We start from the raw sequence: 72,089 nt of genomic DNA on the forward strand, positions 1-72,089 counted from the left end.
AGGATGTTTCTATCTATCATTGAAGGGTCCTTTGTGAGCATTTCCTTTTGAAGATCTAGCTTAGTGTTGACCATCAAGGGAGGAGATCTACATTAAAGGATTCATCATTTTCTCATTGGTGCACTTCTACATCCATGGAACCATTATGGGATTACATTAAATCCATTATAAATTGTGGAGATACCCTACATTCCTAGTTCAAAATCTATAGCACATTTACATACCAAATTCTTATTGACAAGGGTTTCAATCAAGGTGGATTTCAATATCTATCTTGTCTTTCACTCATTTACATATATATTTCTCAATTGTGGTTAATTATTTAACCTAGGGCTTGACCAAGGAAAGACCTCATTAAACCCCATCAAAAAAACCTTTCTTTTATATGTTGATTTTCAGGATACAAGTTAGAGATTATAGATTTGGATATACTTTTTGGAAGCTTTTTGGAGAAGTTAGTTTTAGGTCACCAAACAATGTCAACCTAGTTGTAGGATGCCCTTCCAACTCAACATAGTCATCCAGTCTCCTTTTTCAAGGAGATTTATGGGTTTTATTCCTTTTGTCATTTTATTCCAATATCTACAGACAAGTATTCAAAACTTGTTCAAATCTATGATTTTTTTAGCTAAAATGCATCTTCCTCTATGCATTTTAAGGAGAGTCTTTCATATTTTATTTCCTTTCATATATTTACCTTGGATCTATATCTTAATTGGGATAATTATCTTCACATAGCTTCTAGATTTACATTATTTAAGTAATTAATTCAATTTCACATTATCCTACCAAGGGCCAAAGAGTACATTTTCTTGTATTGTATTCATCTTTATAATTTGAATGTAGTATCAACACCCTTCTTCTTTTGGGTCCTACTTAATCTAATTTGGATCATAAGCAGAATCATATTTGGAAATTCCCCTATTTCCTTCACATACATATTTGAATGGCTTAGTGGCCCAAAAATAGGGAGTACCATAGTCCTATTAAAGTGCCTCCCTTTTCCCCCTAAAGAGTTTGGTGAACCTGACATTCTTACCCTCTTTCTTGGAGTTTGATATTCCTCTTTTGGAAATCTCTCTTCTTTAGCCTTAGGTTCATCTAAACATTGTGGTGAACCTAACTTTTTCACCTCTTTCTTTTCTAGTATTAGATTGACCATTTTCATTTTTACCTATGTTTACCTTGTTTTGGTGAACTTGACAATTCCTCTCTTTTTTATTTTGGAGTTAGATCTCTTGATTATTTATTTTAGGTGTTTACATTTTTTTTGGTGAACCTCCTTCTTATCTTATTTCATAGATTTAGATTTATGAGCTTAATTACATGAATTCCATCCTATAGCATTCTCATTAGGTGAATTTGTAGACACATGTGCTCCTTTGATCATGATTCTTCTTTTCTTCGTAGTCCACTCATGATGACACTTATGTTTTTATTCATTATCTTAATCATTTAATATAGCATAACTCTTCTCACTCATCCCATGATGAAGATGACACTTTAAGAGTTCCTCCTTCACAATTTGATAAAATTTCTAGTTAATTTAATAAATTGGAAACTTGGTTTTCTTAAGGAAATTAGAATCCTGGTAGTGTTGCTTCTATTGAAGCTCTTAAGAAGCTTGCTAACAATGAAGATAATAATCTTTCTATCTTGTGTGGTATATCTCACCTTATTAATACTCATGCTAATTCTTTGATGGAATGTGCCACAAAGATAGGATAACCTACTCCTTTGAGAATTGTTAAAACTTCTATTTTGATTTGTACCACTCTTTTTAGCATACCTACATATGCTCCACCTCATATAACTACTTCTAAACAACTTTATGATCCTTTAAGTGTTGTTTTTTCTATCCTTTCACTTCTTGCGAGTCTTCCTCCTACTTCCATTCCTTCTTCATTACCTTCATATAATACAATTTATTTTACTTATTTAAACCCTTTACTTATTCCTTCTAATCCCTTGCCGGCATCCTTACATATTCCTTTTTCTTCTTATAACTTTCCTAATCTATCTAGTGTATCAATACCTATGATAATTTCTTTTGATCCTACTATTGGTACCTTATTTCAAATTGCCACTTCTTTACAACAACTTTCTCAATTAACTTAATCTGAGTACAATATTCCTACATGTGATATTTCTAATCCAATTTCCATAGATATCCTTCTTGTTCTTATCCCACAATATGTTGAGGCACCTTTTCTTGAGACTTATAATGCTAAGGGAGATCCTATAATTCATTTTAAAACTTTCCACACTGTACGTAGTGAATTTTCTCATGAATATAGGCTTATGGATAAGTTTTTCCTACGTACTTTTAGGGATAGAGCCTTGTAATGGTATTTCTCTCTACTTCCTTGTTCGATTGATTATTTTAAAACTCTTTCTAATGCTCTCATTCAACAGATTTAGAATAATGCTGGTCCACAAAATTTTTAAACTAATTTAATGCATTGTAAGCAAAATGTTAAAGAGAAAGTTTCTGAATTTATTGGAAAATTTAAACATTTTTTGCTCACATTTCTTACCCTATGCTTGATCAAAATATTCAATGCATCTTTATTTCTAATTTATAAAAAGACATTAGGGATAAGATTCTCCTTATTGATTATACCTCATTTTCATAGCTATGTGTATTGCTTCACAATTACCAATTAAAATTGAGTCAACTTGAGAGCTCTACTTTAATGGCTCCTATTTCTAGTGATAAGAGTGATTCCACTAGAAATTCAAACAAGTTCTCTAAACCTAACTATTTCATCAAAATGAAGTCTACAAATACAGTTGATGATCAAGTGTCTAGAACATATAGAGGTATGACTACTTTTTCCTCTATATATCATCTTAATTGTTAGTATACATAATTATCGAAGCCTTTATCTAAGGTAATGACTAAATTGATTCATGCTCAAGTTCTTAACCTTCCTCCTATTTGTCATATTGATCCTAGTAAACTACCACCTAAGCCTTTTGATTCAAATTCTTTTTGTCAATATCACCCAACTATGTTGTGATACTCAAAAGTGTTATAGTTTGAAGAATGTGATTTAAGACGTTAATGATTCCAAGGCTATATGTGTTAATGCTCAAGTTAATAACACAAATAAATTTATCGTGTTGCCTAGTCAAAATTTACAAATTTACACCAATTCTTTAACTTCACACTCAATGAATGTTATTAAGAAACTATTTTCTTCCAATCACCATATTGATTATGTTGAGAAGATACAGAAAGTGAATCATATGATTAATCATGTTGAGTTATCACCTCAACCTCTAATTTTTTTTCCACTTGAACCTAAACAAATACCTACTATTAGCTTTAGTCAGTCTAATATGTTTAAGGCACCTAATGGCCCTCTTTACATCACTACTAGAGTTGCTCATATTCCTTCTTGTGGTAATTTGGTTGATCATTCATCTAATGTGAATGTTTTCATTGAAGAACACCTTTTTAACAAATGATTGCATAGAGATACTTATGATGCAACTCTTGTATGGGTTCAAACTCATAATGGTTTTCTTTATCATCCTCAAGGTTTTATCACTTTACCTAATACTCTATAAGGGAAAAATGTTTTTACTACATTTTTTGTTATTCCAACTAATAAATTTCAAGTTAAGCTTGGTATTCCATGACTTTCCATGCAATATGTAGCTTACTGTATTCATAAATGCCTTAAATTTCCTCATGATGGAGATATTTTAACTATCAATCATTATCTTCATAAACTATCACATCCTAGAGATTGTAACAAGATTGATTTTTATTATCCATCTCATCCTGAAAAAAAACCTACTCATCATGATCATCTCTATAGAAATTACAAACAATATAAAGTAGTCAAGATCATGCAATCGAGTCTTCCTAAGTGTCATTCACCTGCACCTATCTTGACTACTCCATTTTCTCCTTCTACTTCTATACCTATTTTATGTTCCACATCTATTCTCTTAGCTACTATACCTGAACCCATTGATGTTCCTCCTTTGGAACCTATGGTATTTGATCCCAATTATCCTATTTTATCTCATAAGACTATTCATAATTAATATGCTTGTCAACATCTTAAGAACCATCAAGCTAAAGCTCATTATTTTTATTTTCAACTTGCATCTTCATCTCCACCTTTGCATTCCTTCAATAAGAAAATTATGAGTCTTTGGATGAAGCTAAACAAGGTAAAACTATGCATATGGATAAACATGATACTTTTGTTCATATTTAAGATTCTACTAATCTAGATATGTAGGATACTATAGATGATGAACATGTTAGTAGAGATGATGAGTTAATTTATATGGAAAATGATTTTCCTAAAATGCTTTCTATGTAGCTTATAGTCACTCCTATTAATGAGGATGGCGACCCTCAAAGTCCTTTCTTAGAACTTGCAATTCCTACTATAATGGATGTTGTTCCTCTCATGAGTCGTTTTCCTTCCCCATTAAATCAAGCTATCACTATTCTTCATTAAATTCTCCCAAATTTCCTATTTGATAAGCTTAACTATGTTTATTGTAGTATCCTTGACATGATGGTCTTCAAAAGATGTAGTTATATTTTGTGCAATTGCACTATCCATCTTTTTCTTCATTTCAGACATCTCTATTTCACTATATTTTCATATTTCCTCTAGTTGTTATTGCCAATTAGTTTATCTCTTCCTCTCATCCTCTAATTCCTTCTTCAAATCTTAGTTTATCTTTATAATAGTTACCTCTTTTTTTTTTCTCATCCTCGAGTTTCCTTTTAAAATCATGGATTGTCTTCACATTGGACTCCTCCTTTTTCTTCACATTGTCCAATTCCTTCTTCAACTCATGAAGTGTGTTTGCAGTATGAATAGATTCCTCTTTCTTTGCATTCTCTAATTCCTTCTTCAAATCAAGGATTTTATTTTTAGTTGAATCCTTTTTTTTCTTCACATTCTCCAATTCCTTCTTCGTATGGTGGATTTTGTAGTTGCATTAGACTCCATTGTCTTCGCATTCTCCAATTCCTTCTTTAAATCAAGGATTTTCTTCGCAGCTGACTCCTCTTTTTTCTTTATTTCCATTTTTTTAAATTTTGGATTGTGTTTTCACTAGACTCCTCTTTCTTCTTCTCATTCCCCAATTCCTTCTACAAATTATCAATTATCCTTGCATTAGACTTCTCATTTTCTTTTCATTCTCCAATGCCATCTTCAAATTATGGATTGTATTTAAAGTAGAGGAGTAATTTTTCCTTTCTTTCTCCAATTCAATATTCAAATTATTATTTTCCTTGATACAAAAGTCCAAGTCAGTTTTTAATTTATTTTTTACCTGTGCACTACTCTCTACAGACTTGAACAATTGTATAGTAGAGTCTTTTTCATGCTGAAATCTTTTTTTGCACTTATCCAATTATTTAGTCATATTTTTAGTTGTTAATTCATCTTTTCTTGTTGGACAATTGCCTCTATAGAAGAAGAATTCATTATCATGTTTTGCAATTCTTTGAACCTATTGTCTATTGCTTTCTCCTTGGCCTTCACATTCTTAAGGTTTGCTTGTAACTTTTCTATTTTCTTTCCAAGCCTTTTCTTTTCCCTCTCAACTTTCAAAAGTGTAGAGTAGACCATTTTGTTGCTCTCTTTTGATATATTGATTTTGTCAATATTTTTCACTTTTGAGAAATCCATTTGAAGACTGGTAACTTGTACATCATTGCGATTTATTAGATTTTTTGGTGGATTATTATCTCTAGCTAGGGGCATAACAACCATAAAGTTCATCATTTCGGTGTTTGGATCATATGTTGAAAATATATTGTTACTAGATCCCTAATGTTCATCAACTGCATCACTTTTCAAAGTCCTCATAATTTGCCTATTTATTTTTCTTGTCTGATCAAACTTTGGTGCAAAGTCATTTAAACTAAAATATGGTTTTGTTGACAAAATTGAGTGTTTGAAAGGTGAATTATTAGTTGTATTTTTACATGTTCCTCCAACTCGAGTTACACTTACTCCATCTACAATTGTATTTTGAGAATTGTCAACATACTAAAGATGACCCATTCCAAATTATGGTGTTTTAGGACTATTTTTAGGGTTTTCTACAAAAGCTATTGGTGCTTACATTGGTGAAGTAACTGCTAACATTCCTTGTATTGTAATTGTCATAATTTTTTTCATTTTTTGCACAAGGTTCACCTGTGGTAGTGCCAGTGCAATCAACTACAATTGAATTTGAAGATTTAACAAATTTTGTCTTGGGATGACCTTCAAAAGTAGAAGTATAATGTTTTTTTCACTTTCTAGATGAATCATCCTCAATCTCATCGAAGAGTCTAATGACTAGTTTACTTCTACTTTTCGGTGGGTCTGGTACAAAAATTGGATTACAAATCCCTTCACCACATGCACCAATGGGCCCTATACTTGCATAACCCATGTTTTCTATCATACTTGCCCTTTTAGTATACATTTGTTTAATAGAATCACTCATTTTAAGTTTAACAATATGTTTAGTTGACCTAGGATCCTAAGTACCTTGAATGTGTTCATTAGACTTGAGGTTCTTTTGTCATTGACTATTACTATCACTACAAGTGCCTAATTCATATAGTATAGTTGGATGCTCTTTATTCTAATAATTTCTAAAAAGTTTCATCCTCCTCAATTTCCTAAAAACCTACTAAGGTCTTTGGTTCACCCAAATTTTTCCTCATTTCCAAAAATCAGTCGTCTTGGTTTGACACCGTAATTCAGATTTGCATGCCTCTTTAATTTCTTTCGACATAGAACTCTTAGAAGGTTCAGATGCTTTCTTGTAGAAATATAATTATTTTAGAGGCTTTGATTTGTGTGACTCTAGTATGTGCAATGTCATAATTTGGGATGAGAATTCTTGCATTGAAATATTATTTTATATTGCATGTTTCTCCATCGCTTTCTTAACCTCATCCCACAAATCCATGTTTTTGAACTTTTCTATCAATGACATCTCCTGATATTGATATTTTCTTGCAGAGTTCTCATTGGAAATAAGTCTTGTTTTTATTATGTTCAGTGGATCATAATTCCAGTGATTGACAAAATCAAAGCTAAAAAAAATTTAAAAATTCATTTGCCACTTTAAAAACCTTTCTCTCAAATGTGAGGCCTCCAACTGAGAAAGGCAAGGAGAGGAATATCATTTTCTTTTACTATCTAGAAAAAAGTTCATCTACGCTCTCCATATGTTGTACATATTCTAGCGCAAAAATTGTTTCTGTAATAAGCATTGGAAGCTTTCATGATTCAACCATTGAACCATAAAACCTTAACACAATGCAGTCTTCCATGAAGAACTAGTCAGCTAATTGAATTTGACTTCCTGGTTGAATGCAATCTTTAAAAGACACAAGCAGTCTAGGCATCAAAATACGTATAATTTTTTGGTAAATAGGTGCCAAAAAGAAGTCTACAAAATGGTTGTAGTTATTATTGTTACTAGTCATCCTCATCTTATGTGTCCACTTGTATACTAGACTTGGAGTCTCTGATTTCTTTTGGGTTTTCTCATCAAACTTATAGACCTCAATATCAATCTTGTTGGTCTTTGTCTCAAATATTGGGTGATGCTTTGCTAAAAGAAGGTAGCATAAGTAACTTGTGAACCTAAATGTCTTCATGTTACCTGTAGTTGTACTTTGTTTAATCATTAGTAATTGTTCTTGCATAGATTCAACAATGTGCTGAACATTATTATATCTTACTTCTACCTTCTTACATGATTGACCTTGACAATGGTTATTATAAATCATTTCAAGAACATTGGCCCCCACTTCCTTGTTATTTTTGTCTAAGGTTAATTCTTACATCTAAGAAAGATTTGAAATATCAAACCAAGGATTGCAAAGAAGTTTCAAGCCTTAAGAAAGAGAATGAGATCTTGAAGCATGAGTTAGAGATTACAAATTTAAAGTTGAGATTGAAGGATGATGATAAAAAGATTGAATCAGATTTGAGATATGAAAATGCAGATTGGAGATCTAAACTTGTGAAGGTGACATTTGAGCTTGAATAATCAAAGTTACAATATACATAACTTGAGAAGTATAATGCAATTGTGAAAAGAGAATTAATGCAATCTAAGAAACATCTTGAGAAGTTGTACTCTAGTAGTGAAAAGCATGATGAGAAGATCTGTATACAGAGAAATTCTTATGATAAGACTAGTCATGGATATTTTGAAGGAGAATCATCTAAGAAAAATGAGGTTACAAAGGAATCAAATATTGTGATCCAACAACCTTGGCAAGAAAATAAAGATCTGAAAAAAGTTGAGTCAAATCAAGCTGAAGATGTACCTAATAATCTGAGCAAGTTGAATCACCTAAAGAAATAAGAAACCAATTCACTAGAAGATGATATGCATGCAATGAGTCTATTCACATTAAGAAGGACTGTACATGTAATTTATTTAAACCCCTTTCTAGTTATTGCTATAATTGCCATGGTTTTGGTCATAGAGCCATTGAATGTAAGAAACCTAAATTCAGTAATGATAATAGTAGAATGTTTAGAGGTACTAACCCTGCAGCTAATAGACGTATTAGAGGAACCAGTCATATAAGGAATGTCATTATGTGCTATAAGTGTAACAACTTTGGCATATAGCTAGAGTTTTCATAACACAAATCAATCAATCAGGACCTAGATATAGAAACAATGTTGTAGATTGTCATATTTACAACAACATGGGACATACATCAAGATTTTGTAGGATGAGTAATATGAGAATGTGGAATAACATGATAAATCTAAATTCTAGATGGAATATGAACAACAATAGGAGTGAGAATAACAGTAATAATCAGAAAGAGAATGTGAATTATATTATAGGAAACCTTGATGAATCATTTGTTAAAGCTAAGGAACCAACAAGTTCATATGTGGTGCTGGAAAGTTAGTCAAGTAAAGCATCTAAAAACATATTAAAGTTAGTTATAGTCACCAACCAATCATAATCTTTAGCAGTTCATTTCATCAATTAATATAACTAAATTAACAGATCAGATCAATATATAATACATTAGGATAGGAATTGAGACTTGCAAAGTTAGTATGTGGTAAAGTAGGATGTAAGGAAGCTATGGTTAAGAGTGCATAATATTTTGAACTTATATATGACTGAGTGAAGTAAAAGAAGTTTACTAGTAAAACATAAACAACTTTTTGTCACGTGTGTACTTGCACAATTAATTCAAAGGTTAAGTGAAAGTGATTTAAGGATCAAAATTAGGTTTTTAAGTACCATTTGATCATAACAGAAGTTAAGGATCCTTTGGAGTGAATTTGAGAGAAAAGTTAAAGTGCTTTGAAGTAGATTTGAAAACAAATTCAGCAAGCCTTACTTTCATGAATTTGAGGTATTTTATTGCTTGCACAATCATAATTTGAAGCTTAATTTGAAAAAGAATGGAAAAACCAACCGTGTGCTGTACGTGAGAGACATAGATACAATTTTGAGTCGATAGGAGACAATCATATTCATGAAGACTTTAACCTAGTATACAATAATGACCTAACATTTAAACAAGGATTTGAACATTTGGAGAAATTAAACATCACTAGGAAAATGTTCTTTATGGAATTTGACAACCATGAATGGACATGGATAATCAGTCGTGTACATGAGGACATGTTCTAGGTAGGAGACATACTAGTCATAATTGACAATGATATTATTAAAAAACTAACTAGATTAAGAAATGATGACATTGACCCTTTACATGTCAAGAATGTTAAGAATTTAGTGGAAACAAACTTAAAAATTGTATTAGATGGAAGAAACATGAAATTGGACTTGATCAAAGAAACTATTGTCAAACTTGTAAGAAAAATAATTGGATATAAGATGAATTATGGTTCTAGATTGAACTCTGTTCAGATATAAATTATCCATGTAATATACTTAATGATAGTTGAGAAGGAGAAAATCAATATGTGTGATATTCTGAAGCAACATATACTTGACAACATAGACAACATCAAGAAGACTAAGAATGTAACATTTAGGTTTGAATCTTTCATAACACATTTTTTCCAAGTAATCATAAATTTCCTTGGAATGCCAAGTTATGAATGAAACTCCAACAAATGCACAATGGACTTGATTACACATTACTATAGAAGCAACCTAAGGACAAAATAACATAAGATATCACCAATACAATGAAAATTTTCCAAACTAAAATCAAGCAAAGGTTTAGAATACCATAATCAATAGTTGAGAAGTACAAGGGTGAAATTTATTTTATGGTTGAAACTGATGTTACTTGCATGGAAGCAGTCAAACCAAGAGTAAAATTCATTGATACTATGATATATGAGATGAAAAAGGAGTTGATTGAAGGGAATGAGAAGATTATTCTAGAGTTAGAGAAGGATAAGGAGTGTCCTAGATGGGGCACTTATGAGGAAAAAGTCAAAGAAGTTGACAGTGAGCTATATAGAAAGGACATAAAGAAGAGAGTTGACAAAAAGATAGACATCGTACTAGAGGAAACATGAATGAACAAAGAATAATGTAGAGAAGCTATGTGATTAACAAGTGAGATAAAAGCAAGTGGAAATCATATATTCTCGTTTCCAAACCATTAGCTATTGATACTAGATCTGAAGGATTATCAGTCATAGTACCATCTGTGTAGACTCCTATTGCACCCAAAGTAGCATTTTCATCTATGCAACCACCATTTGTTCCACCAATTTAGAGAAAAAGATGAGGAAAATGTTAGCATAATCAAAGTCCAATCAGTTAATCCACCTAGTACCAGAAGGTTTGCAAGATTTATAGAAGTTAAACAAGAACTAGTTGAACCACCCAATCATAAGAGAGTAAAAGAAATAGCTAGTGGTATAGGTAGGAAGAGAAAGACACTTATTACTTATAAGGCAAAGTAGGAAAGGAAAGCACAAGTAGTTGAGTAAAAGTTTGAAGAATCTGAAAAGGAGGAAACAAAATCAATAAAAAAAGAGACACCAAAAGTAAAAGAAAAAGATATGGTAGAATCAGAAGTACCAAAGAAAGTAACAAAGCAAGGAAAATAAAAAGTTTCTACTAGAGAGAGGAAGAAGTAGAAACCAAAAATTAAGAGATTGAATTGTATGATAATTGATAATCAAGTTTTTCTACAATTGAACAAATTTTATGACACTTAAAATAATTGTGAAAGATTTGAGCTAGAGAATGCAACCATTAGACATGTACTATTATCTAATAGGAAATTTGAAGATATATAAGGACATATCCCCAAAGATCTATATGAAATACTAGTATGTGGGAAAAAGAAAGTTGCAGAAGAGGACAAAAGTATAAGAGAAAGATGAATAAGAAAATTATGCGAAGTAAAGGATGATGAGAACATTACAAAAATAATGAAGATCATTGAACCTTTATTGAGAAATAAGAAAAGAGACATACTAATAATTGGAGGAAACTATGAAGAGGTTAACAAATCAACAAAATATGTTATTGTGAAAGTTATGATGTCTATGGAACCAGTCACAAGAGAGGAGAGAAAAGTGATAGGGGAGCAATCCTTGCAGTAGAGGTACAAAAAAAGCAATAAGATAGACCTGTATCTTCACCAGCAACCATGAAAGATACATAAATGAAAGAGACAAAATAGAGACATTAGAGATGCCACAACTCATAATTACCGCAGATACAATGCTTGTGGATAGCACAAGCATTACAATGCACACAATATAAGATGATTTAAAGGATTTTGGACCCTCTATTGTTGAAAATTTGGTAGATTACACAAGCTCTGCAAAAGAAGAAAATGAAAAAGAAGAGATAAGAAGAAAAGGAAAAAAATAGAAGAAGAAAAGAAGAAAAGAGAAGAAGAAAGGAAGAAAAGAGAAGATGAAAGGAAGAAGAAAGAAGATGAAAAGAAAGATGAGGCAAAGGAAACAAAGGATTAGGTAGAAAAAGATAAGAAAGATACAACATAGGAAGAAATGTAAGATAAAAAATCAACACACCTATTCAACAGACCCCTCAAAAGGTAATTGAACTAAATTTTTCAAGATCACAACATGAATAAGACTTGTCAACTCTATGAGGAGAGGATGATGATCAAATTGAGTTGATATCATCATTGAGAAAATTAATTGAGAAGAATAAAAGGGTAAAGAATTTGAAAAGTTCATTAATGGAAGTCACTAACAAATTGCAAAGTACTATATCAGTTAGAGTTACTAAATCTGACCCTTAGATAAGAGAAAAATAAGTAATCAAAGCCTTTGATAATGAGTTCACACAGTTATCAATGATTACAACCACAAAGGCCCAGACACTTCATGATGTTGAGATGTTTAGAAAAGTCTGTGAGAACATTAAAAAAGAATTGAAGAGCCTTGATGAATGCATCAAAGAACTAAGGAGATGTTTGACTGAAGAAAAAACATTTTATGAAAAACGTATTTTATCACATTATTTTGTCAAAGATATCTCAAGTGAGATATCAGTCAAATTGACAAAGTTGAAGATTCTTGTTGCTGAAGTGCAAAGTCCTAATTTACAGATCATGACTTGGAGAGAAGAGTTAACACAACTCATGAGGACTTTGGACTATTAGAGATGAGAAAGAAAGGACATTGAAGAGATTCTCACTACAAAGAGAGCACCTTACTTTATAAATCAACTATGTATAGATGCAATTGAATGAATTCCTTTCTGATAAAGAAACATATGAAAAAATTGTATATTCATATTTAAATGTAGTGGAGATTGCATCTTATGGGCTATGTGCATTACTCAACATATTTGAAGTAGTCAAGGAAAGATTTGAAAAATAATTCTCTATTTTGAAGAAGAATTTTGTAATAAAGGATTGGACATCCTTCTACATTGACTTCATGACTAGATAGAATCAACTATGTACAGATGCAATTGAATGAATGTCTTTCTGATAAAGAAACATATGAAAAATTTGTATATTCATATTTAAATGTAGTGGAGATTGCATCTTATGGGCTATGTGCATTACTCAACATATTTGAAGTAGTCAAGGAAAGATTTAAAAAATAATTCTCTATTTTGAAGAAGAATTTTGTAATAAAGGATTGGACATCCTTCTACATTGACTTCATGACTAGATCGAATCAAGCATTTTCCTAAGTATAACATACTGACTTCATTTTATTTGTCAACCTAGGAGCATAAGCTTGAGAGGGTGGCTGCAAATTATATGCTTTGATTCCTCTTTAAGTCATTACAACTACAACATGAAAGAAATGTTGAAGGAAACTAAGCTAGGAACTAAAACAACATTTGCCTTTTTGCTTAGAGTAATGTTGCAAATAGTAAATATATTTAAACACTTATGTTGCAGGAATAGTCCAATGATTCTGTTATCAGTGGCTACAGGAACAATAGAAGTCTACTTTGCAAGGAAACAAACTAAGAAAGGAAATCTATTCTAACAAAGTAGTTTACTCACCAAGTGGGCCCCCTTGGATGAGTGAACAAAAAAAAATCAAGTCTGAAGGTGGAAACTTGAACTCTATATTCTATTCATTCATAATAAAAAATTACATTTGAAAACAAGATTCTACTCTGCTGAACAGAACAATCTACTCTATTTCCTTCTGGTCAAACCAAGAAAAGATCAAAAAAAAAAAAATCTCCTTTCAAGGTTACAACAAAAATTATTTAAAGGAAAGCTTTAACAACTTCCTACTCCTACAATCACTCCATCAATGAGGATCAATCATAAATCATAAATTTTATAACATAAACAACATTCATTGTGTTTTAACTCCCCCAGGAATATAGCAGGTTGAGGAAGCTATCTTCATGCGCCGCCATAACATAATTCACACCATGATATGCTTTTACGATGATTCATCAATCATCTAGTTGGCTTTGATTCAATGCTGAAGTTGTCTTCAATACGCACAACAATACCTACAAAGCATTAAACACAATAACTTCTACATATATGCATTTATTTCATCATCAATGTTAGAAAAGGTATAATGTTCAAATTACCACACTTGCAAATCCTATGGCTCTAGGAAGGAACCTACCCAAACATAGCATGGATGAGGAAATATTTATCAGCATGTAATATCCTTCATTAAACCATAAAAAGCCATAGATTCAAACAAACACATCATGACTGATCAATCTATTCTTCAATCTCCATGTCTTGACATATAGATAGCATATTCATAAAACATAAGTTTCTTTTGCTCAAACCATAGAGTCATAAACTGTTTCTTGCAAGATAACTATTAAAAACAAGATAAAAAGTTCACAAAATAATGGCCTTTTAGAGGCTCATCAGGTATAAAAAAGAACAATAATCCACAAGTTTTTAAAATTTTTGCAATGGCCATGTAACAGTTGTTACAAGTTTTGAAAATTTGAAGTTTTTGGGACTCAACCAATTTTCTCACATATTGGCATCAATGCCAAAGGGGGAGATTGTTGGCAATTTGGCTAGGATAGATGCTATAAGATTTTCATTTGTCGTAACATACAATCAAGATTAAGTGTGCAATTCATGAAGATGGAGATTTAATAGAAGTACTTAGAAAATTGTCTAAGTAGTGCAAAGTTTATCTGTCAACACATACATTATTTTGACTAGTGTAGTTCATAGTGATATTTATGGCATGGGCACACTGAGGTAAAAATAGAACAGAGTATGATGATTCTACATCTAAGAACGTGGGGTTGTACAGATAGTACAAACAAAGTTATTACAATTTTTCCTATTGCAATAATGAGTTGAGAGTACAGGGTAAAGATATGGAATAACAAGGGGCATATCATGACTTGACTACACAAATTTATAATTAAATAATTAAATTTATTTGAATAGAGGATTATATTCCACTTCTAAAAATTACTTAAAATTTAAAATTAATAAAGATATCAAATCAATGAATTTTATCAGGTTTCCACAATCCATTTTAACAACATGATTTGTTTATGGATTCAATTGTGTGTATAATTTTTACCATTCTCTTCTTGCCTTTCTCTCATCCTGATGATGGATCACAAAGTGTGATCCGAAACGTTGATGCTAAAAATTATACACTCAATCAAATCTAGAAACAAATCACGCTGATATCAAATCAATCGAAATCATGCGTTAAGATTGCATAATTAAGAAACTCACACCAAAATTATAGAAACAAAAACAAAATACAAAAACTTTTCACCTTACAATTCTACTCAATATTTTGAAAGAGTATGAATATCTAGCGTGAGTATATGTACACAAAATTTATAAATTTTAGAACGAATAGAAAGTGGATTTAAAATTTGAAATTACTAGAGATTATGGTCTTGATTAGGTTTCAACTATTTAGTTTTTAAGTCAAACCCATTGACATGTGTTCAATGAGAGTGGTTCATAAGAACTCATTTCTTATGAAAATGAATGGAACACTTAGCACTCATTGCATTCGGGTGATACTCATAAAGTTGAAACACTCAAAGCTTTTCGATCCTATCACATTACTACTCCAACTCTAATTAATAAAGATATCAAATCAATCAAAAATATGTATTAAAATTGCATAATCAAAATACCCCTATCAAATCACTAAAGCTCAAAATAATTATACAAATATTTTTCACCTTTACAAGTATGCTCTATACTTCAAAAGGGTATAAATATCAAACATAGTATGTGATTAATTTTAGAAAGAATAGAAAAGGGTCTCCAAGAGTGTGTAAGAAGGAAGTCCCCTAATTAGGTAAAAAAGGGTCTCAAAAGTGTAAGAAGGAAGTCTATACGAGCTTCACAAGATAAAATGAAAAGGGAATTAATGATGTGTACGTACATATTCATAGTAAGAGATTCTTGATTGAGAAGGAATCCATCTGGAATTAAGAAAATAAAAGAAAGTGGGACCGTTGAAACCGACCACATTGTCCTAACCGCCCCTCATCTTCGACCACACCATCTCTCTTTTAAGTTTTATTTTTATTATTTTATACTTTTGTATTGTAACAAAATTCATTCTTCTTTCACCGACCAATGGAAACGATAGAGAATGTTAAGCCCACATTACAAAAGCATTGTTTCCTTCTCCTCATATATTCCCAAAGAATATTGTTATTTTCCAATGGAATTAATTTAATTGAATAAAATGGTGGAATAAAATGGTTCATCATATCTTAATTAAAGATAAAGTCTTGTTTTTGATATAGAGGCAGTTAAAACAAGGGATCTACCCTTTACTAAATATAAAGTCTTGTTGATTTCTTTCAATTAAAATAATTTTTTTTTAAAATTTGAAATAAAGTTAATGACTATGTAAAATTAAATGGCCATTTAAAATATATTAGATTGTATAAATTTATTCTATTTTTAAATTTAAAGTTGACTATCTTTTTCTTTTTTTTTGAAAATGTGTTTAGTATTATGACATAAAGAAAAGAAGATTCATATATTAAATTTTAATTTTGAGTTTGATTTCAAGAAGGTAGAGTTGAGATTCTTGTAGACTTCTTCATTAATTAAGGCTTAAGCTAAGATTAAGAGATTAAATTGGATCATATAGAGACTATTTAGAAATCAATATATTATATTTAGTAAATCAAATCATTTAGAGAGATATATAATTAGATAAATGAACCTAACTTTCTACAAAATCATATTAAAAAATAAAAACACTTGTATACATATATTAAACTATTCTACTGAAAAGTAATGTATCATTTCAACTTACTATAATATTACATGACATTGCTAAAAGACACTTAATTCCATCCTAAAGTCTATTTTATAAGTAGCTAAATAGTATTAGATTTAATAAAAATATTATTCAAAATATTAAATAAATATATTTGTTCACTAATTATGTTTACATTTTATTTATATGTATCTAAATAAAGAGTCTTTCTATAATAATCTTATGTAATAAATAACTTTTAAATTTTAATAATATAAATAGAAAAAGTAAAAAAATCTATAAAATTATTAGTTAACTATACATAGTAATAACATCTTTTAAACTTGAAAGATAACTAGAAGATTTTTTTTGTAAAACTTCTATTACAAGACAGAACTAAGGGTAACCTACAGCCAGGCAATTTAAAACTTAAAAATAGAAATCCTAGTTATCATAACAGATTGTTGTCCCGTAGCCACCGTAAAACCCGCCGTGAGTTGATCATTTACAGCGCATCATAACCATATATTTCTATTACAAATCTCCGCGTTTTAGCGAGCATTTTTGTGCGATTCACATTTCTTCTATCAGTTCTTTGCCCTTTCTTTGAAGAGAGAGCAGTTGTTTTCAATACATTCGAAGCTTGAAACATAAGTTTTTATTTTTTGCAGTAAGTTCATACAATATTGGACATGGAACCCATTCCTGGCGGCGTAAAATTGACAGGATATGTGGGTGTTTTGGTTTCGGATCCTTGGTTGCAAAGCCAATTCACCCAAGTGGAGCTTCGCTCTCTGAGAACACAAGTATGCAAACTTTTCCCTGTTAATTTTAATGCCCTGTGTGATGAATCCGACCTTAAAACTGTTTAGTATGAGCCCATTTTCTATCAGTTCAAATGCATTTTGATATGAAATTGTTGCTCTGTGTAAGATGCGAAATTTACGTGATAAAAACTTCAAATATATTGAAGAGAAGAATGATTTATTGGATGGCGGAAAATCTTATTGACATTGGGAGCTCTAGAAGTAAAGAAGAAATTATTCAGCTAAATAGATTTGTAAGAAAACTATTAACAATGAAGATAGGATTGCTTGAAGGAATCTTTTATTCATGCTACTTTCATTTTTGAGATTTTAAAGGTTTGACTTGAAGATTGAAAATAATTTAGGTTTCTAAAAACTCTAAAATCAAATTAGAAACCGACCTTTTCACAAGAATTTTTATTCAGTTGATACTTGATTGACAAGATATTTCGAGTTAAGAAACATTAATAGCAATCCGGGAAATAAATACATTTTGAAATTCACTTGAGTGAAGTAAATAGTCAGATTTCGAAAACTTCAAAAGCTAAGGGTGGAGTGATTCTTGAAAGACAATTTTATCTTTGGATTGAGGAAAAAAACAGATTTTAAACCAGAGAAGCAAAGAAGAGGAGGATTTTAGGAAGATGAATTTATATGGTAGATTGCGGGAAAAAAAAGATATGAGAGGCTTAAAAATCACAGATAGAAAGAATTGCTTGAAATAAACTTTTATTCAAAAGTCCAATGAGTAAAAACTCTTTTAAAAATTCAACAGCACAGTTAGAAGGGTCCAAAAATGGGTTTTTTAAACAATGAAAATTGATTAACCAAACCAGGCGAGATGACACCAGGCCTAGTTCTGGTGAATGTTAAAATAATTATTGAAGGTGAACCAGGACAGACTATACTGAAAGTGGTTAAATACAGTTTTCAGAAAAAAACCCAATTTAGTTTTAGTGCGTCCATAATGTATTACTCAACATAATGATTGCTGGCTAAGGTAGTGCACAAAAGATAAATTATTAAAGAGACTGAGACAAGTTCTGGTTTTAAAACATTGACAACTAAAGAAAGAATTTTTTTCCATTTTTCTTTCTAGTAAACAACCCGGGTTGTGCACCCACGAACCACAAAAATTTGGCATCAATACAAAAAGTTTATTACCAAACCCTCAAATAAACCACTCCCAATTTTTACGTTCTGTATATATTGGAAATTTGGAACCATCAGACACTTATATGTCTGCTTTATGGGCTTCTTACAGTCGCTTCATTGATTGATTCTGTAAATATGGAAGACAAATTGTCTGCTACCAGGATGACTAGTCGCTCCTTGTTGTGAACATCTTAAACCGACTCTTTGTTCCTTTTCATGTGATTTCATTGGAATAAGATGACGTGATTACAAGAGTTCTACAGCAGAGTCAACAATCAAAATTATGCCGAGTTCATTGATTTCTTCACACCCTACATTTCCCAATTAATGACCAAACACTTCACTAGAGATCAAAGCTCATTCATATAGATGATTATTGATCACCTTTCTTTTTCCCCTTTTGAGAATGATCTGTATACATTAAGGTAACACAATGACACATAGTCCCTTAACAGGAGCATCTTATTTCAAAGGACTTGATAACTTCAAAAATGAGACTGCAAGTAGCTGAAGAGAAACCCATCCCAAACAATCATTTTCTATTACATGTCCATGGATAGTCTAACTCTGTCTTTGGCTGCTCAGTAATCAACTACACCCTATCTACATGACAAGCGTAGATGGAAACATGCTCTCCAAAGTGCGGCCTTTAAATATCTATTATTTTACAATAGTATCCATGGCTAATAGCAAAAAATTCAGAAGATTGAGACATTGAGTTTCAATTTGAGCAATGAAATCAGAAATCTGAATTATTGTTGTTAGTATTTCCTGAGAGAGAGACAGAGACTCCAATACCATGTTGAAAATTTAGAAGTCTGAATCATAAACAGTGAAATTGCATATTCAATATGAATGTTAAATTTTAATGTTAACTGTTATGCAATTTATGTCGTTGGGTATGAATCTGAATCATCATATAATTATTGCCTTTACACTACGGGCACTGTTGTTAGGATTAATTTTATTGCTGTTATGCTACTGTCATGATTTTTGATTTCTGCTGTTATAATGCCCTCATAATATATTTAACTGTATTTTAATTAATGTTACAATTTTTTTTTTTTTTTCAAACATTATAAAAGCTTGCCATGCTGTCGGGGTTTCTGGCTGTCACCAGGCCAGTTGAGAGACATCTCAAATATTTCTGGGCATCTCAGGGACTGGCTATCACTCGGATGATCAAGGGACATCTCAGACATTCCCAAATTGCCAGCCATCTTGGGGATGGCCAGAGGTCACCTCCATGTTTCTTATTACTTCAAACACATTTCAAAAATTTGAGAGTTTTGGGCATGATCATCCCTGCTGTCCCACTGTACCTGGAACACCACTGGGGACAGGGAAGTTGATTTGAGGGCCAGATGCATCCCACTGGAACACTGTAAATTACTGCTCCCAGCTCCCCTAAAGAAGCCCCAACTTTACCAGGCAGGAAACTGAAGTGTCTGGACATTGTTTACCGATCTTTTTCGGTTTAAACAAAATTCTTTCCAATTCTGCACATGAGTTTGTTAGAGTCCCAGTGATCACTTCCGCAAAAGAAGCTATTTATCTACTTATGCACGTCTTTGTTCCTACTTTAATCTGTAATCAATCTTTCCTCCTTTTTCATACCAGGAGAAAAAATGCTGCCTTTGTTCCCTGCTTTTGTGCCATCCCTCTCACCTGCCTGTACACCCTTTTCTGGTTCTGTGTTTCCACACTCCCTTACTCCTGTTCTGTGTTCCATCTATTCAATATATTGTTTTTTTGTTAGTCACCTAGAGAAATTTAATGTTCAATACTCTGAGAGAAACCTAGAGCTTAAAAGATCAAGAACAAAGAAGAAAAGTATGATTGGAAATAACTTTTTATTCGATTTGCTGTTTTTTTTTCAGTAGGTTTCGAAAAAGAGAAAGGCAACTTGAAAGGAATTTTTAGAGCAGCTTAAGAAAAATGTTGAATCAAAGGCAAAGCAAAAAATGACTTTTAAATAAAATTTATGCTCATAAGTTTCGATTTTTTTTATAATAATTAGAAATTTCAAAATAGCAGTTAGAAAGATTGCTGGAATGAAACAAATTTAGTATATTTAGAAACTCCAAAAGTACAGATAGAACTGTTGGATGGAAACGTTAACTCAATATATAATAAAATTAGGAAGCATGTGGAAAGATTTATTTTTGGAGAAATTTTCTATTTAGAGAAATTAATTGCTTTAAAATTTTCATGGGCACATAAGAAAATGGTTTCATGTAAGGGCATTCTTTTGTTATCAAAAGAGGGTTTCTCAAGGTCTTTGGCTTGTGATACCCTGAAGTAGATTCAATTATACCAATCAGAATAGTGAATGGGGCAAAAAACGCCATGCCTGGTTAATAACTAAGATTAAAGAAAGCAAAGTGATGCAGACTGCCACATGGAAACTTATTTTGTACCTTGCAGATGGTGGCTAAAAGCATATTTTACAAGTCTAGTTACTTGTATAACTGTAAGCTAAGTTTTTGTAAGTGCGATTTGGAATGCAGCTCAACATAACAATGTGCTTGCCTCTGCTAGTGCATGAAAAAAAAATTTATTCACTATATTGGGAGAAGTTTAAAATTTAGAAACTATGTAAGAAAGTTGCTTTGAAGGCTTTTATTCAAGAGATTGAAAAAAGTTGCATTTAAAAAACTTGAAATGGAAAGAAGAAATTAATCACGTGAGAGAAATGCTTATTCCACATAACTGAGATAAATTTATATTTAAGAAAAAATACAAATCAGAGATGAAAAATATTGTGTTCAGAAAAAAAGAAATATTACAAAAGTTTTCAAGCACATATGAATAGGATTGTATAAAAGAAATTTCTGTTAAATAGGTGGACATAATTTTGTTTTTAACAGAGTTGCCTGCTATCTATGGGAATTCTGACTGTTTGGAAATAATGTCTTGTTTTTAACAGTTTTGGTCCATGAAGAAGGAAACTGGCAGAGTGACTCGCAATGTATTGAAAACTGAGTTGACCAATATGAAGGCATTTAAGGAGTTGTTTAGCAAGGAGGAAGCGGGAGATATTGTGGCTAAAGACCATCCAGATGCTGAAGAGGATATTGATTTTGAAGCTTTTCTAAGGGTGAGTCAAATTACAATTTAATCAAATTTATAAGGAAATTGAAATTTTATAACTATATTTCTATTTTAAGCTGTTTATTTTCAAGAGTCAAGTGCTAATCCATCTATATTAGAATATACTATTTTTGATACCTTTCTTTATAGCATTGTTGCAGAGAAATTTGTATTGAGAGATATAACTTATTGAAGGGGGAATAGCCCCCACAGCCCCACTGGACCAAAACATGTTATTGCTGGCTGTAAAAAACTAGTCTTAAATGAAGCCTCTCTAGGGGATTTCATGGCCTAATTATACAGTTTCCTGGTATGGAACAGTTTGTGGCTTGTGCATTGACATGGAATATCTCTTTCATCGTGGAGCCTAAATTGGTGTTTATATAGCTGATATTGATTTTAATTATTTTTTGCTGAGGCATAGGACTACAAGACTAACCCACGCCATTATAATGTGGGACAAAACTCAGCCATAGGAGGATGTCTAAGATGGTAGTAAATACTGTTGTTGAGGGCCTGATGATCCAGGTGACTCTAAGCCTACACCCAAACAAAAGAAGAATCACCTGTGTCCTGCTGGCTCAAAATATATTTAGTCGGAGAACTTGGTCTGATACCATAAAGCAAACCATTTAAGCATTATGTGGCCTCACTGTAGGATTACTGGTCTGATTAGCTCTTTTCTTGATCTATTAAAATGCTTCAGGAAAAAACTGTGTGAAGTGCTTCCAATTTATAACAAAATTTAACCTGAGAAAGTTGAAATGCTCAACTTAACACTGTACAAATGGATGATAGGAAATGTCAAGACTAGATATAACTACAGTGATTGTGAACCATAAAAATTGCACTCAGCGACACTCCAAACATATTGACAAGCATGCTCACTATATTCGTTATGTGGTAGCAGAAGGAAAACTGAAGGTTACCAAAATTGATACCAAGATCAATCTGGCGGACATGTTGACAAAGGTTGTTAGTGCATCACTGGATGAAGACTCTTTATTAGTTCTCCTCATGTCTTCACTAAGCAACATAGAGACTGTTAATTATTGTTAGTTGGACAGCTGTTATTTCTGACCCGGAAATAGCAATAGTATTTATGGGTAGCTTGGACAGCTGTTCATCCTTATCTATGAATAGCAGTTATATTTATGGGTGGTTTGGACAGCTGTTTGTCCACTTGCCAAGAATTAGTAAATGGTTATTATTTACTAATTTTAGAGATTCCCTTTTGGACACCTTGCAACCAATTCTATTATTGGCTGTCGAGTTGTCTTAATCTCAGCCGTTGGTTTGATTTAATCTCAGTCATTGGTTTACCAACAGGAGTAGTATAAAAAGGGGTCATTGGGACATTTGGAGAAGAAGTTTTGGAGAAACGTTTGCAGTGTTAGCAAACAGTCTTGCAGTGTTAACAAGGGTGCAGTGTTAGCGTGGAGATAGCAGTGGGGAATATCAGCAGGAGAAATTAGGAGGTTGTCAGAGTTCTACCAGTGAGAGGCAAGGAATTTTGTATCTCTTGTTTTGCTGAAGTTTAATATTATTCCTCATCTGTAGAACTGGTTTTCCCTTAGGGATTTTTCCATGGACAATTTGTCCAAAAATATTGTGTTCATTGTGTTGTTCATTTCTTTCCATATTATAAGTGAAATTGCAGTTGTGTTATTTTTCAATATTAGCTGGGAATTTTTTTTCAGCAGTTTAATAATCATTTATGATAGGAGATTAATAATCAGTGACTACAATAGTTGATTTATCACATGGTATCAGAGCATTGTTAAGGGTAGAAGAGTTTTTCCCTAGGAAAGAAATTTTGATCTCTTTAGATTTATTATTGCTTTAAACCCTTGAGATGGCTTCAGCTGGTTTGAGAGATCAGGATAGATTGGATGGTGCCTCAAATTTTGGTGTCTGGAAGGCCAAAATTTCTTTATTGTTGGAAGAGAATGGTATCAAGGATTATGCTACCAGTGGTGTGCCTGTACCAACGGATGCAACACAGCTTGCAGCGTATAGGAAGGATGATGCCAAAGCGAGGAGGATTATCCTTGATGGTGTCAAGGATCATATTGTTCCACATATCTCAGAGCTAGATATTGTTCCACAAGTTACCTCACCAGGCTCAGACTTGTCAAGGATGAGTTAGCAGCTGTTGGAGATAGCCCTAGTGATGATGAGCTAGTGAGAATAGCCCTAAATGGGTTTACTAAACAATGGATTTTCTTTGTTCAAGTTGTCAATGAACGAGATACTTTACCGAGTTGGGATCGACTATGAACTGATTTCACTCAGGAGGATTTTAGACTAAGTCTTGTCAATGGGGCCAACAAGAGTCAGAAAAATGAGGTGGAACAAGAGAACGTTGCCCTAGCGGGTAAAGGAAAAGCAAAGAAGGGATCTAGCAAAGGATCAAATTCACAAAGTGAAAAGAAGAAGAAGGACCTTTCTAAGGTCAAGTGCTTTGGATGTCACGAGTTTGGCCACTATGTATGTGATTTTCCAGAGAGGAAGAAGGGTAAGAAGTAGGTGGCAGCTTCAACAAGTGCAAAAGAACTCTCCAGTAGAATGGAAAATGAGCTTGCACTCATAGCTTGTATGGTTAGCTCAACCTCACAGTGTGTTTGGTATATAGATAGTGGAGCGTCATTTCATATGACAGGAGTTAGAGAGTACTTCTCGAGTTACAAGGAGGAGGACACCAACATCCAGATTTCTATGGGAAACTTGTCCAAACTCAACCCTATTGGGAAAGGGACTGTTCAGTTTCAGAGGGAGAATGGAAAGATAATTCCACTTCATGATGTGTTATATGTACCAGGCTTAGGTATGAATTTTATTTTTGCATGTGTTCTTCAGGATAGGGGGTATAATGTACTCTTTAGAGGGACACGTGTTGATTAAGCACAAGGATTGGAAATCACCCATAACTATTGGAGTTAGGAGTGGTCGCCTTTATAGATTGTAGTTTGATGCTCCTAAGGCACTTATGAGCAACAATAATCCTAGAGATCTTGGAGAGCTATGGCATAGGAGGATGGGCCATATTCATCATGGAGCACTTAGATTGCTTCGTGAGACCATGACAGGTGTTCCAGAGGTGAGCACAGAGCATGACGATGTATGTAAGGGATGTGTGTTGGGGAAGTTTGTGAAAGAATCTTTTCCAAGGAGTGACCCCAGATCTAAGGGTGTTCTTGATCTAGTACATTCAAATGTTTATGGACCAATGTCTATGAAATCTCTCAAAGGATATGAGTACTATGTTACTTTTATTGATGATTTCTCTAGAAAGACCTGGATATACTTCTTGAAGACTAAGGATGAGGTTTTCAGTCGATTCCAAGAGTTCAAGGCTCTTGTGGAGAACTCGACAGGAAAGAAGATAAAGGTTCTTCGGTCAGACAATGGAGGCGAGTACAAAGGAAATGTCTTCCAGGAGTTCTGCACCAAAGAAGGAATCAAGAGAGAATGGATTGTTCCTTACAATCCATAGAAGAATGGAGTTGCTGAGAGGAAGAACCATTCTATATCGGAGGCAACAAGAGCTATGCTACATGACCAGGACATGCCCCGTTACTTATGGGCAGAGGCATGTAATACAACAGTCTACATTCAGAATAGAGTTCCACACAAGGTGCTAGGGAAGATGACACTAGAGGAGGCTTTTACAGGGAAGAAGCCAGATGTTAGTCACTTCAGGATATTCGGGAGTTTGGCATATTGTCATATTCTTGGAGATACACGTACAAAGTTAGATCAGACTGCAGAGAGGGAGTACTTTGTTGGGTACAGTGAGACCTCAAAGGCATATAGGATTTTCGTTCTGGAGACTAAAAGAATTATTGTCAGACGGGATGTCAAGTTCATGGAGGACAAGACATTCAGGAGATCGAGAGATTTGCCAGCAGATGATCAGAGTGAGCAGCCAATAGAAGCTCCAAGACCAAGTCAAGGGCAGCAAAGCTCAAGTACAGTTACCAGTACGAATGTAGACTCAGTTAGTGAAGATTCATAGAGTATGGCACAACAGGTGCAATAGGAAATGCATCTAGAAGACTTAGAGGTTGACATTTCATCCTCTATAGTTGGCAGCAGGAATCATGTAGTTGTAGATACACAAAGGGATACTCAGGAGTTTGTGGGAGCTCCTAGGAAGAGTACTAGATAGCGAAGACAACCAGCCAAGTTCAATGACTATGTGGCATTAGTTAGTCAGTTGGTAGATAGTGAGCCTTCTAGCTATCAAGAAGCTGTAGAACATCAGGGATGGCGAGATGTTATGGTTGAGGAATATTCTTCAATAATGCAGAATGATGTGTGGGAGGTAGTACCTAGACTAACAGATAGGGTTGTAGTTGGATCACGCTGGATCTATAAGATAAAGCACTGTGCAGATGGTATCATCAAGAAATACAAGGCTAGGTTCGTGGCAAAGGGGTTCTCACAGAATGAGGGAATAGACTATGAGGAGACATTTGCCCCAATTGCCAGGTATACTTCTATACGAGCTGTAATCTCACTTGCAGCACAGATGGGATGGAAAATCCATCAAATGGATGTCAAGACAACATTCCTCAATGGTGAGTTGAAGGAGGAGGTATACATAGAACAACCAGAAGGCTTTGTAGTGCACAGCAAAGAGACCCACGTGTGCAGATTGAAGAAAGCATTATACGGACTCAAGCAGGCTCCTAGAGTGTGGTATGAGCGCATTGATACATACTTATAGAAAATGGGCTTTGTGAAGAGTGAAGCAGACGCTAACCTCTACTACTTGATGGTTAGGGGTGAGATTCTCATTCTTTTTCTTTATGTGGACGATCTATTTCTTACAGGTTCACTAGGGCTCAGAGTGGATTGCGAGAGGAACCTTGTAGAAGAGTTCGAGATGAAGGATTTAGGAATTATGCACTACTTTCTAGGCATGGAAGTGTGGTAGACAGATGGGGAGATTTTCCTTGGTCAAGGGAAATATTGCATTGAAATCTTGAAGAAATTCGGGATGGAGGATTGCAAAGCCATGTCTACACCCATGATCACGAATTGGAGGAAGGTAGATACATCTAAGGAGAAATACGTAGATCCCACTTTATATAGACATTTGATTGGTTCGCTTATGTATTTGGTCAACACTAGACCAGATATAGTATTTGCGGTTAACTCTCTTAGTCAGTTCATGGTTGAACCAAAGAGAATGCATTGGATAGCGGCTAAGAATGTGCTACATTACTTGTGTAGTACAGTCGAGTATGGGATCAGATATGTTTGAGGTGAAGGTATCAGGTTGATAGGCTATACTGATGCAGATTGGGCAAGAAGTACAACAAACAAAAGGAGCAATTCAGGGTGTTGTTTTAGCTTGGGATCAAGAGTTGTATCCTTGTTCAGCAGGAAGCAGAAGTTTGTGGCTCTAAGTTCAGCAGAAGCAGAATACATAGCAGCTAGCATGGCGACATGTGAAGCTATATGAATTTGGAAGTTGTTAGTAGCCTTGTTTGGTCAGAAGGTTGAGACTACTGTGATACATTGTGACAATCAGAGTTGCATCAAGTTGTCTGAGAATCCAGTGTTTCATGATAGGTCTAAACATATAGATATCAGATATCACTTCATCAGAGATTGTGTACAAAGGGGAGTTGTTCGACTACAATAGATACCTACAGATGAGCAGGTAGCAGACATTTTGACGAAGGCTTTTGGAAAGGCCAAATTTATTTTCTTCAGAGATAAGATGGGTGTCATGCAGAATAGCTTCCTTGCTAAGAGGGAGTGTTAATTATTGTTAGTTGGACAACTGTTATTTCTGTCCCGAAAATAGCAGTAGTATTTATGGGTAGCTTGGACAACTGTTCGTCCTTATCTATGAATAGCAGTTGTATTTACGGGTGATTTGGAAAGTTGTTTGTCCACTTGCCAAGAATTAGTAAATGGTTGTTATTTACTAATTTTAGAGATTCCCTTTTGGACACCTTGCAACCAATTCTATTATTGGCTATCGAGTTGTCTTAATCTCAACGGTTGGTTTGATTTAATCTCCGTCGTTGGTTTACCAACAGAAGTAGTATAAAAAGGGGTCATTGGGTTATTTGGAGAAGAAGTTTTGAAGAAACGTTTGCAATGTTAGCAAACAGTCTTGCAGTTTTAGCAAGGGTGCAGTGTTAGCGTGGAGATAGCAGTGGGGAATATCAGCGGGAGAAATTAGGAGGTTGTCGGAGTTCTGCCAATGAGAGGCAAGGAATTTTGTATCTCTTCTTTTGCTGAAGTTTAATATAATTCCTCATCTGTAGAATTGGTTTTCCCTTAGGGGTTTTTCCAGGGACAATTTGTCCGAAAATATTGTGTTCATTGTGTTGTTCATTTCTTTCCGTATTATAAGTGAAATTGCAGTTGTGTTATTTTTCAACATTAGCTGGGAATTTTTTTCAGTAGTTTAATAATCATTTATGATAGGAGATTAATAATCAGTGACTGCAATAGTTGATTTATCACAGAGACTACCTCATCATAGACCAGCTTGTTTTTGCCGGTTATAGAAGTGCTAATTGCTGATACCACACCATCCCAGCTATCCGGTAAGGAACATAACAAGATGACCACCTTATTTTCGTCATCTTGAGGCATACCAATGGAGTTTGCTTGACATAAAAGAGTATTTAACTCATTTATGTGATTCGACATCGCTGTTCCTTCCTTCATCTTAAATTTGTAAAGCTTCTTCATGATAAAATTTTTGTTTGCAGCAGATGCCGTTTGATACATACTATGAAGTTTGTCCCACACGTCCTTTGTTGATGTTTCATTGTTCACATTGAACAATACATTCGGAGATAGTGAAAGAAAAATCTCTATCATTGCCTTATCATCAGTTTTAGTCCAGTCTTCATTTGACAAAGTGGTAGGCTTATTTGCTTTACCTTCAATTGCTATTGCAAGATTGTGCGTGACCAAAAGTGATCTCATCTGTACCTTCCACAAATTGAAATTCTTCCCTAAGAATTTCTGCACTCTTGTTTCCTCCATGACTTCGGAATTTGGTCACTGAAATCGATTACGACTCTGGTACCAATTGTAAATCAACCAAGAATGCGAAAGAAAAATACATAACAACAAAAATGCATAAACACAGAGTTTATCATGGTTCACCACAAATTGTGGCTACGTCCACATTGAGAGCGGAGGAATTATATTAATGAGAAAACCAATTGAGTTTACAATACATGTGATCAGCATTTATAGATCACAAATGATCAGCTGAAGAGACAAAATAAATGGAGGAAAAAACACAAGTGTTTGTTGGCCTTCACAATTCAACACTTGCCTGATATGAGATGGAGATTATCTCAATGTATAGAAGATTGCGATGGTAGATTTCGATGAATTTATAACAAAAACAACTTTTTGAACCAGGGAATTGTGGCGCCATTGTTTTTGCTGTAATTGGAATAGTAGGTCAAGATGTAACTGAATAAAAGAATAATTCCTCAACACGAATCATGTGTTTTCTAACAATTAAATAGTGTGCGGTAATTTAATATTTTGTTAATGTGTTCTTCCAAATTTTAAATTGTAAATGGTAACTTAATGTTTTATTCCTATATGTGGTAAAATTATTATTTTACCTAAAAATTATTTTCTAAATTATTTTTTGACATGAAAATTATTTTTTATCGCAAAATTAATCTTTGACCGGAAAACTGTCAGCCCTAACTTTAACTCTTAGTTTTTTTTTTGTTTTTTTTTCTATTTTTAAAATTTAATTAGCTATTATCTACACTATTTATTTATCTCAATTTTTAACTCTTGTATTTAATTTATAAATTAATTTATCCATACTTTTAACTTTTTATTTATTTATTTATTTAGAAAATTAATTTGGTGTTATCTTCACTTTTAACTTATATTTTTCTTTATAAAAAAATCATGTTTTTCTTTCTTTTTATTTAATTTTGATTTTTAAAATTGATTGAAGTTTTAGTTTTTAAATTATTTAAATTAGTTTAGTTTTTTTAACTTTAAATATTATTTTTTAGTTTAGCCAATAGGATATTTGTTGGAGGAGTTGCTATTTTTTTAAATTTTTTTCTCATATTAATTTTATATATTAACTTTTGTAAATTTTTAAAAATAAATATTTTGTTCATATATTTATGCCAATAGACTTTAAATTAGTTAAGCTTTTTTTATAATTATTTTTTAAAATTTTAGTTTTTAATTTATTTTTTAAATTAGTTTAATTTTTACCTTTAAATATTAATTTTCAGTTTAGGATTAGTGATTAGTGATATTTGTATGATTAGTGATTAGGATATTTGTATGATTGAAGTTTTAGTTTTTAAATTGTTTAAATTTATTTTTTAAATTAGTATGGTTTTTCATTTAAATATTGATTTTTAGTTTAGCCAATATAATATTTGTGGAAGTTGATATTTCTTAATATATATTTTTAATATTTCTCATATTAATTTTTCATGATAGTTTTTTTAAGGAGATTGTGATATTGTTTTTGAATTAAAAAAAGTCAAAACAAGGGTTTAACTATGAAGTTTTTGAGTCAAACTCATTGACTCATGTTTAATGAGTAGTGATTTACAAGAATCCATCTCTCATGATATTATATAGAACACTTAGTAGTCATTGGATCTAGGTGATGCTCCACTTTATAACTATTATTTTAGTTTAGTTTAGTTTTTATAATAATTTCAATTTATATTGTTTGCTGCACTTTATAAGTGTTATTATTTTCATAGTATTTTCTTATTAGTGTTTTCTAATAGATTTTTACGGGAATTTTTTTTTAATGATAATTTATTACAAAATTAAATTTTATTTTCCTTAAAGTAAACACCTATCGACTCATCATTGCAAGCACAAAAGCTTGTGACTGCTAGTTTATTTACGTTATTCTTATTACTAGCACTTGCACATTTTAAGGGTGCAAGGGTTACCCTGATAGTTTTATATATATCAAATAATGTCACAAAAAGTTTTCTAATAATATTTTCGATACAACATTAGAAAGATAATTTTAAAATCTTTATCATTTTGTCTTCCTTTCTAACCATGGAATACACCCTATTAAACCTTTCTTTCATCGACGTTTGTCCTTTCTTTTCAATAATTTATCTTATATGCAACTTTTGTTGGTATCTTTGCACCCTTTTTCATCTATAATGAACTTGATAGGATCTTAGTCATTTTATTATATACTTTGATTATCATCCTCCAAAAGCATACCTACGACATGAGCATTGGCATTGTTATTAATGAAGTAAAAACTATTGTAGTGATTTCCATCATGATATGAGACATGAAGTGTGGATGTTTCTGAGCTATCAATATTGTAGATTTGGGATTCTTGGCTCTTCAAATAGTGTACATGAATGTTGATTTGAATCATCATGGAGGTTGCACAAATCTCAAAATGGTCTATTCAAGCTCTATCTTCTACCATTTTTTCATAGTAATCTTCAAAATTCATGCCATCTTTTTGAGAAAAGAAAGACTCAAAGTATGAATGATTCTCCATAATGTACTCCACCACCATATTACGATACTTTGAGTGTTGCTTTTGGTCACCTTCAAGTTGATCTACTAGGGCTCTGAAAAAACAATTTCCATCTAGTAGCATTTGCACCACTCTTAACTGCAATCCATTATGTTGAGCCTTTATTTCTTCTTGGCTCTCCTCCTCACTTTCTGCTTCATCCAGAATTATGCTTAATTGAAAATGTTTGTCTTCTTCTTTGATGGGCATGTCTAATTGAGGAAGAGGTAGTTCTGGTTAAATATTTCTTTAACATATAATTCAAATAGAAATTGAAATGTATAATTCAACCTTACATATAAGTCTTAAGAATCTTATTTCAAAAGTGAATAATGCTATGTTCAACTATTTTGTAATGGTCTCAACCTTTGCCTAAATTATTGAATGTATTCATGTGTGATTCTAGAAAATATGAAGACGAACAATTGTAGATTCTATTAAACGTAGCCTTGAATAATAAAAATTAAATAAATTCAATTCTATGAATGTATACATAAGACAATACCTCTCAAGGTGTAGGAGACAAGTAGTTACAATCAGAAGTGATGGGAGAGCCAAATGTGAAGCTAATACATCTTTCGTAAGATGTGAGAATCCAATACTAATATGTCTTATATATATAGAAACCATTTAGATGTCCTTGATATATTGTGAGGAGAATGCATGATTCTACTTGAGGCAGTGATGGATACAATTTTTTAGCTCTATTGTGTTCACATGCATGTTCGGTAAACTAAGACATTGTCGGATTCATTTCCTTGTCACGATAATTTACCATATACAATGCCTATACTTGCATTTTAGAATTCTCCTTCAATTGTGATATGTGACTGAGAATGAAAGACATTTTAGGATTTCACATTAACGTTCGCTTGCACGGGCTCATTTATTGCCTTGTCATTCATTTTGGATTACTAATACTAAGTCCAATTCTTTCATTTTATTTTGAACATTTTATTTTTAAAAACTTATAAACAATCAATTAAATAGTATAAGAAAAACTTAATATTTCGAGTTGTATAAAATTCATAATATTATTTTTTGATGAGATAATATTTCGAGTTTTATAGACTTTCTTTGTATTTGATAATAATAGTATTGAAATGTAGAGTATGTTGTATTAGGCACTCTTTAATTAATATTATGTAAATAATTTTTAAAAGTATTTAAAAAGCATTCATATGTGAAATGTTGGCATGTTGCTCTTCCCAAATAGACCGATTTAAATAATATACATCATCATATACTTGTTTTCATTCAAGTTGAGTTCATAAAATAAGATTGGTAGGATCACACCTTTGTCAAACATTATCAACAAACATTGTCTTGCATACATCAGTTAGAAAAAACAAATGCAAAATCAGTAAACATGCCTTATCTTCTTCTGATGATTTTTTGACACCATTTGGTAGTTTTGGGAGTAAGATTACTGATAAGTTTGGTTTTATAACTTCTACTACATAGATAAATAGAACACTAACAATAGAGGTGGATTCAAAGTTTCTAAAGACCTATTAATAAAACATTTTCTACATACCATGTTGTCGTCTGTGAAACCTTACTATGCCTCATGAATCTCCACACTCATTTGATAGCCGACAAGTGTTGACAAAGTTTCTTGCAGAAGACATGTCAAATCTTCCAGCCCTTCCTTAAATTCCTCCTACACAACCTGCAATGTACACAATTATAGGTTGCATTGACTTGAAGCATTTACAAGAACAAATTAGATTCTGAAAACATGCAATTAGGTGGATACTAGAAATTGATTCTTGAATCCCTTCCTCAAACTTCAGATTTCATCATCTTGAAAGCTCCCAAATGACCTAAAGTTTATTGATAACAATTATTGAATCCCCTCTACATTGATGGGAGTCGATGTCCTACTAAGCCAATGCACTATCATTCTAGTGTCCATGTTGGTGCTTTGATTCACATAGTATTTTCTAACACAGTTTGTCCTTTCCCAACCATTTTTTGCGGCATCATTTTTACATTTAGCAATGTATGACTACCAAAAATTCCAAGCATCTGGGTCAATGATTCTCAAGGAATAAAGCCTATCAGCTTAAAAATTTAGAAAATAATAATAATTGTTAAGTTATGTAATGTTTTAAGAGTAGTCTTAGTATAGTCTTTTAATGAGGGATTGCCCAATGCCTTATTTTATTTAGTGTTTTTTATATCGATAAAAGGCCAATTCCATATAGTGTGTAGGTGTGTTTTTTTTTTTTTTTTAATTATTTATAATTTTTATATAGTGTATAATATTTTCATTGAATGATTGCATATTTTTATCTAGTGGCATATTTTTGTTATTATTTATAATGGTGCATTTATCTTGGATTTTTTGTATTCTTATAAATATATTGTAATTGTGCAAATTGGTGATTTAACTTTATTGTAGTCTAATATAAGGGATAATCAAAACACCTTTTTACACAAGAAGTAAGAAATTGGTTTTTCATGAAAAAAAAAAAAATTACTAGGTACAGATGAATAATAATATAATATACATAAGTAAATCATTTTTATAACAATATGAATGGAATTCTAAAATTAAACAAGATTGTGACACATGTCTTTATTGTATCACATGAGACATGAAAAATATGTTGTTCAAGTAAGCTTGATTAAGCTAATGTAAGAGTTACTTCAAAATCAACCAATTAGATAATACACAATTTTTACACAAACAAAAATGTATAGTAGAAAACATAGAACTTCAATAAAATAGTAAATTTTCTATTCATTCACAAGTTAATTCTCTTAAGATACAACAATGAAATATTTTCATGACACGTTTATAATTTTAGTATTACAAATTTATGTTCTAGGGATGATTGAATGTTAATTGTAATATGTTCAGTGATAGTTATCCAATAAGAATGCACGTTCAAACTTGTCATCTAAAACACACATAAAAGAAACATTGCCCATTTAAAAAGCATGATATTACTAGGAATTTATATATGATAAAAAGATAGGGATAAACACATAAGTGTATTCAAATTATAGAAAAATTTAAGAATAAGGAATCATGTGATAAAAGAAAGCTAGTATGCATGTATAATTTCTAATATATTTACCAAGTACATTAGTTAGGTATTTCAAAAATATTCAAATATAGTGCTTTGATCATATACCATAGTCAAAGCTATTTTTATTTTGTTGTTGGCAAAAAAATTGATTGATATAACTATTGTTGAGGATATATACAATTAAGATTATGATTTTATGCCATCTCATTAAAAAAATTAGAATCTAAATGGTGCATATTGTCAACAATACTAAGATCTTTTAGATAGCCTTGATAATCCATAGTCCAAGATGTCAAAAATTGATGTAAAAGTTTAATGACATAAGTATTTATGAAAAGTGATGTCTTAGAGAAGAGTATATTTAGTCTCGTATTGTTATAATTTTTAGTTTCATTATAAATAATAAGTTAAAGGTATTAACTAAAATACTTTTGATTAAATTAAAAGAAGGTTTAAAGGGGACCTGAAACCCCAAACAAAAAGGAACCAAAGTAAGGAGTTGGTTTTACAGGGACCAACAACCAAATCAAGTTGGTTTTACATGGAGCAGAAACCAATAAAAGTAAATAAAATAGTAGTAACCAAAAGTTCAGAAAGAACCCAAAAAAAACTTATACAATTCTTTTATAGCACCAAAAATGGTAGTACCTAAGACAATAACCTCCTTAAGAGAATCATGAACATTCTTCAGAGGAATTTGGAGGTCATCTTTCTTAGTGCTCTATCTAGTCCTAAACAACTGCATTTAAGATTGTAGAAAAAAATCACTGCAAATCTGCGAAAGACCTAATCCTAGTACACATTTAGATGTAGGAAAATCATATCACTCACCAAACAAAACCTTGAGAAGACATATTTCATAGTCATTAATGTTTTAACTGAGTAGATGGATAACCAGGTAGTGATGGATTTCCCCCTTTAAATTTATCAGTCATAGGGAACATTGAAGAGTGGTTGTGGACAATCAAGAAGAACAGATTTTCCGTTAAAGAGAAATTTCTTTCTTACTATCAACACACCAAGTTAGTGATGTCATTGGTCAATTGGAGTCAATCTCTAGGTTTCACGACATGGACCAATCATAGTTTATCATTTAACCACCCGAACACTCTTGTATCTTTCATGTTTGACCTTGAGTACCAGTAATCACCTATCTTCATTAACTATTATTTCTTGTGAAACCATGACCAACAATCTATCATTGCTTCACAACTTGTCTTCAACATTTTCAACTAACTATTGTCACCCGATGACTGCATGATTCTAACCCTTTGCATAGTCATCGTAGTTTTCTTGGCTAACTTCAAATGTTAGCGATCTTGTGAACCATGGGGACCTAACCACCAATAAACCATTCACACTATCATGGCTTGGACCTTGACTAACATGAAATCCCATGAATTTGAAAAAATGAACTTAACTGTCATTGCTAACTGCTTACTTGTCACCTGGGCTTGCTTAGACACGTCACATCATCACTATCTCGCTATGTATTTTCATCGTACACTTTTTCTTAGCGATATAGGGTCATGCATTCATCTTAGAAGATCAGACAACTAAGGGAAAACCATAGTTACCATCCTCATTAGTACCTCTGACCAATCAAGTACTACCACATCATCAAATTTTATCCATACAATGCTATGTCATAACTGTGTGACCTTATCCCATGATTAGCCATTGACCTCAGTGACAATGTGACTCATAATGCTTTGCCACTTCACAAACTTAATCTAGGGTTAACCTCAAACTCATGTGACCATGCGAACAAAAAAGATTTGCTCCATCACCACTTAAACCTTGATTAACTATTATAAATGTGTGAACATGTGGAGAAAAAGAAAATGTAGCATTGTGGCCTTGATCACGGTTAAGCCTAACCACCAACGACCTTGCGATTCACATTAAATATGTCTACTAGAGTTAACTTCGCATCTTCACAACTAGGAATTGCAAGCTACCATGAAATGCTTCAAAGATGTGATGACTGTAGACTTAGTTGTTTCACCCCATTGTGGCCTACCTAAGTGTTAAGTACCAACAACTTGATACTGGACGATAAAACAACAATCGTACGGTCACAACTCAAATAGTTCATAACATATAACATGAAAATCATGAAAGGCTAAGGTTAGAGCTAGGAAAATAAGGGTTAAAACATGATGTGCTTTGTTGGTGCTAAAAATTGCATGGTCAATTTTGAGCACCATTGAAATTTTGAGTCCTATACATGCTTTAAAACGACTTTGTACATGGTTGTCTGTTTGTGCCCCGTTGTTGAGTTAATGCATAAATGGTGTTTAATTTTTATAACACCTTCCATTGAGCCTGTCTACCTGTTCCATGAAGTTAAAACATCATTCCGAGCTGTTTGGCGAATTCCTGTTTTAAGTAATTGCCAAATCTGCAATTTTCACCTCAGTGTCAAATAGTGACAGAAGGCTGTGTTTGCGCCCGAATATCTCATACCCAGAAAGGTTTTGTGACTTTCTACTTTGAGAGTATCTAGTGTCCATACCGAAGAACCTACGTTTTAGATTTTGAGTTGTTTCGAGTTCGTATGACTAGGTTTTGAATCCCTCAAAGTTGGTAAGTTACTGTTTTCACACAATTGCAAAATGTTTATAATTCTGGGAAGCCTGTTTCACATATTGTAACTTTTGACCAGTTGACCCAAATGTTGAAATTCCTTTTGCATTGCATTTTAGACGTCAGAGAATTGTCATGTTTCAAGTTTTAGCCCTTGACGAATCCGTTTGATCAGTCTTCAAATGCGATTCCAAATGGAATTTCTAACCTTTTATTGGTGTCAGCATTTGCAGATTGATTGAAACCCCTGTTTATGATGTCATATCTCCTGATCCATGATAGGTGAGATCAAATGGTTTGTTTCCCTATGTTCTATACTAAAAATACTACAAGTGTGCCATTTTTTAGAACTTGACAAGTTTGTCTTCACACTTTACCAGGTCATTTCCATTCGTGAAAATCATTATCTTGTCAATGTTTCCAGTCTGCAATTCCAAGTAGCCCACTTTGACCACTTTCCAAACGCATCCTGTTATTTTTCATGAGCCCAAATTGCAGATCCATAATGTCCTCATGATAGCGAACTAGTGTCCCAGTTTTCATTTCCCCAAATGCTCATTTTCCTAGTTTTTTGAGCTGAATCCAAACCCAGTTTATTGTTTTCTAACATGTTTTCTTGCAGATAATTCTGAGTAAGCAACTTTGACGATCAATATCTTTTGATCCCAAATTCTTCATGAGATGAGATTTGACAAGTTAGGAATATGAGGAACAAAGATTCAGTACTGTTGATCTCGGAGCTTAGTTATCTGTCCGAGTCAATTTTTAAAGCCAACCGAGAAGCCCTGTTAGCAAAAAGTCAAAAGTTGCAGATAAGTGATAAAATGAGCTAAACTGATGTCTCAATGATGGATTTTGATTCAAATCGGTATCAGATGTTCAGTGTATCAGTTTGAGACTTTAGCCGTTTGAAAACAAAATTTTTTTTAGCCGGACCCACTTTCTGGGCCCGACTAATTACTTCAAATTGATGAGATGTCAAGGAATGAAGGTGTTTCAAAAGGATATTATAACAATTCTTTTCATGTTGATGTCTTGGCATGTACACATATCATTGCAAAGCAAAATGGGATATATGTGTAATGGCCATAGCAAAAAGGGGATTTCTAATTCATCATTACTACTATGTTTGCACGTAAGGGAGATGTAAATTACAAATTTTATTGGCTTGCCTCTATAGACAATTACAAGTGAGAAGAAACTTGCTATTATAGTTAATAATTATCATTGCACTTAAAAAGAGATACAAAACAAAGGGAAGCCAAAGTTTTAATAGAGGAAGTTGCTGCCATTGCACAGAGGAAAGAAATACCCTTACAAAGCTCTGTGTGGAGAAATTGAGAAAGGAAAAGAACTCGTAAACAAGATAAGAAAAGTAAATGCACGCAAGAAATCTTAAAAAGGCAGACCACTAGTCAAATGTAGAATGTTGGCAGGGGACATACATTAAAGAGAGGAAACGTTCACGAGCAGGATGCAGGGCAATCCATGCATGGGAGGAGGCAAGGGATCTACCTTGAAAGTAGTCGATTCCCAAGAAGACCCACGCAGTTTTAAGATAGAACATGCCAAAGAAGGATCATTCACGGAGGAGAAGCCCACGTTTGGAGGCAGTTAGCAAATCCAGCAGACAAAAGCCTCCACGCATAGAAAGCCACTCCATGTCTAACAGCAGAAACATCAAATGAAGAGAGATACTTGGAAAAGGTCCACCTCCAACACTGTAGAACAGACGCCAGGAAAAGGTAGTAAAAGGACCACGTTAAAAAAGGGGGACCCATGTAAATGTGGAGAATCAGCAGTCAAAAACGTGAACCCAACGCCTTGCTAAGTAGAAGTTGCAGCCAAATAGGGAGAACACACGCCAAAGAAGCACATTAAGAAACAACAACAAAGGGCATCATGAAAAGTGATCACGCTGGAGGAGAAGGCGTAGGCCCATGAAAAACTCACTAGTGTTTATGCTTGAGCAGTCCCATGCAAGAAAAGAGCTACCCACACGCAGGAGTATGGGAAACCATGGAAGTTATTTATCCCACATCCGTTGTGGCGCAGTAAAATTGTTTTTTAAATACTATTGCTTGCATCTTTTGAGTGTGTAAAGAAAGGCGCCTTTTGGAAAAGCAGCGCTCCGTGATGGGTCCGAGGTAGTTGTAGGATGACATCAGCTGCGCAGTCAAAGACACATTTTTAAATGAAAACGCAGTCCAAGTAGGATGACGTCAGCGAGCTAGAAGGCAAATCAAAAAACTCAAGAATCCGATGGTCGCTACCTTGCTAGCCGAAAAATCTTGGCAACTCCAACTAGCGAAGTAGCAAGGTCACCAAAAAAACATAAAAAAATCGGCAAGATCCAAAATGCTGCGTGGGTTCCATGTTAGTGTCGTCAGTGAATCAGGTCATGACAAGTGGCAGCAAGCAAGAGGGGATGTGTCAAGTTTAGAGAAGTTGAACGAGATCGTGCCACATGGCACATCGACCGGTCCTCGCTTACTCGTCAAGCAGAAGATGCACGACAATTAGCATGGCGAAGTAGCGAGGAGACGACACATGGTGGATGATGTAGATCGGGTGTCCAATCAGAGTGCGCCATGTGGCATTGGTCAAACCTAGAGTTGACTCGAAGTTGGAAGGGCTAGAAAAAATAAAATGATTTTAAAATTTTCATTTTAAAATTATTTTGCCAACAAACTGACGTGACATGCAGGGTCTTTTAAATTGAAATTTGTATTTCCTAAAGTTTAAAGTTTAAACTTTTTGAAATTATTTTAAATACAGACCTAAACAATCTTAACCAGAGGAGTGTTTTTCAAATCAAGATTCTAGGCATTTCTGGAAGGCAAAGTATGCCTTATCATATACTGTTGGAATCATGAAAGTCTGAATTTTTTGATTCTGAGATTAGTTTTTGCACAAGTATCAGTTAGTCTGAGCTACACGAGGTTTTCCATCAGGTACCTGAATCACATCTATATTCAGACCAGGAAGTTCAGTTTTGATTTTTTGTCAAGATAATGACCTGGATATGCATAAAAGATGGTAATAATGCAGTTGGGGTTGAATTGGTTACATTAAAATTAGTAAAAACTCATAATTTCACCAGAATTGCATAAGGTTTCAGATATTTTAGATGCAAAAGGATTTCATCATTAGGCAAAGATATTTCAAAGTAGTTGCAATGTAATGATGAAACAGAAAATCAAATCAGATGGGATGAAAGAAGAAAGAGGTTACTCAGTTGCACAGGATTGAATTTCAAGTGGGCATTTGTCATCTTCAGAACAGATCCAAGAATTCTTTCTCTTCTATATCATTCTTTATTTCTATCATTTAGGGGTTCCAGTTTCTAGGAAGAAAAAGTTCATTGCTGTGATACCATTAGGGGTTCCAGTTTTTGCACTGTGAGACCATTGGTTCTAGTATTTTGACATGTTTCCATGACTGTGACACCACTTTCTTCAGTAGAACTCTCATATGAACAGCATTGTAGAGATAATATAGATAGTTCTGAGATATTAGGTTGTTTCATGTTTAAATTTTATGCATCTGAATGTATAGTTTCAAGGAAATGAATACATATGAGCAACAATTTCACTAGTTTTGTTATGGTTCTTGTCTCGTGTCTCAATAATTTGTAAGTCTTATGTGGTTTTGGAACAAAGATTTGAGACCCATTTGCATCCCTTTCAGGTTGTATCTTTGATGTATTTTTCTGAGGGCCAAGTAAATGCTCGACATGTTTAAACAAGGTTATTGGTTATTTGAGAAGGATATTTTGTGAGAATGAGACCTGAATGAACACTGATGTCTGAATCACAAGGTGGTTGGATAGATCTGATGTTTGGGTATATGAGATACGTCCTAATGTCACAGATGTATGTTTTGCATTCATGGAATTGCCCAGTGGATCAGGCACTGATCAGTTATAGGATCACTGGTTATACTGTTGCACTTTTGAGGTTTTGTTGAATCAACATCTTTAATCAAATGAATTTCCCTTTCATGTTGAAGAGCTATAAACAGAATGCCCTCACTCAACTTATGAATTTCATTGTTTTGCATCTAGCTACTGCAGATATATGTTATTTCATAAGTTATTAGGAGAAATAAGGGTTTCTATCTGCTTTGTATTAGATTCAGTGTATGCTTTGATAACTGGTACCATATAAAGAATCTATAGGTCCACCTGCCTAGGTTTTGCAGAGCCTGAAGAAGAAGAAGGGTCATGCCTTATAGTTGGCCTGGTGTCTGAATGGATGTGTTGATAATGGGAGTTAGCTGCCCCTAGATATGTTTTGTTCTCATCAGGGTAATTGGAAACGGGTAACGTTTTCAAACACCCACATGCTTGAGCCTAAGTGACAAATTAAAATTTGAAATAATTAATTGACCATTACACATGTTTTCCATTACTCACAATGATTCATTATTTTTTTTTGAGAAAAGGAAGCAGTCCATATGTCGTGAAGGATTTATTCCTTCCAGACATCAAGAATCAAGATAATGAGTTTTAATTTCTGGATTAGATTGTGTATAATTTTTTACCATCAATGTTTCGGATCATACTACAATGATCCTAAATTTTGATGGTAAAACATTATACACAATCTAATCCAAAAATTAAAACTCATTGTCATGGATTATGGAAATCTTATAGATCTAATCAAGATAATGCTAAATGCTTTATATAGACATTAGCTTTAAAATCATACAGAGCAGTTGTCATTGCGAGTATAGCTCCCAAATGTGATTATACAGGGCAAGTAAGCAAGCTGCAAGTTCAAATTTACCATACGATAATACATATAAACCAACATGAAACCCATTCACCTCAAATCACCATATTCAAACCCTAGCAATTGACCAAAGACCTAGTTTAAAACTGTCATTCCGCATAAAAACACCCATAGGAAAAGGCTTGTTATGATCCTTTCTTTGAATAAATATGATAGAATTAATCCTAAGATTTCTGTGATATAATGCAATCTCTTCAATATCAGGTGCCTTACAATGTTGTAGAAGTTTTATACTTTTGTCAATCTAAAACTCCTTTATAATAGTTTTGTACAATTTATCAGCTTTTTATTGATGATGAAAAAACTCCTGAATAATATTCTTATAACATGTGAACACACTTACATCACAACAATTTATATCCTCATGAAATACAGAATTTGTTTAATGTTATTCTAGCTGAGAACAATGAGAAATTCATGTCACTAGGCCAGAAGTCCTTTCTGGCAGTTGTCTCTATTGAATTTGGTAAAAGTATTATAGAATTACCTGGCGGGTTTTTCTATTTATGAATGTGATTATTTCTTCCTTGATATATTTTTACGAAATATTGTCATCACCGTATATAAACCCCAAAACAAATGGCTGGTATTATGAACTATAAAACGACTGGTATTATAAACTATAAAAGAAACTTATTTGTTGCATTTATGACCAGAGCAACCTATAGAAACAATTAGCATGCTCAAAAACAATTAAAAATCAATGTCAATATAAGAATACCCATGCATGACTTGGGTCAGAACGATGTTGGTAGAATAAAATATCAGAACCAAGTTCATAAAATAAAATTTGAAAATGGATTATTGGGAATTGAATAAAATTGAACTCAGAAATACATCGTTGCTCCCAATTGTTTGCAGCAATCCATCTACCTAAAACAGTGAAGATGCATAAAATAATAAACTCTTACATATTTTCTCAACATTGAACTAAAGTAGAATGTCCAATAGATTGGAGTATTACTAGCAAAAGAAGAATTGAAGTGTTGATTCGCAGCTTTGCAATACCCATATCGAGCAATGCAGAAAATGATTCAAATGAAGTATATTTCTTACAATTAACAGATTGTAAGAAATGGTAAGGGAGAATTGAAGTTTTTTCAATAACTAAATTCGTACATCATTAGATCTGGTAGTAATTTTATGATTAAATTGTACTTCAACAGATTTTTGAAACGGCACTCCCAGTTAACTTTCTATTTTTCACGTTATTTATAATTTTAAGTTTTTAAAATATTCATTTATGTTAGACTTACATTTTTAAAAAAATTAGCATATCTTTAAATAGCCATCTACTGCTAATCATTTGTTTTCCTACCTTCTTTTGTTTTATTGATTTTATAATTTAGGTTTTTGTATTTGTAAAATTATTTTGAACAACTCATCTAATAAAAAATAATTCTGATCACAAAATGGTAAGCACCTTAAAATGAAATCTGACAAACCGTGTACATGCATAATGACTTTAATTTCAATTAAAAAATGGGAAAACACTATCCTATATATAGTTCTAAATTATCAGTTACATTAATGACATCTTCTCACCCAAGTCAAAAAAAAGAAAAGCAAAGAAGCACGATTTCTGACCAACTCTATTTACATGCATAGCAAAATCTAAAAATAGAGTCATGTTCTCTAATTATAGACTAAAAAATCAGTACATACAAAGATTGAAATTTTAAAGTTGATATATAGAGTTACCTCTCGTTCAATGTTTGATAGACTGGTGAACTTTAGAATATTAGAACTGTACTAAACCGGGAACAACACTAGTGTTTTGAGTGTCAAAGGTTTTGAGAGGCAAACACTACCACAAGACAAGCCTTCTCAATATTTTTATAGTTAACCTCATACTTGAGTTGATTTATGTTGATATAATAAATAGATCATTCCTTCTCATTTTCATCATTTTGTGCTAATAATTCCTTTAAGGAAGAAGATGTAGCTAAGATATACAAAATCAAAGGTTTTCCCAAGATAAGATGCATGTGAATAGGAGGCTTAGCCTAGTATTCTTTGACCTAATTAAGGTTCTTCTCAAATTATTCATTCCACACACATGTGGATCCCTTATGTAAGTTATTGTTGAAAGGTTGTGATCTATTAGCTAGCTGAGAAATAAACCTCCTTATTGATTAAAGGTATCCTTGAAGACTCCTTAGTTGACTAATAGTACAAGGATATGGTATCTCCATGATTGCTAGGAGCTTTTTAGGATCTAACTCAATTCCCTTAGAAGATATGATATAGCCCAGCAATTTACTAGGAGTGACAACAAAGGCACATTTCTTAGGATTTAACTAAATTGTACCATACAATCCAATATCAAGCACAAGTCATCTAGGCGTGTGTTCCTTTTCTTAGATTTAGCCAAATTGTCATCTACATAGTCTTCCATGTTCGTATGCATCATCTCATGGAAAATAGTTGTCATAGCTCTTTGATATTCTTTAGACCAAATGGCATGACATTCCACAGAAAGTACGTCATGCACTAGCGGAAGTAGTTTTTTTCTTGATCTTCTAGAGCTATCATATATTTTAAATGGATTTTTTTGAAATCTTTTGGTTTAAATGTGTATTCCTCTAATTCAAATATATTTGGTGGTTACTTCACTCATGTTTTAGATACTATCTAATTATTTCTTGTCAAGTGTGATTACATGTAATACAATCCATTGGTTTTATTTAGTCACACATGGAAAAAATTAAATATCAAATCTCCCCTTCATTTCTCTATGAAAGAAAAGATTATTTAGATGGTCTTTGTGCCATATATTTATTTTCCTTTAAGTTATTGAAGTTCGTAATCACATTTATGTCATGTTGATGGGAAAATTTTAGTTTACCTTTATGTCTTTTGGTTAAAGTCATGGCCAATAATTTATTCATTGCACATCTTTTAGATGTAAGTTATACCAAAAATATAATTGAGTCTCTCAATCTATTATTTTAAGCCTCTATTTCTATAGCCATCTTGAAGTTCATTTTAACAACAATAGCATGGTTAGAGGCAGTCAAGCCTCTATATCTGTAATCTATTGAAATTTTTGTTGAATCTCCATTGTTCTTGATGAACTTGGCTACTTGTGACAGTTTGTATCCATTAGCAAGAGCTTTCTTGAAGGTTTTGGGCTAGAATGATGAATGCTAGTTTTAGGACTTGTCCCTATTGTTCGAGCAGATGATCAAGAAATATGCCCTTTTTTTGAGGCCATATATGATGAGGATAGATGCATGCAATAAATGCTTATAAATCACAAATTCTCATAAATCATTTGCAACCATTATGGTCTTCATCTTCTTTGCCCATGTATCATAGTTTTGTCCATTGAATGGTGGTGGCTGCTACCATATCTTTCCTACATCTCTTGCCATGTCAAAAATCCCAGAAAAAACTTTGCCCTAACTCACTGTGGATGTGGGGCGTCAAAGCTCTGATACCATGTGAGAAATAAATCACAACTTTGAAAAAGTTTGCTCAGCACTAACAATTGTCGAGTGCCAGTTTGCTCGGCACCTTAAGGAGTCGAGTGGCAATTTTCTCGGTACGTGAAGGTGCCAAGTGATAGACAGTAGGTGCCAAGTTAGCTCGGCACAAGAAGAATCCAACTAATCTTGGCACACAAAGAGCAATGCTCGACAACAATGGATGCCGAGTAAGCTCGGCTAAAATTGGAAAAATTATAACTTAGAGAAATTTCAACGTGAATGTTTCTACCATTAAAACCAGAGAGCCAAAGCTTGAAGCTTCTAAACAAACTTCTCAAATGCAATGAATAGAAGAAGAACAATGGATTCAAGTATGCCTTCTTGCTTTCTATTCAACTTTGATTAAAAATATTACAAAATCTGGGAGCATTCAACTTCGACCAAAAAACCCTAAAATAACCCTAAAACTTGAACAACTTCAATACATCAAAATTTTAAACTTGCAGCTCTAATGGCTGCATACAATGGTGCCTGGAGCAATCAATGCTTCAACATGACAAATCCAACAATAACAAACTTACATAATGAACAGAGGAAGAAACACATGCAACTGCAAGCACAAACTTCTTTCCTTCTTCCTTCTCTACTCTACCTTGCTCTGCTAAACTTCTGATTTGCTGAATATCGTTGAACCCTCATGAAAATGAATGTAAAAGCATTCCTTTTGTCATATTTTTTTTCTCCCCCTCTTTTCAGATTTCAAAATCTCACCCACTACAGTTATTATTTCTATCTGTTCTGGAGTCTGTCAGGTGGTAGGTGAACATTTGGTTCCAGGGGCAAGACAACCACTACATTAAATTCCAATAGTCATTAGATAATAATGAAAAGAAATATCATATGCACACAGGCATACATAAATTAGCCCAAAATCTAAGATATACATAAATGTAGGGTTACATGTATGATAAATGTATGATAAAGAAAATGTGATTTCTACTAGAACAAAGGACGCTTGTTGTGAATGGACAATGTCCCACAAGCTGCCTTGTCAAGTCCCCAATTCATCTCGTAGCCCAGCAACACATTATTCCATTTCAGGGAGCGCATATCAAAGGTAATCAAATTTTTACATCCCTTAATTCTAAGCCAAATTTTATCTGATGCAACTACCAATTCCATTGCACAAAATGGTCTCTGTATCAAATCATGGGGAGTAAGAGAAATAAGAGAACAAGATCTAAGAACCAAAATCCACAACATTTGTCATATATGCAAACAACTTCAAGATGCAGCAATATATGTAGAAACAAATAAAATTTGAAAATTCAAAAGTCGATTTAATTCAAAAAACTATATAAATCAATGTTCATTTTCAAATGGAAATCTATACATATCAACAAATAGTCGAGAATAACTAGAATCAAAATCATTATTACATATCACCAATTTCTCTAAATACACTTGATAATACAAGATTGACCACATATCGATACCATATACAAAGCAAAGTATAAATACAGGAAATGAATCATGTGAACATGATGTCTTTTATCAAGACTATGTAAATCCTGCATGGTTGAACATGATTATAACATTAGCACATTGTATGATATAAAACATATATAACATAATCATTTAAAAATGACATGCCATCAAACCTTAGTGTCCATCTGCATGTAATCTCATCTTTGAGCCATCATAACTATGTCCATCCGTTATCGTGAGACAAAAGAGTGGTCCAGGAACTTTTACCGCCCAACCATGGAGTGGTTAGCTCCCCAAGGTTCTCTGGTCAAGGAGAACTACCCTACCCTAGCACAAGAAGGCTAACAACTCGGCACAATTGGATCGGAAAGATCTGGTTTAGCCTTTGTGCCTAATCTACTTACACATATGTCTAGTAGAAACATACACAAGGATGTGGAAGAGGGAAAACAAATATAAATAACCAATGCATCTCAATCATATGCATAACTATATTTAAAATTGGCCAAGCAAATAACTAGTGTAATGTAAAAGTACTGGTAGGTGGTAATGAAAGAATAATAAGACTTTCAGATTTCTACCCTCCCCTTTATGCCCACATTCAACACCCTTCCATACTAAAATTTCTTCCCCAAGAAGTACAGATAAGTCAAATGAACAACTTAATCATATCATATTAAAATAAATAAAATAAAAATCTGCATACTTATCATATCTAAGATAAGTGTTGAGAAATCGTACCCAGTCTGGGGAAAAATATGATTTGAACAAGGAGGAATTATAAGTGTAAGATTTTTTTCTATATTATGTAAAGGGTTAGGAACCGAAAAATAAAACAAAATTTATAAAGGAATTATGAAGTTGGGCACCTTTACTGGTTGTTGTGTGGTGCGATTGTGAGTTGTTAGATGATCAAAAACAATGGTCATAAACCCACAATCTATTGTTGTGCATCGATTTATGCAGAAAAAATCATTTTGCACATGGCTCTCTAAAGTTTGATGGAGTGGCATCGATTTTAGGCTCAAATCTTATAATACTTCTTTCCAATCTAAAAGTTTCACATAACTTGCAAGATGTTTTGAATGATGGAAAAAAAAAATTTATTTCATTGTTTAAATTTTGTTCCTTCACTATATTAGAACTATACAAGTGTACATCTTTAAAAAAAAAAAATTGGGCATATTGTAGGTTTATATCAGAATAAATTTGAAAGTCGACTACATCTTTGCTATCTATGAATAATTTACCATGTCAAACAGCAACTAAAACTTTCTTCCTTTATAATTTCATTGCCAATAATAGATAATCTAACCACATACTAATAGCATAATAATGGAAAGAAAAAGTAAAAGGGAACCTGAACTGTTTGAGGAAAGTGCAGGACCCTTAAAGCTTCTCAAAATCAAATTATATCTACTGCTCCTGTGTCCTCCTCTCCTCTTTTTCCCATTGACTTTGTTCCTTTTTTATCAGCAAATATGTCCTCCCTTTGCATACGTCCAATTCACCCTATAGAATTTGGGAAGGATTAATCCTTCTCCCCTTTTTCCACACGTTTTCTCCCCCTCTCCCTACAAAAATGTCTTCCCTCTTTCTTTTAAAAAGAAAAATGTGCCCCTCTTCAATTTGGCCTCCCTTTTTAATGCTGCCTTCCCCACATAAAATTGTTTTCTTCTTCCTAATGATACTCGTAGTTATCAAATTTTTTTGTGCAGTTCTTTAATTTAACAGATTGTTCTTCCCCTCATTATTGCAGCCGACAACAAACAGGATGATTCGTAATTTTAAACAAATTACACTTGGCTTTAGAATATAAATAAACTTACACTTCTATTAAACAAAATTTTAAACCAACTCAAGATAACTTCCATCTTCTTATGTGATTGCCATCATGATCATAAATTTTAAAATTTTTAGCAATCAATTAATTTTTCTTGTTTGGATCTACAGCTACCACTTGGCTCAAGAACTTTAAATAAACTTTAAGTTCTATTAAAGATTCCACATCTAATTCAAATCCACCATTTTCAAAATAGAAAAACTATTAATTACCATTTAATTTTTTTGACTAACTACTACCATTTCAAATTCATGCTTGTAATTACTAAGGAAAAATAAATTGAGAGTTTAATATTTATTTTATAATCAAACTTATAATATTTCTAAAGAAAATAATATTTAATCATTCATTTTTTTAAAAATTATTTTCATGTACGCCACCTTATCATAAACAAAACATTTAATCCATTTAGATTAATTAAAATTCAAACCAAACGATTTAAATTCAAATAAAAACAACTAAGTGTGTGTGTGCGACTACACCATACAAATTCTAGACCAACCCTACCAAGAAGCTAAACTCCTCTACCTCAACCACACTTCTGCCTTCAGTACCTACACACTCACAAACTCGACATCATCCATTGAGTCAGTAATGTCATTGTCATGGAAAATAAATAACATCTTAAATACAAATTTTAAAACATTATTCATACATCATCAAATATAAATTTATAAAAATAATGATAATTTATCCATCATATCAAAATCTCGTATGATCAATCATGTAACAAAATCACTTTTTCTACAACAAATAAAATGTATCCATCTAATATCATCAAATAGTAAAGTCATTAAAATATATATATAAAGGTATTCGACTCAAGTTGAATCATACATATTCTTAGTCAAAAGGTCAATCAATATAATAAGTCTGAATAAAAAGTATGTCAAAATTTGAGTCGTGACATCCCTCCCCACTAGGAAGAGACATCAACCCAATGTCCATCAACATCCATTGTTCAACATAACATAAAGTAACTAAAATAGCAATAAAAACTACTGATCTAAGTAAAAAGATGTGGAAAACACTGATGCATATCATCAACATCCTGTCATGTAGCACTATCAACAGAGAACTGGTCCCATTGGACCTTATACTACAAGATGTCTTAGTCATGCACTCAAATAGTGTGCTCATCCATGAGGCGAGTAGGTAACACCTGCACCACCCCCTGATCCTAAACCTACAAGGCACGTCAATCAAGAATATGAGACACATCAGGATGATATGGCTTCAACAATGAAACATGAAAAACATTATGGATATGGGCCAAAGCTGGTGGTAGAGAAAGTTGATAAGCCATAGGAATTATGACCTCCAAAACATCAAAAGTTCCAACATATCTTAGCATAAGCTTAGAAGACTTGCCAAAAGAGATTGAACTCTTATGTGGATGCACACGCAGGAAAACCTTGTCCCCAACCTGAAACTGTCTAAAAGTATGCTTCCTATTTGCATAACTCTTTTGCCTATCTACAACTTCCTTTAGACGAGCACGAATCATAACCATCTATTCTTCCATCTCCCTGAGAATCTTAGGACCAATCACAATTCAATCCTCCACCCTATCCCAACTGATAGGCATGCGACATTTATGCCCATAAAGTGCCTCAAAAGGAGCCATTCCCAGAGATACATGGTAAGAATTATTATATAAAAACTCAACCAAAGGTAGGTATTCTTCCCACTTATACTAATGATCTATGCAATATATACGAAGTAAATCTTCTAAAACCTAATTCACCCTTTCTATCTAGCCATCAACCTATGGATGATAAGTAATTTAACTAAGTCCCTAGTGAAGCATTCAAGGTCATCCAGAACCTTGATGTCATTCTCATGTCCCTATCAGAGATGATAGTCTCAGGTACACCATGTAGCCTGAATACCTCTTACACAAACTTCTTAGCCAACGCTAATGATCCATCCTTCAAACTTCGTGGTATAAAATGTGCTACCTTGGTCAACTTATCAACCACAACTAATATAACATCATGCCCCCACCTAGTCATAGGTAGACCCTGTATAAAATTCATAGAAATCACTTGCCATTTGTACTCTAGTATGTCATGAGGGTACAAAAATCTAGCTGGATGAATATGCTCAGCCTTAACTCACTAGTATTCTAAACACTAGGCAACAAAAGCAGTCACATCATCCTTTAACCCTGGCCAAAAATAAAGTGGCCTCATATCTGCAACCATCTTAGTCACTCCAGGGTGACCTGAATAAGGAGTACTATGTATTTCCTCCATTACAATTTTCCTCAACCCTGCACAAGTGGGAATATACACACAACCCTGATATCTTAGAAGACCCTCTATGTCAAAATTGTATCTATCAAAATGGTGATCAGATGGATTAGTGTACAATGCAATTTTAACCATCTCATAACTCTCTCTTAGGTGGTAACTCGGGTAAATCTTTAGGAAAGACATCCTAAAACTCCTGCAATATTGGATAATCCTCTATGGAAGATATAGGATCTTCAAGATCATTAATATGTGAAAAAAAAAGCTGACAACCCTTCCTCTTAGCCTTCTTAAACTACATAGCTGAAATATGTCTAAGCACTATCGGCCTCTTAATCCCATTCACTACTACTAGATTTCCAAAGTCATCCAAGCATTCAACTAGCTTATCCTCACAATTTACTATAGCCTTATGCTTAGTAAACCAATTTATGCCAAGTATGACATCATATGACCCAAGTGGAGCTACATATAAATTTACTTGCATGTGAAAAGTTGGAAGTTCTAACTCACTATAGGATAGACATTGCTCTACTTGATGCTCTGTCTAATTTCCATACTCAAGTAACTAGGGGTTTTCTATGTAACCAGCTCTAATTGGAAGTTTAGCTACTACACTAGGATCTACAAAAGACTCTGTAGCACTAGTATCAATCAAAATAGAGACTTCACAACTATAGAGCTTACCAGTCAACTGTAAAGGAGCTACTTGAAACTCTGCTTGCCTATGGTCCATAGCTGCATGGATCTGGTGTTGAACCTTCAGTCCATTGCTAGGTGCACTCCTCTGAGGGCATCTAGCCGCATAGTAATTACCTCCACATACAAAGCAACCATCATGAGGTCCTATTTGAGTTGTTGATTTATCATTCCTATTCTAGTTCCTGTTATTGCCACCATTGTTATTCTTGTTGTTGTTACCTCCTCTACCCTTGTTCTGATCTTAGAAATTCCTGTTATTACCCTTTGTGATTCTTCTTGTCCCTTTCTTTTCATGTTATTCATCTACTGTCAACCACCCTATTGCTTGTTATTATCCTAGAATTTTCTCTTGAAATATTGGTTATTGTAGGCTTTTATTGGAGCTATATCTTTCAACCATTGTTCATGTTTTAGTGCCTTTCTCAGTGCATAGTCCATAGACTCTGGCTTGTGCATCTCCGCCTCATTATAGATTTCTGGGTGCAACCCCATGACAAACTTGTGAGTCTTAAACAAGTCATCATTCTGGTACTGAGGTAAGTATGAACTAGATGGCAAAATTATTCATGATACTGTGTGATTGACATGACTCTTTGAATCAGCTTATAGAACTTTGATGCCTTCTTGTCATAAAATAGTTGAGGTAACCATCGCTTACAGAATTGTTGCAATAATTCATCCCATGATATCTCACCATGCTGCAATTTCTTCTCAGCCATTACATTTTCCCACCATGTTGCTGCTTCATCAACCAACTAAAAGGTAGCCCATACTACTCTTGACTTCCTAGTGAAATTACAAACATGAAAGTACTTTTCCATGGTGGCTATCCAAGCTTTTGCTTCTTCACCTATAGTCTTACCATTAAAGGTAGGAGGTGTAACCTTTTTTAGGTCTTTGCTGAGATCTTCTGCAATTTGGACCCTATCATGAACTAGCCCAACCATCCTATGGTAAGCTTCTTCCTTCTGTTGGTCTTCAACCCTTTGATCTTCCTCCTGCTTCCTCTAAACCTCAATCAATTGGTCCTCCTCTCTTTTCTTCTATGCTTCTTCCTACTGACACAAAGCTTCTCTACACTCTTCCTCCTCAGCCTGTCATCCTCTTATGGCATTTTCCATGTCATCCATGTGTTGTCCTTGCTGAGTGAGGAGTGCCAAAATCTAGTCAAGCCTTTGGTTTCAAGGCTCATCCTGAGGACCATTGTTGCTTCCAGCCCTATTGCCTCTACAAGAATACATGATGATAGGTCACCCTTGTACCAAGAGTAAACTACGCAACATTAGCATCAGTAAGACCTTAGGTCCTAGTGTTTAACATAGCTCTGATACCACATGTAAGAACCGAAATCCACAACATTTTCCACATATGCAAACAACCTCAAGATGCAAATATATATGGGAAATAAATAGAATTCAAAAATTCAAAACTCAATTTAATTCACAAAACTATATAAATCAATGTCCATTTCCAGATGGAAATCTATACATATTGACAAATTGTCGAGAATAACTGAAACCACAATCATTATTACATATCACCAAATTCTCTAAATACACTTGATAATACAAGGTTGACTACATATCGATACCATATACAAAGAAAAGTATAAATGTTGGAAATGAATCAGGTGAACATGACGTCCTTTGTCAAGACTATGTAAATCCTACATGGTTGACTATGATTATAACATTAGCACATCATATGATATAAAACATATATAACATAATCATATAAAAATAACATGCCATCGAACCTTAGTGTCCATCTGCATGTGATCTAGTCTTCGAGCCATCAGAACTATGTCCATCTGCTATCGTGAGATAGAGGAGTGGTCCAGGCTCTTTTACCTCCCAACCATGGAGTGGTTAGCTCCCTGAGGTTCTCCGGTTAAGGAGAACTACCCGACCATAGCACAAGAAAGCTAGCAACTCAGCATAATTGGATCGAAAAGACCTGGTGTAGCCTTTGTGCCTAATCTACTTACACATATGTCTAATAGAAACATACACAAGGATGTGGAAGAGGGAAAATAAATATAAATAACCAATGCATCTCAATCATATGCATAACTATTTTAAAGCTTGGCCAAGCAAATAACCTATGTAATGTAAAAGTATTGGCAGGTAGTAATGAAAGGATAATAAGACTTTCAGAAATCTACCCTCCCGTTTTTGCCCACATTCAACACCCTTCCATACTAAAATTTCTTCCTCAAGAAGTAGAGATAAGTCAAATGAATAACTTAATCATATCATATTAAAAACAATAAAATAAAAATCTCCATACTTATCATATCTACATAGCAAGAAATAATAATTAAATATAAAAGATTTAACTTTTGACCAGCTTCTTACACTTCCTTCTAATTGTCATGGAAGTTTACATCTTAAATGTCTATCCAATTCCAAAGGAAATTTTAAAATCTTTTATATATAGAACTTTTTAAAAACTCATTTTAGATCTCATTACATTTATAGTTTAGGAAACAATTTAGTTTACCCAGTCCCTATGTTTAATAACCAAGATAACAGAAATAAATTAAAACATATATATACAAAGCCACAAGTGTGGAGAAATTGTACCCAGACTAGGGAAAAATATGATGTGAACAAGGAGGAATTATAAGCGTAAGATTTTCTTCTATATTATGTAAAGGGTTAGGAATCGAAAAATAAAACAAAATTTATAAAGGAATTATGAAGTTGGGTGCCTTTACTAGCTGTTGTGTGGTGAGAATGTGAGCTGTTAGATGATCAACAATAGCAGTCATAAACCCACAATCTATTGATGTGTATCGATTTATGCAAGAAAATTCGTTTTGCACATAGCTCTCTAAAGATTGATGGAGTGGCATCGATTTTAGGCTCAAATATTATAATACTTCTTTCCAATCTAAAAGTTTTACATAACTTGCAAGATGTTTTAAATGATAGAAAAAAAAATTGTATTTCATTGTTTAAGTTTTGTTCCTTCACCCTATTAGAATTGTACAAGTGTACATCTATAAAAAAATTAAAATTGGGCATATTGCTGGTTTATATCAGAATAGATTTGAAAGCCGACTACATCTTTGCTATCTATGAATAATTTACCATGTCAAACAGCAACTAAAACTTTCTTCCTTTATAATTTCATTGCTAATAATAGATAATTTAACCACATACTGATAGCATAATAATGGAAAGAAAAAGTAAAAGGGAACCTGAACTATTTGAGGAAAGCATGGGACCCTTAAAGCTTCTCAAAATCAAATTATATTTGTTCTTGTTGTGTCCTCCTCTCATCTTTTCCCCACTAACTCTCTTCCTTTTTTTATCAGCAAATTTGTCCTCCCTTTGCATATGTCCAATTCACCTTGTAGAATTTGGGAAGGATTAATCCTTTTCCTCTTTTCCCACACGTTTTCTCCCCCTCTCCCTACAAAAATGTCTTCCCTCTTTCTTTTAAAAAGAAAAATGTGGCCCTCTTCAATTCAGCCTCCCTTTTTAACGTCGCTTTCCCCCCATAAAATCATTTTCTTCTTCCTGATGATACTCGTAGTTATCAAATTTTTTTGTGCAGTTTTTTTTAAAAAAAAATCATTCTTCCCCTCATTATTGCACCCAGCAACAAACAAGATGATTCATAATTTTAAAAAAATTACACTTGGCTTTAGAATATAAATAAATTTACACTTCTATTAAACAAAATTTTAAACCAACTCAAGATCACTTCCATCTTCTAATGCGATTTCCATCATGATCATAAATTTTAAAATTGTTAGCAATCAATTAATTTTCCTTCACTGAATGATTTGGTTTCTAAATGGTGGAGGAGGGGGAGACCAGCTTTTGGCACATCAATGTATGTCTTTGCTGAACTCCTTCAATATGTTAAATTTGAGCTTAAACGGTGGAATCGTCTATATTTTGGGAATGTCTTCCAAGCTAAGGTGTTGGCCCAAGTAGATCATGATGATATTACAAGGAGAATTAGGGAGAAGGGGCTTACAGCTGATCTACTTCAAGATGAGGCTCGGGCTGTGAAATTGCTAGAAGAATGGAAGTTGTGGGAGGAATTGTACTAGAAACAAAAGGCTCAGATTGATTGTCTCAAAAATAGTCTCACACCTTAAAATAATTGCCGGTGAACAATTTCACAATCATGGTTTGGATGGCTTAGATAGCTTTCACTACTGATAAATGTTATTGCATTTGATTATATGCATTGAGTTTGTTGGATGAATGATTTCAAAAGGATATAATTGTTTTAGCTCAATCTATCATCATTAATGTTGAAACTTAAATTTGGATCTCCTCTTAGATTTCACTTTATCGATTTTCATTAATGTTAAAACTTGATCTCCTCTAAGATTTCGTGTTACTGATTCCTGATTCTCATGAATGTTGTTTCGACCTGTGCGGCAAGGTTAAATGCATTTTGAACAAGTTGTAACAACAGCAACATCTGATATCACAGGCCAAATCTACTACAACATCCATTTCTAATTTGAAAGGACAAGTGATCCACGATTTGACAGTTTTGCACATAGGGTAACCTATTCTGTCTGCAAATTAGTTCCTTAAATAGTGAACCAATTTTCCATGTTTCCAATATCCAATATCCACAATCAACGCAGACAATCAACTAGGACTTATTGCAGACAATTGCAGCTTTAGCTTGAGACAATTGCAGCTTCAGGTTCCCATTTTACTCTTTTTTTCCCATTCTCACTTCAAGCATTTTCCATATACTTCATATTTGTCATCATTTGTAGCTTCGGGTTTTTATTTTCCTTTTTTCCTTCTTTCCTGTCTCCATTTTTCACTAGAATTTTGTACTTCTGTCACAAGCTTCTATCACAAGATGAGATATATATTTTAGAGAATGAAGAAAATTATAATGTTAAAGAGAGTTAGAAGTTAAACTATTTGCCCAAAGAACCTCAAATTTTCTATGAAATCCTCTCTACAGAACCAACCTTCAGATATCCCTTCACAAGAATGAACAGTGGCTGCGATGACCCGCTCTTTGGGTTGACTGTGATCCTAAACTACAACTTCCAAAATCCCTACATAGGACACGAATAAAAGCAGTTGATTTGAAGCCCACAAGCTACTGTCAGTTTGTAAATAGGATTACGAAATGCTGAGATGAGAGACGAAGATCATGGATGAGTAGCATGGTCTGTAGGGCAATCAAAAGGAACAAACCTTTGATCTTCTATGCTCGCTTCATGCCAGTCAAAGCATGGAGTGTTAGGAACCATTGAATTTTTGAGCTCCCATCAGTTATTTTTGCTTTGAGCCAATCAACTTGTCAAATATCTTGATCATGAGGAACATGTTCATGCAAGCCACCCGATATGTCAATACGATCGAGTCTTCCACTGTAAACGATGTGGAGTATGACCACTAATTTGCGTATTGTCATTGTCTACATCCAAGGTATGCTGTATTCTAGAAAGGGTCGCAAGGGCGTACTGTTATTGAGGGTAGGGATTGTGAAAATCCATACTGTGAGTGACATGTTCTGTCCCAAGTTCTCTACAATTAAACAAAGGATTGTTATCTCTCGTCTTATTCCAATTTGGCATGCTCAGAAAGTAGCCTTTCCATTGAAGTCAAGAAAAAGCTAAAATGAAGTAACCTACTAAGCTTTAAACTGATCTCCAGAAATTGAATCTCTTGATTCAATCTGTTCAGTTCTACTTGCTTGTGATGCTTCCCACATCCATCTGTTTCTGTAAATGGCGGCTTTGAATCGCTGACCATTTAAATCAACAAATGCCGCTCCAAAATAAATATAAGGATGAGTGGAGTCAGATGCAATTCGTTGTTCATTAACCATACATCGGAAATCTGGTCTAGTCCCCAATTTAGTATTTTTCGTGACAAGAGGAATTTAACTCTGTGGGATGACTGCCCTCTTCACACAATTTAGAAAAGTCTGATTTTTCCATTAGCTTCTAATAATAATTGGTACTTGAATTCCAGGTCAAGAAAAAATCTCCATGGGATCTAGCTTATGTAGGGCTCTGAATAAAGGGATTTGCGAATATAAAACAAATTCAATGCGATTTTATTGCAATTGAGCCCTAATCCAAACTGCCCCTCTGCTAAGCACTGTGAAAAATCTAACTATTGCAATCACTAATTATTAATCTCCTATCATAAATGATTATTAAACTGCTGAAAACAAATTCTCAGCTAATATCGAAAAATAACACAATTGCAACTTCACTTATAAAATACGGAAAGAAATGCGCAACACAATGAAAACAATATTTTTGGACAAACTGTCCCTAGAAAAACCCCTAAGGGAAAACTAGTTCTACAGATGAGGAATTATATTAAACTTCAGCAAATCAAGAGATACAAAATTGCTTGCCTCTCACTGGCAGAACTCCGACAACCTCCTAATTTCTCCCACTGATATTCCCCACTGCTATCCCCACGCTAACACTGCACCCTTGCAAACATTGCAAGACTATTTGCTAACACTACAAACTGCTTCACCAAAGCTTCTTGTCCAAATGAACCAATGACCTCTTTTTATTCTACTCCTGTTGGTAAACCAACGACCGAGATTAAATCAAACCAACAACTGAGATTAAGACAACTCGACAGCCAATAATAGCATTGGTTGCAAGGTGTCCAAAATGGAATTTCTAAAATTAGTAAATAATAACCATTTACTAATTCTTGGCAAGTGGACAAATAGCTGTCCAAACCACCCATAAATACTACTGCTATTCATAGATAAGGACGAACAGTTGTCCAAGCTACCCATAAATACTACTGCTATTTTCGGGTCAGAAATAACAGCTGTCCAACTAAATAATTAACACTCCCTCTTAGCGAGGAAGCTATTCTGCATGACATCCATCTCATCTCTGAAGAAGATAAATTTGGCCTTTCCCAAAGCCTTCGTCAGAATGTCTACTACCTGCTCATCTGTAGGTATGTATTGTAGTCGAACAACTCCCCTTTGTACACAATCTCTGATGAAGTGATATCTGATATCTATATGTTTAGACCTATTATGAAACACTAGATTCTCGGACAACTTGATGCAACTCTGATTGTCACAATGTATCACAGTAGTCTCAACCTTCTGACCAAACAAGGCTACTAACAACTTCCGAAGCCATATAGCTTCACATGTCACTATGCTAGCTACTATGTATTCTGCTTCTGCTGAACTTAGAGCCACAAACTTCTGCTTCCTATTGAACCAAGATACAACTCCTGATCCCAAGCTGAAACAACACCCTGAAGTCCTCCTTTTGTCTGTTGTACTTCCTACCCAATCTGCATCAATATAGCCTATCAACCTGATACCTTCACCTCGAACATATCTGATCCCATACTCGATTGTACCATGCAAGTAACGTAGCACATGCTTAGCCGCTATCCAATGCATTCTCTTTGGTTCAACCATGAACTGACTAAGAGAGTTTACTGCAAATGCTATATCTGGCCTAGTGTTAACCAAATACATAAGCGAACCAATCAACTGTCTATATAAAGTGGGATCTACATCTTTCTCCTTAGATGTATCTACCTTCCTCCAATTCGTGATCATGGGTGTAGACATGGCTTTGCAATCCTCCATCCTGAATTTCTTCAAGATTTCAATGCAATATTTCCCTTGACCAAGGAAAATCTCCCCATCTGTCTGCCACACTTCCGTGCCTAGAAAGTAGTGCATAAGTCCTAAATCCTTCATCTCGAACTCTTCTGCAAGGTTCCTCTTGCAATCCACTATGAGCCCTAGTGAACCTGTAAGAAATAGGTCATCCACATAAAGAACAAGAATGAGAATCTCACTCCTAACCATCAAGTAGTAGAGGTTAGGATCTACTTCACTCTTCACAAAGCCCACTTTCTGCAAGTATGTATCAATGCGCTCATACCACGCTCTAGGAGCCTGCTTGAGTCCGTATAATGCTTTCTTCAATCTGCACACATGGGTCTCTTTGCTGTGCACTACAAAGCCTTCTGGTTGTTCTATGTATACCTCCTCCTTCAACTCACCATTGAGGAATGTTGTCTTGACATCCATTTGACGAATTTGCCATCCCATCTATGCTGCAAGTGAGATTACAGCTCGTATAGAAGTATACCTGGCAACTAGAGCAAATGTCTCCGCATAGTCTATTCCCTCCTTCTCAGAGAATCCCTTTCTCATGAACCTAGCTTTGTATTTCTCGATGCTACCATCTGCACTGTGCTTTATCTTATAGATCCAGCATGATCAGACTACAACCCTATCTGTTGGTCTAGGTACTAGCTCCGACACATCATTCTGCATTATCGAAGAATATTCTTCAACCATAGCATCTCGCCATACCTGATGTTCTGCAGCTTCTTGATAGCTAGAAGGCTCACTATCTACCAACTGACTAACTAATTCCACATAGTCATTGAACTTGATTGGTTGTCTTCACTGTCTAGTACTCTTCCTAGGAGCTCCCACAAACTCCTGAGTATCCCTTTGTGTATCTGGAACCACATGGTTCCTGCTGCCAACTATAGAGGATGAAATGTCAACCTCTAAGTCTTCTAGATGCATTTCCTATTGCACCTATTGCTCCATACTCTGTTAATCTTCACTAACTGAGTCTACACTCATACTGGTAATTGTACTTGAGCTTTGCTGCCCTTGACTTGGTCTTGGAGCTTCTGTTGGCTGCTCACTCTGATCATCTGCCGGAAAATCTTTAGATCTCTTGAATGCCTTGTCCTCCATGAACTTGACATCCCATTTGACAATAATTATTTTAGTCCCCAGAATAAAAATCCTACATGCCTTTGAGGTCTCACTGTACCCAACAAAGTACCCCCTCTCTGCAGTTTGATCTAACTTTGTACGTGTATCTCCAGGAATATGACAATATGCCAAACTCCCGAATATCCTAAAGTGACTAACATCTGGCTTCTTCCCTGTGAAAGCCTCCTCTAGTGTCATCTTCCCTAGCACCTTGTGTGGAACTCTATTCTGAATGTAGACTATTGTATTACACACCTCTGCCCATAAGTAACAGGGCATGTCCTGGTCATGTAGCATAGCTCTTGCTGCCTCCGATATAGAACGGTTCTTCCTCTCAACAACTCCATTCTGCTATGGATTGTAAGGAACAATCCATTCTCTCTTGATTCCTTCTCTGGTGCAGAACTCCTGGAAGACATTTCCTTTGTACTCAACGAAGAACCTTTATCTTCTTTCCTATCGAGTTCTCCACAAGAGCCTTGAACTCTTGGAATCTACTGAAAACCTCATCCTTAGTCTTCAAGAAGTATATCCAGGTCTTTCTAGAGAAATCATCAATAAAAGTAACATAGTACTCATATCCTCTAAGAGATTTCATCGACATCGGTCCACAAACATCTGAATGTACTAGATCCAGAACACCCTTAGATCTGGTGTCACTCCTTGGAAAAGATGCTTTCACAAACTTCCCCAACACACATCCCTTACATACATCGTCATGCTCTGTGCTCACCTCTGGAACACCTGTCACAGTCTCACGAAGCAATCTAAGTGCTCCATGATGAATATGGCCCATCCTCCTATGCCATAGCTCTCCAAGATCTCTAGGATTACTATTGCTCATAAGTGCCTTAGGAGTATCAAACTGCAATCTATAAAGGTGACCACTCCTAACTCCAATAGTTATGGGTGATTTCCAATCCTTGTGCTTAATCAACACATGTGTCCCTCTAAAGAGTACATTATACCCCCTATCCTGAAGAACAGATACAGAAATCAAATTCATACCTAAGCCTAGCACATACAACACATCATGAAGTCGAATTATCTTTCCATTCTCCCTTTGAAACTGAACAATCCCTTTCCCAATAGGGTTGAGTTTGGACAAGTTTCCCATAGAAATCTGGATGTTGGTGTCCTCCTCCTTGTAACTGGAGAAGTACTCCCTAGCTCCTATCATATGAAATGACGCCCCACTATCTATATACCAAACACACTGTGAGGTTGAGCTAACCATACAAGCTATGAGCGCAAACTCATCTTCCATTATAATGGAGAGTTCTTCTGCACTTGCTAAAGCTGCCAGCTGCTTCTTACCCTTCTTCCTGTCTAGGAAATCACTAACATAGCAACCAAACTCATGACATCCAAAGCACTTGACCTTAGAAAGGTTCTTCTTCTTCTTTTCACTTTGTGAATTTTAATCCTTTGCTAGATCCCTTCTTTGCTTTCCCTTTACCCGCCAGGGCAACGTTCTCTTGTTCCACCTCACTTTTCTGACTCTTGTTGGCCCCATTGACAAGACTTAGTCTAAACTCCTCTTGAGTGAAATCAGTCCATAGTCGATCCCAACTCAGTAAAGTATCTCATCCACTGACAACTTGAACAAAGACACTCCATTGTTTAGTAAACCCATTTAGGGCTATTCTCACTAGCTCATCATCACTAGGGCTATCTCCAATAGCTGCTAACTCATCCTTGAAAAGTCTGAGCTTGGTGAGGCAACTTGTGATGTCTTCTCCCTGATTGATCCGGGTATTCTTTAGCTTCTCTCTGAGAATCAACTTCTTGTTGGTGGTAGCATTCTGGTACAAATTTAGAATGGTGTCCCACATCTTTGTTGTATCTAGCTTCGAGATATGTGGAACAATATGATCCTTGACACCATCAAGGATAATCCTCTTTGCTTTGGCATCGTCCTTCCTATATGCTGCAAGCTGTGTTGCATCCGTTGGTACACGTACACCACTGGTAGCATAATCCTTGATACCATTCTCTTCCAACAATAAAGAAATTTTGGCCTTCAAGACACCAAAATTTGAGGCACAATCCAATCTATCCTGATCTCTCAAACCAGCTGAAGCCATCTCAAGGGTTTAAAGCAATAATAAATCTAAAGAGATCAAAATTTCTTTCTTAGGGAAAAACTCTTCTACCCTTAACAATGCTCTGATACCATGTGAAAAATCTAACTATTGCAGTCACTGATTATTAATCTCCTATCATAAATGATTATTAAACTGCTGAAAACAAATTCCCAGCTAATATCAAAAAATAACACAACTGCAACTTCACTTATAAAATACGGAAAGAAATGCACAAGAAAATGAATACAATATTTTTGGACAAATTGTCCCTGGAAAAACCCCTAAGGGAAAACCAGTTCTATAGATGAGGAATTATATTAAACTTCAGCAAATCAAGAGATACAAAATTCCTTGCCTCTCACTGGCAGAACTCCGACAACCTCCTAATTTCTCCCGCTGATATTCCCCACTGCTATCCACACGCTAACACTGCGCCCTTGCTAACATTGCAAGACTATTTGCTAACACTGCAAACTGCTTCACCAAAGCTTCTTGTCCAAATGACCCAATGACCCCTTTTTATTCTACTCCTGTTGGTAAACCAGCGACCGAGATTAAATCAAACCAACGACTGAGATTAAGACAACTCGACAGCCAATAATAGCATTGGTTGCAAGGTGTCCAAAAGGGAATCTCTAAAATTAGTAAATAATAACCATTTACTAATTCTTGGCAAGTGGACAAACAACTGTCCAAACCACCCATAAATACTACTGCTATTCATAGATAAGGACGAACAGCTATCCAAGCTACCCATAAATACTACTTCTATTTTCGGGTCAGAAATAACAGCTGTCCAACTAAATAATTAACAAGAATACCAACTCAATTCTTTTTCTAATGAATCCTTAAAAAATGTTTAGGGTACAAATTTATCCACTACCTTACAGAGATGTATCCAAATTGCTGGCATTCATAACTTCCACCTCTCTCCACCTTTCCTCGATTGGCAATCATTCTACAATTTCCCAGATTCGATCTTCATCTTGACCATGACTGCCACTGTTAGTAGCTATTGCAAAGTATTAGTAAAAAATTTCAAGTGAAGGCTAAGAAAGAGTGGAGAGCATAGAGCAGAGGAGTTAGTAGCAAAGTGTTAATTTGCATGCAAATCAAAACTTTAAACAATGCCACATTATGATCTGTGTGGGCAAGGCTATCCAGATGACCATCGTTCCATGTTGCGTGTCTATGATTGAGCCTCGATGGCTCTACTTTCAGAGTACAAGGAATGTCTTCTACATCCATATATTTATCCATTTAAGTATAATTTAATCTTAGATTACAAGAGAAGCTTTTAAGTTAAGAAATAAATAGAAATCTTCTTGGAGGGCTATATTATATTGCTACCATACAACTCAATCTTTTCAAAAGTATGTGCATAGTAATGAATAGCAATATATATTTTTAGCATCTAACGGAAAGCTTCCAATTGCTTGGTAATCTCAATATATTGATAAGTTGTATAAATCTCCTACTGATAATGAACTATTCTACTTGAATACTATCTCATATGCAAAATCAACATCAAATTAATAATCTGACAATTTAATGATACTAAAAATTCATAAAATAATAAATTAAATTTAGGTAAAAGGTTTTGTCTATCAAAATGTGTTTTTATAGATAGAAAAATCTTATCATTTTTTATTTATTTATAATACATCAATTTCATTTTAACCTTTTATTATATTTAATATGTCTATTAGATAAAATAACTTTATTAGATTTGATTTATTTATTTAATATACTATAATAATGACAATGTAGTTTATTTATAATTATTGTTTTACTATTTTCTTTCTCACTCATAGTTTCACATTAAAGGTGCAAGAAGAAAAATATATAGATTTCTACAATATTAAAACTTTCAAAATTATAAATGCATTTCATATTTATCAATGCAATTGAAAGATTTTTAAAATCATGATTAAGTTTAGTTCTTTTTTATTTATATACTCAATTATTTTGTATGTTATTTGATTATAAATTTAGGTTTTATTATGTGTTATCTAATAAAAACTTTAATTTTGCCATCATTTTATTGCATTACATATTTCTTGTATGTTGTCTATTTCTCTTTTTTGACACTAAAAGTGGAGAGTGTAAAATTAAAATGTGTTTTCTATGTAATTATTTAAACCAAAAGAAATGCAAAAATACATATGCTTTCTTTGTTCAAGATTAGGTTATTTTCTATCCATTCTTGTTCAAAAAGAAATATTACTTTTGTACTTGCTTTTTAAGATATCTTTCATTTGTCTTTACATAGACAACATTTTCTAATATGCTAAAATTAATTGTAATGGTACGATTGACATTTAGATGATATTATATTTTGGAATTCATTGAAATAGTACAAGTGACATTTACACACTATTAAATTTTTATCAATATTGCTTTCACTTGTGTGCAAAAAGAGGGGTAAAAATTTATTAAGACAGAAAGGAATACAACAAGGAGAGCTCAACAAGGAGCTCGATCCTGAGCAACAAGATCATCAAATTCTTGCACCATCTCAAAGGACAGTTGCCTCCTATCCCTAATATTCCAACCCGGATCATGACTAGATGCCCATTTGGCTAAACAATCAGCAGTTCTATTCCATTCACGAGGAATATACGTGAACTTAATGAACTGAAAAGAGGAAGAGAAGAAAAGAATCTGCTTAACAACAATGGCCAGCTGCCAACTAACATCCTCAAGCTCTTGCGAAGAAAGCATGTTCACCACCACCTGGGAATCAGACTCACAGATAATCTTACTCCATCCCCGCAAACAACATTGTTCCAAAGCATATAAAATAGCCTGAGCTTCCATGAGATTGTTAGTATAATCACCCTTATGAATTGAGAAGAAAAATTTAACATCCTCAGAACTACAACGAGCCACTCCGCCAATACCAGCCGGACCAGGATTTCCACGGGAAGAACCATCAGTCTTAATTTTTAGAACTCCATAGGGTGGAGGAGTCCAGTATCCATCCAGGTTAACCTGACCCTTCCTTTGATGGTGAAGCTACCTGGACATAGAAGGAAACCTATGAGCTGCAACCCCATCTTGTAGATGAAAATTGAGGCGATTACAGATAGCAAGATGAACCGGATCCATACCCCCATCAAGCTCACACTTCACAAGAATAGTTTCCTGAAGAGAATGTGATATTTTCCACCAAAGATTCAAAACACCAAGCCAAACATCTTGGAATATGCAACGATTCCTCTCCAACCAGATATGCCAAAGCATGAAAGATGGGCCAGCAATCCAAGCAGCATGGAGAAAAGAAGACTTGGAGGGAGCAGTACCCAAGCGAGCCCAGAACTCAGGCAAAGAGGAAGAATGCTGACAAGAGCAACCCCAAGCGCTCCACCAAAGGTGCCATATCTGAGTAGAATAGGAGCAATGGAAGAAAAGATGGGAGACAGACTCCTCTCCATTACCACACAAAACACAATAAGAGGGGCCCTAAAATCCACGTTTACAAAGATTATCCCAGGTAAGACAACAGTTGTGAGCCACTAGCCACATGAAAAAATTGCACTTGGACCAAGAAACTTTATTCCAAACTTGCTTCCACCAAGGGACCTCAGCATCCCCAAATAATTGTCTAGTTATCTCCTGATACTCGGAAGAGACATGATATTTACCAGACAAGGTACCGCCCCAAGCAAAAACATCTGGACCAAGAAAAGAAGAACACTCTCTAGAGGCCAGAATTTGAGAAAGCTCCTGACAATCCATGTCTGTACCTCCAAGAGGCCAATCAGAAGAATGCTTCCATCTATAACCAACAACAGGTCCCAATTGATAAGGAGTCTTGTAATGAGCCACTTTATCCCATCCAGCGGCAAGAAAAGAGTCACAAAGAGGCTGAAGATGAGGGTATATGGATAAAATGGAAGGGAATCCATCTCAAGCATCAGACCAAAACAAAGCTTGAGAACCTCCTTTACATATCCAAAACAGACCCCTCTTTACCAACATCACACCTGTCTTCAAAGTATGCCAAACCATTGAGCCACGACCTTCAAGAGGAAGTGCAAAAACAGAGCAAGGATCAGCACCATGAAAATATTTATGAGTGATAATACAAGCCCAAAGTTGATGTTGTCCAGAGCACCATCACCAATAAAGTTTAGCAGCCAAAGCTTGACTACTCAATAGAGCAGATCGAAGAACAAGACCACTCTCCTTTTTAGGCCTACAAACAGTTTCCCAATTAACCAAGCTCCATTTAGTACTACGCAAATTACCACTCCAAAAGAATTGTCGAGAAAGAGCATCAAACTCCTTATACCATTTAGTACTACATGTAAATACAAGACCCCTTTAAAACTTGTCTTTTCTCATAAATTGAGTACACAGTTGTTCTTTGTCAATTATATCTATTATGTTATGGTTTTTAATGACATATATCTCTTTTTTTTTGTGCTCTCTATTTGATTTATGCTTGCACCTATGATATTATTATCTAATATATCTTACATTCAATAATACCAAATAAATTACAAAATAATAATCAACCATTTACTCTTGGTAATTTTACATTTACAAACAAGAAACAACACACTACAAATCTTACTCTTCAACATGCTTATATTTTCACCTGTACAACATGCACGGAAGGATGTATACTCTTTTCATAATGTTGTTTTTGTTCTTGTGTTTTGTTCTTATTTTTTCTCTATAATGGTAATAGAAATGCATTGTTCTTCTTATTGTACAATTTAGGAAATGACTCCTAACAATTTTGCTATGCAATCACACAAGAGAGGTCACCTATGTTATGCAAGTAATAAGGATAACATGCTCAAATGCCAATTCAATAAATGATGTTTGTTATATAGGTTTGGTATTAATAGTAAGTGGGTAACACAAAAATGACTCTATTAATTTTGTCATATTTTAAAAATAATAGATAAAGTGTTTCTTCAACATAGTTCTATGAAATTATTTTCTCACTCACCATGACATGTTTGGGTTGCACATTAGGTCGTTAAATAGTGAACATTTTTTCCATATTTCCAATATCTACAATCATTAGGGATAGTCAATTAGGATTTTTTGCAGCCAATCACAACTTTAGGTTCCCATTTTCCTATTTTTCTTTCTTGTTTTCCCCTATTCTCAATATAAGCATTTTCCATATACTTTATCTCTGTCATTTGTAGCTTCAGGTTCTCAATTTCCTCTTTTTCTTTCTCTCTTTTTTTCATCTTTCACTAGAAGCATTTTCCATATGCTTCATCTCTGTAAGTAATGTATGACTCATTGAAGCATTTTCTCCGTGCATACAAAATTATATGAAAATGAAAACCAACAAAAATGCTTCAAATTTTACGATTCAAATTAACTTTTGAATTGGGATGTTGTACATTAAATATATTATTGAAGTTGTGCAATGCCTCAACTACCAATAGTTTAGTCATGTGTATATGTCTCTATTGTATATAAAAATAGTTATATGGTAATTTGAAATCTTTCTTTTAATTTTACATATTTTCATATTTTCTTTTCTAATAAAACCTATTGATGTACCCCTTGGAACTCTTTCTGGTGGAAGTGCTAGTGTAAGTGTAATTTAAATAGAGCTTTAATTGGGTAATTCAACTAGGGTTTTAGATAGAGGGATTTTAGAGGAAAAATCCTGATAAACTATAACTTAAATGGGGTTTATCAAATGGAATTTTAGATGGAGAAAAGTATTATCAAATGGAGCTTTAGATAAAGAAAAGTAAAAGTTTCGGCAATAATGCAGGTTGATTGTAAGGCACGTGATAGTGAAATTTAAAGAGATTTTGTTATATCACATAGGATCTTCAAAATAATTTTGTCAAATTTCAAAATTAGTTCTATTAGATTATTGTACGGAGAGGATCATCACAGATTCCTTCTTGTGGATTGGGTTGCTTTTATGAGGAATGAAGGTTTTTGGGTAAATAAGTTTGAGACAAGTTTTTGTGTATTAATAAATGACAAATTTGAAATTGTAGTTTGCCTACTTACCCTATATTATCAAATTTTGCAATTATAGTTTGAATGATATTCGTACTATGTCTTTAAAGCTAATGCATATAGAACATTTAAACTGATCTTGCTTCTTGATGTCTAATATATATTAATCCTTAATGTGTATGGAATTTTTCCCATTGTCAAGAAATATTGAGCCATTGTGAGTGCTCCATTTCATTAACACCGCATTTTTTTGAGACATTTTGTCAAATGGTTTGTGTGTCTATCTTATAGAAACAAGACCTGTGAGCAGCTACAGTCCCTGCCTCCAGTATGAAAGAGAAAATTGTATTGTTTTCATGGAGGATTTAAGAATTTTTTGATTGATGAGAGAGGCATTCCACCAACAACTGCAATACATGTTTTATTTTGTTATTGTGCACATTTTTGTCTCTTCTTTAGTTGCAGGAGACCTGAGGTCAATACTAGCATTTAACAACATACCAAGATGGTTCTTGGGTTTCTCATTTGTATTTTACCTTTTTTTGTGAACATATATTATACATTCCTTTCTCACTATAGTAGGTGGTTTTGGATTGTTAACTTCTTTCAATTGCTTAGTCTTACAAACACATACTATTCTCTTCATATCTAAAGAACTATAGTGTATCCATGAAAATTCCTTCATAAGAAAACATCAATCACACAAGTAAAGGGTGCATCTTCCCATTACATTCTTCTCAACATCTAGAAATCTTGTCATATGGTTTATTCTCGTGCTTCTGTTATAATCTGGGATTGGAGAAGCTTTGAAACTAGTAGTCAAGGGAATCTATTGAGATTAAATATTGGTTTCTGAGAAAAGCATGTTGGGATGAAGATGTCTATGATGGAGGGTGTTAGTTTTAGTTTTTGGGAGCAACTACACATTAGGTACAAGTGTGAAAGAACAACCAATAACTGCAATATTAAAACTTAACAAACATCATTCAATAACTCACATAATAATGCCAATGCAATGCTAATCTGCATTCATATTTTTTTATAAACTTCTAGCAGTTACAAAGCAATTGCTGGTTGGATAAGTAACTATAATAGATTGTGAGGTCTTTTAAAGAAGCCAATGTAAGCATGCCAACAATAGTAATAGAAGGTGTAATATTTGTACTTATTTAGTTGTTTATATTTTTTTAGATAAGTGGAATTACAATAATTCCTATGAATTTATTCTCTCATAGTGAAGAAAGGCATGCATGTGTTGAAAGAACCATTGTTGTTCTACCCCTCCTATGGTTGTTGAGGAATAGTAGTTCCAAAGGATGGGAAATTATTGCTAACTTGTTAGCACATAATGTAGGAAGATATGATCACTCGCAAAACATGACTCTTGAACTGACATACAAGGACCTATTCAGATAATTGTGAACTATTGATTTAGGTACCAAGGCTGGTGAGCCTTTGTGGGTAATGACACTTGGATCAGATAGCACACATCCACAAAAGAAACCATCCCAACCTACAAGCAATAAATTATTATTGGTAATAATTTTTGAAAACATAATAAAATATTACTTTCCAACCAATTTGACCCTAGCTCAAACATATGATATAAGACTTTGGTGATAGTAATTCAATCTAATATATGAATGGCTAGTTGTCCCTAGAAAATGTGAATTTTAAAGCAAACCCCATGAATTAAAAGGAACAAACCAACAACAACACAATTATGAAGATAAAGAACTAGAAGCAATCACATACAACTTAAAAATCCTATAAGCATTACCATATGGTCATATTAATGAGTAGAGGTACATTGAGAAGAAAAATAGAAACTAAATTCATTGGAAACATACCTATTACAATAGTCTCTTGTGCCTCACAGATAATGCCCTTGGAGGGACATAATTTCTTCCCATTAGATGCAATTAATATATGCTTTTCAAGACCTCCAATCCTTAGCCCCCTGCATGTAGACATGCCCAATGTCATGTTCTCTTTGAAGGTCTTTCTCTGTAGGAATGATGCAGAAACCACTATATTGGAAGCCTTAAAACACTATGATGCTTGAGGATAATGATAGAGCCCCTACCTCTAGTACCATAGCCATTAAGGAGCCCAAACGAAAAATATGAACTGATTCTAAAGGTATCCCTTACAAGATAACCTGAATGCATACCCAATCATAGATAGTGTACTTTATTTGTGGAAAACCCATCAAGGAAGACCTAAAATAATAGATAACACAAATGCTGAAAATAGATTTTGTTTAATAGGCCCACTAAACCTATGATGATAAATAATAATTTTGCTATAGAAACCCATCTCTTTCTACAACCCATTGTTTTCAATAGGATGATGTTGATAGAAATGATGGTATTGAGTTAATAACATATGAAAGAATTCACAGTAACAAAGAATCCAAAGCCTTATAATAAATTCAATGAAGAGGGATGGAGAAGTACAAGATTGAAAGATTGAAAATTTTTCCTTGAATATTTGACTGGTAAGTCAACTTATGATTTTTGAAATTACAAAATAATTTGTTGCAGGAAAAAGGGCTAAAAGAAATAGAAGAAAGGACATCACAGTTGAACTTTCCCATATCAAAAATAAATTAAAAAATTTACAAATAACTTTAAAGTGCAATGGATTAGATGGCTTTGACAAATTTTCTTTGAAAAATAGACTCGGCAAGGAAACTGTAATTCCTAATATTGAACCTGGAAATAAAATCAGGCACATCAAAATAGAAGTTTATGACATACAAACAATATAAAAAAAATTGTAGAGTGTCTGTAGATGATTAAAATGTTGTAATGAGAAGACAAACAAGCAAGAGTCTTTTACACTTGATTCATTGCTCTTTATCGAGCCACATCTCCAGATACATGTTTGCTGGAAGTAGTGTCATTTATTAAGGTCGTGCATATAACAGGTGGAAGGTAGACTTAAATTCTATATTTTTTCTTGCCAAAAAAAAGACTCCCAAAAAAAAGAAAGTTGCCAAATCAAAAAATAGGAATAAAAAAAGAAATAATCTTGTTTAATGGCACATTTTTGATACACCATAAGTCAAACAGAGAAATTGTGAAATGGGCACATGACGATTAATGCAAAGTGACAAGTTGAAAACTACAGTCCCTGCCTTGGACTAAAAACTGTAAATGGACACACTTATTACTAATTAAAGAATATTAATTTTTGTGTGGTTATTATAGTTCATTTCGGAGGTGATGTATTTATGCTCACAATTTCATAATCACCAAATCTAAAAGGGCACTTTATAGTCAATGTGGGATAGAATTGTTTGAAAGAAGAAACTAGAGTTTCAGAATGTAGAAGATGCACACAGATGTCTTGAACAACAATTTCTAAAGGTAGAAAAATGGAGTTGCCAGGATAAGATTTGAAATAAACAAATCTTTCACTAGATTGTGAGTGTAAAAAAAAATTTATTAGACATTATCTATTTTAATGCAGTTTCATGTTGTGTTGACCTCAAGTGGGTATTCGGGGTTTTACCTTTGAACTGCAATCTGAGATATGCCCCCTTTTGTTACACATACCATTTTAAAATTTGTCCCTAGTTGCCTATCCTCACTGTAGAATAGCTTGATAACCAGATCCGAGTTTTCAACATGACTAGCTATGTTTATCCAAATACTTTTAAAACTGAGCCCCTTTTAGGGAGCACTCCATTACCATTCACTATCCCAAATGTTGAATCTAAAATTAAACCAGCCTTCCCTTATCCTACATTCCTCCTCATCGGCGCAAATCAACATCTCCCAGTCACCTAACCCTAAAAATTCCCCTAGATTGCCATGATTGAATTTCCATGATAAACTGGTTCATATGACCATTGATGATGTTGAAG

At 33.8% G+C, this 72,089-nt stretch overlaps 1 protein-coding gene across 1 annotated transcript; it reads left to right on the forward strand.

Moving 5' to 3' along the window:
* The first annotated feature begins 17,311 nt into the window (after positions 1-17,311).
* On the forward strand, positions 17,312-22,111 carry LOC149557372 (fimbrin-5-like). Its single transcript, XM_089830245.1, has 3 exons — positions 17,312-17,476; positions 21,561-21,731; positions 22,046-22,111. The coding sequence occupies exons 1-3, from the start codon at positions 17,363-17,365 to the stop codon at positions 22,109-22,111; spliced, it is 351 nt and encodes a 116-aa protein (XP_089686371.1). The 5' UTR covers positions 17,312-17,362.
* Positions 22,112-72,089: the final 49,978 nt, after the last annotated feature.

Source organism: Cupressus sempervirens, chromosome 5, assembly GCF_028749045.1.
Source record: "Cupressus sempervirens isolate cs-2001-9-10 chromosome 5, ASM2874904v1, whole genome shotgun sequence".
Taxonomy (NCBI): domain Eukaryota; kingdom Viridiplantae; phylum Streptophyta; class Pinopsida; order Cupressales; family Cupressaceae; genus Cupressus; species Cupressus sempervirens.

Bases quoted from the DNA above. Each gene is read 5' to 3' on its own strand.
- LOC149557372 (XM_089830245.1), top strand. From the start codon at position 17,363: ATGGAACCCATTCCTGGCGGCGTAAAATTGACAGGATATGTGGGTGTT. The intron at 17,477-21,560 runs GTATGCAAACTT...TGTTTTTAACAG, and splicing joins TTCGCTCTCTGAGAACACAA to TTTTGGTCCATGAAGAAGGA. The intron at 21,732-22,045 runs GTGAGTCAAATT...GGTATGGAACAG, and splicing joins ATTTTGAAGCTTTTCTAAGG to TTTGTGGCTTGTGCATTGAC.